At 36.8% G+C, this 72089-nt stretch overlaps 4 protein-coding genes across 5 annotated transcripts; 1 reads left to right on the plus strand and 3 right to left on the minus strand.

The window, feature by feature from the left end:
- The first annotated feature begins 15766 nt into the window (after positions 1-15766).
- LOC145124966 (putative LRR receptor-like protein kinase At1g51890) lies at positions 15767-18522 on the plus strand. 2 transcript variants are annotated; one of them, XM_079060445.1, is made up of 8 exons: positions 15767-16499; positions 16600-17063; positions 17171-17306; positions 17493-17564; positions 17695-17763; positions 17861-17932; positions 18183-18254; positions 18353-18522. In XM_079060445.1, the coding sequence occupies exons 1-8, from the start codon at positions 15847-15849 to the stop codon at positions 18357-18359; spliced, it is 1545 nt and encodes a 514-aa protein (XP_078916571.1). In that variant the 5' UTR covers positions 15767-15846; the 3' UTR covers positions 18360-18522. The 2 variants fall into 2 exon arrangements, 1 of the variants encoding a protein (XP_078916571.1); XR_013715749.1 differs by lacking the exons at positions 17861-17932; positions 18183-18254; positions 18353-18522 and having other exon boundaries at positions 17171-17317; positions 17695-17714.
- Positions 18523-23924: 5402 nt separating this feature from the next.
- LOC145127533 (PKS-NRPS hybrid synthetase cheA-like) lies at positions 23925-27718 on the minus strand. Its single transcript, XM_079062714.1, has 4 exons — positions 27006-27718; positions 26703-26900; positions 25595-26621; positions 23925-25525 (listed from the first exon to the last, which is right to left on the minus strand). The coding sequence occupies exons 1-4, from the start codon at positions 27045-27047 to the stop codon at positions 23925-23927; spliced, it is 2868 nt and encodes a 955-aa protein (XP_078918840.1). The 5' UTR covers positions 27048-27718.
- Positions 27719-29266: 1548 nt separating this feature from the next.
- LOC145126192 (Vacuolar import/degradation, Vid27-related protein) lies at positions 29267-31597 on the minus strand. The gene is made up of 2 exons (XM_079061591.1): positions 29781-31597; positions 29267-29671 (listed from the first exon to the last, which is right to left on the minus strand). Exons 1-2 carry the CDS (start codon positions 31422-31424, stop codon positions 29369-29371), a joined length of 1947 nt encoding a protein of 648 aa, XP_078917717.1. The 5' UTR covers positions 31425-31597; the 3' UTR covers positions 29267-29368.
- Positions 31598-39655: 8058 nt separating this feature from the next.
- NIR1 (nitrite reductase 1) lies at positions 39656-42239 on the minus strand. The gene is made up of 4 exons (XM_079059253.1): positions 41700-42239; positions 41118-41472; positions 40746-41034; positions 39656-40655 (listed from the first exon to the last, which is right to left on the minus strand). Exons 1-4 carry the CDS (start codon positions 42085-42087, stop codon positions 39915-39917), a joined length of 1773 nt encoding a protein of 590 aa, XP_078915379.1. The 5' UTR covers positions 42088-42239; the 3' UTR covers positions 39656-39914.
- Between the last annotated feature and the right edge of the window lie 29850 nt (positions 42240-72089).

The following is a 72089-nucleotide window of genomic DNA, read 5'->3' on the forward strand; positions in this document are numbered from 1 at the left end:
AAGTCAACCATCTTTACCTTATTGATTTTACATCAAACTCTTATTTTTGTTGAATTGTCCATTTAAATCTTAGTTTAATTCTAATTTATTTCAAGTATTTCAAAAGACCAAACCCCCCATTTTTAATTTATTGTCATTTTACTAATATTTTTACAAAGAGATTTTTTCATAGAGTTATAAAATTGAACCAATCTCTGTGGATTCGATCCCTTACCCACTATACACTATTTTAGTGTGTAATATTTAGGGTTATTAATTTTGTTGGCCTCGACAACCACCATGACTTCTACTCAAATTCCAACCTCGATACCAATGAGACCAGTGTTGACAACATCAACTATTGCAACTGATAATATTGATTTTAATCAACTAGATTTTCCAGTTAATTACTCATTATTTTTCTTTCCTCAGTTTGAGCTTACTGATTATTACAAAGACAAGGAGGAATTTAAGAATATGAAAATACGATTCCATGCAGTGCTTGGAAAGAACAAAGAGGAAGTGTGGTCATTAGTGAAGATAGACAAGTTCGTATTGATTACTCTTGATTCGTTATTTGAAGGAGTTTTGCAGAATTTTCAATACAAGATGGTTCGTGGGAATAACATGTTATTTGATTTCATGATATCAGATTTTCCACTCATAAATGTGAATGATCTCGTTACGACTGCAGATTTCAAATTCCAGATAAAGCTACCTATGTTCTTGGATATTGGCATATCAAGACTTTTTTGGATGCTTATTTTGCACATCTGGCTCTTACTAATATCGATCTCTCTACTCTTTTCAATAAAGTGTCAAAAAGTTCCTAAGGCACTGTTGAAAGGAACGATGAACATAAAAGATTACAAAGATGGAGAGATTATTCATGATCCATTTGGAGTTGTTTTCATTGGAAATGAAAGAATGGAAATAAAAAGAAGTTTCTATTTCACATCGATGATGTTGAAAGATATTTAAATTCACATCTTTCTAATATCCTACTTCACATCAACAATTGTCAGTGAAATTAGAATAAAGACAGAGCATAAGTTAGAATGATCATTCTTTGGTACATGAAGATTCGGGAGGTATTGGTACACACTATTAAGATACTACCTTCAGTCTGAAGATTCGACAGTTTATCACAAAGGGGGAGAATGTTGAGTCATGTTTTGTTGTGATATGTCGAATAGGTAGTTATCTCGTTATCGAGTAGTTAGTAAATAACGAGTGTTCACGGGTCTTCTTTATGTAATGTATTTACTAGTCATATTATCGAATAGCATTGTAATGTCGAGTCCTAGTATTTTATTTTTATTATGTGAGTACCCTATAAATAGGGTAAGTACTGTAGAGAGTCGTAACTTCTTGAGCACTCTTGTACTTAAACTTTCTCTATACTCATTCCAGAATAAATTGAGCTGAAACCAGATCTTATTTAGATCTTCGTGTTCTTTACTCTGAATTACTATTGATTGATTAAAACATAAATCTAAACATCTTTTCCAACTGAAAATTTGCATTTTTCAGAAAATTTAACACTTTTTGATATGTTTGATGTTCCTGATTTTAATGTGAATTTTCTTTCTGTAAATAAATTGTGCAAAGACACAAAATGTGAAGTTGTTTTTAATGAACATGATTGTAAAATTCAGTCTTTACATTTAAAGGAGAGCGTGGAGAATGTAGAGAGTATGGGGGATTACATTACCTTGATTCTTTTCCCTCAAGTAATTCTTGCAAAGTTAGTCCTGCTAAATGTTGTGTCTCTAAACTTACATGGCATAGTATATTAGGTCATCATGTCGATCAAGCCTTAAATTCTTTGAAAGAAAAATTATGTTTTGACGATATTTCTTATCAACCTTGTGATGTCTGTCACAAGGCTAAAAAGAGTCGTGAGTCTTTTCCTTTGAGTACTTATATGAACTCTAAATTAGGAGAATTGATTCATCTAGATGTTTGGGGACTCTATAAAGTGGCAACTAGAGAAGGCTATAGGTTTTTCTTGACTATTATTGATGATTTCACAAGGGGCACTTGGGTATATCTTTTAAAAAGTAAAATAAAAGTGTATACTTGTTTTGTTTTATTTTGTTTTATTTTTTAAATCCATTTGAGTCAAGTATCAAGACTGTGAGGTCTGATAATGGAATTGAATTTTTGCACTATCAAATGAAAAGTTTTTTTTTTGAAACTAATGGCGTTTTACACCAAACATCTTGTGTATATATACCACAACACAATGGTGTAGTTGAAAGAAAACGTAGACACATTCTTAATGTTGGTATGTCCTTTCTTTTTCAGTCTAGTCTTTCTGTTAAGTTTTAGGGAGAAGCTGGTTTGACTTCAGTCTTTTTAATAAATAGGACGCCAACTTCTGTTTCAAATGGTTTTTCTCCTTATGAACTTGTTTTTAATAAGACTCCTTTTTTGATCATTTAAGAGTCTTTGGTAGTTTGTGTTTTGCTACAAAACTAAATAATACTGATAAATTTTCTAAATGTGCTGAAAAGTGTGTTTTATTAGGATATTCTTTAGAAAAGAAAGGAATTATTGAGTCTTGATACAAATTCTGTTTTTGTTTCCAGAAATGTTAAGTTTTATGAGTCTGTTTGCCCATTTAAAATAAAGTCAACATCTATTGATGAAAAGTTTGATACTTTTAGTTTTGTGGACCCTTTTTCCTATGATGATTTAAATAGTTTTGAATATATAATTGATACTATTAATCATGATGAATTGAGTGTTAACCACCAGATGGATGGTTCTAGTGCAGCTTAGCCTCTAAAAGAGACTGTTATTGATACTACACAAGTCAATAACCAAACTAGCAAGGCATAAGTGCGTTCATCTGGTAAGACTATACCAAGTCCATCTGATGTTACTGAGGAAAGTAGTCGATAAAATCGTTTGCCTTCTTTAGGACAATCGTAGGGGGTCCTCAAGATCTAGGAGGGAATAGCGTATGCCTGTCAGACTTAATGATTATGTGGTTGAGGGAAAAAATAGATATGGAATCGAAAATACTATTAACTATTCTTGTTTAAATAATGTAATTAAATTCTTTGTTGCTAATCTTAATAAAACTATTGAACCTAGTAGTTAGAAAGAAGTTTCTCTAGATCCTAACTGGATTACTTCTATGAATGATAAGATAGAAGCCCTCTATAAAAATCATACATGGGAGATAACTAATTGACCTAAAAACAGAAAACCAATTGGTTGTAAATGGGTTTATAAGATTAAATATAAACCTAATCGAGAAGTTGACAGTATAAAGCAAGATTAGTTGCTAAGGGTTACAATCAAGAAGGGGGAATAGATTATCAGGAAACTTTCACTCCAGTTGCAAAAACTATGACTGTTTGTCTTGTTATTTCTATGTCATTTAATAATCTTGGCATGTTTATCAATTGGATATAAATAATACTTTCTATATGGTGATATTTATAAAGATGTGTACATGACACTTCCTCAGGTATATCTTTATGGGCTGAAACAAGCCCCTAGGAAATGGAATGAAAAGTAATGCACTTGTTTACTTAATTTTGGGTTTTAGCAAACTGTAAATGATTACTCACTGTTTGTTAGGAATAAAAATAACTTCGTGATTGTACAACATGTGTATGTAGATAATATAATTTTGACAGAGGATGATATAAATGAAATTAATAAAGTGAAACATTTTATAAAAACTCAATTTTTGATTAAAGATCTTGGGAAACTAAGTTATTTTCTTGGAATAGAAGTTATAGATATTAATAATGTTGTTTGTCTTAATCATAGGAAGCATTGTCCTGAGTTATTACATGAGTTTGGTATGCTTGCTTGTAAACCTATTAAGACTCCTTTTGAAGCGAATTTTGTTGCAAATAGAGACCTTGATAAAAATGATGTTTTTCTCAATAATATTACTGAATTTCAGAAGTTGGTAGGAAAATTGATTTATTTAACTATAACAAGACCTTATATTTCATATTGTCTACAAATTTGAAGTCGGTTCATGCATAAAACCAGGAAGTCTCATCTTCAAATTGATTTTAGGATACTTAGGTATCTTAAGGGTAATCTAGGTAAAGGAATTTCATTAACTAAATATGATACTTTTGATTTGTCTGGATATTTTGATGTTGATTGGGCAAAATGTTTTAGTTCTAGAAGGTTCGTAACTGGATATCAAGTTTTTCTTGGAAAATCTTTGATTTCGTGGAAGAGTAAGAAACAGTCAATTGTTTCTCGCTCCTCCAGTGAATCAGAATACATGGCATTAGGTTCTATAACCTGTAAAATTGTTTGGATTCTGAAAGTTTTGTTTGATTTAGGTATTAGAAATTTAACTCCTGTTAATATATTCAGTGACAATGATTCTTGTAACATCCATCTTTCAGGCATTCCTTCCATGAATTAATTTATGCAATTTATAGACTTTTGTCCTGGCCACGACGTGGAAACCATTAAGGTATAAACGCACATATGCTCGATGTCATGGCGTGGAGTTATGCCTGCCACGACATGACATCTATTTTGGGCTAAACCCTAATTCTCGGGATTGGTTCCCTATTTAAGACTGCTAACTCCTAGGGTTACCTCATTTGGCAGCCTCCACCCTCTGAGATCATACTACATCCAAACCCTAGCCTTCATTTGTGTGTTTGAGTGTGTGAAGCCATCTTTGTGAAGGTTGAAAGAAGAAGGAGCTCATCTTGATGTTTATGTGTTTGGTTTAAGCTTGGATATCATATCTTCACTTCATTTCTGATCATTTGGAGGTAAAAATTCTTCACCTTACTCATTAAATCCTTAGATATAATATTAAGTGACTTTATGATTTTTTGGTCTGTAGGTTTGGTTAGAGTGAATGGATGGAATAAAGTTAGCAACTTTATGATTTTTCTGAGTCCCATGAGCATTATATCTTATGGATCTAAGATTTAGATGTGCTTTGTGAACTTAGTATGAGTTTTAGGTTACATTTCTCCATTTTTGATCAACTTGGAGTGATAGACTTGCATTGGGAATGCATGTCTAAAAAGCATCGATTTTTATGTTGTGATAAGCCTTAGGAAGATTTCTGGAAAATTGGAATGGGGTGGTTTAATGGATTGACAACTTGATCCATTAGGTTATGAGCGCCCAATTTCCATGGTGTGGTAGCCTGCTCACCACGGCGTGATGGTTGGGCTTTACTTGACTGTTTTGTTGGAAAACAGCCACGACATGGCTAAGGAAGGCCACGACGTGGCGACCATCTATAGTTGACTTTCACCGGTGACTTTTGATTTGGTTGACTTTTGTTCAATTGTCTAGCTTTAGAAAGTGGATTAAGGGTTTACCTTATGTGGTTTATTATGAGGTGTTTAGCACCCATTCATTGGCTATGAGAGTTCTTAGCTATTGACTACGTCTGTGAGGTGAGTCTTCTCACTATACTATGTAGGTTGCTAGATTGTCTTTGTGACACTTGCATGAAAGACTACAGTTAGATCACAACATGTTGGGATATTTATGGTATTGTGTCAATATTGATTATGTGTGTATTTAGTCTTTATTATTATCGGATTGGGCATGTCCTTCCGTCTTTATGGTGCTAGGGTTAGACTATAAATATAGCATGCATGTATCGGTTTAGGGTTAATGTTTTTGCAGCCCTACGTATCTTTACAGAGAAGTTCTAATCGAACTCTTCTAAGATACTGATAATAAAGCATTCGGCACTCTTTCAATCACATTCAATCTTTGTTCTTATTGTTTGATTCAACTAAACTGTTTTGAATCTATCGATCATTATTTTATTATTTCAACAATTGGTATCAGAGCAGGAGATTGTGTAATACATACGCATATCTTCTATCGAGCTTACTAGGGTTTTGAGTTTTTATCATATCTGTTCTAGCCGTCTCCATCGTTTTCATCGATTATAGACGTTAGATATGGGTCATTGTTTTACCCTAAACTCGATTAGTATCTTACACATCTGATTCTTTACAGTTTCGATTATCTTGTCAAAGATGAATCCAGAAGATCCACACATCCTTTCTTTCAATCTTTCTAGCAGCATTGGATCGACTACCAGGATCCCAGTCCTTTTCCCTCAAGACTATGAAGTTTGGGCTTTACACTTTGAAGACTATGTTATTGGTCATGAAGAACTTGGAACCCTAATATGGGAGGCTTTCACAATGCAAACTTTCTCTCACACAGCTACAAGGAAGGTGTTAAAACCCAAGTAGATTACAACGATATTCTGATTGATCATAAACATACTCCTAATGATGAAAAAGACAAGGATTTAAGCAATGTCAAGGCGATGAGAATCATCAGGTTCGCTCTTCCTCCAGACACTTTTCGTTTGGTAAGTGCATGTGACACAGCCAAGGAAATATGGGATAGGTTGAAGGAACTTTACTCAAGCGATGCAGATCTAGAACACTCTGTACAAACCTTGCTTTTGTCAGAGTTTGGTGCTTTTGTTCAGAAACCTGAAGAGAAACTTGATCAGACTTTTAATCGCTTCAATCATCTACAGAGCAGGATGCTTAAGCACAATCTTAAGCGTAAAAAGATGGAGCAGAAACTTACGTTTATGAATGGTTTAACATCTGAATAGAAAACAGTTGTATCAACTGTGAAAGCTCATGAACAGTTCAAGAACTATTCTTTGGCACAACTAGTGGGTATTCTTAGATCTCATGAAGACGAAGTGATGAAGGATGTGAAAGTTGTTTCTAGCATGGGATCGTTGGCCCTAGTTGCGAAGGGCAAAAAGGTTTCAGAAGAAGATTTGGAATCTGACCTCTCCGATTTTGAACTTACCAAGGAAGAACAAGCACCGATGGTTTCTAATCCCAAAAGGTTCATCAAAAAGAACTTTGGACGATTCAAAAATAAAAAAAGGTCAGGAAACTTTAATTTGGAGAAATAAAGGTATGAAGGCTTCAGAAGCTCCCAAAAGGATGAAGAAAAGCAAGAGAAAAAGCTGCTTGGTGATTCTGGCTACGATTGTAATAACTGCCATGGTAAAAACCATTTTGCCAAAGAATGCATGTTGAGAAGGTTGAATGAGAAGAAGGAAGAAGATTACTATCTTCAAAAGATACAAGAACTGAGGAACAGAAAGAATGCAGAGAATGTGAAACCTGCTTTGATCGTGCAGGAGGATGGGGATGAGTTTGGACGAGTTGAGGTATGGTCAACTGATTCGGAAGATGAAGAGGTCTGAAAGCCAACGCATGGTGAATGCTTTGTTGTGAAGGCTGTTGTGCAGGAGTATGTTGGGAAATGTCTATTGGTGCAAAGCGGAGTCTCGGAGCAGAAGGAATTCGCAACTGATGCAGGTCGTCCTACTGAAAGCTGTTTCGCAGCGAGACCGGTTTCAGAACAGGTGAAGGAGTGTGAAAATATCATCAACAAGGTACATTCCATACTTCAATCTCTTAATATTCCTGCTACACGCTATGAATCTGAATTAGATGATTTGAATTATACTTTCTCTAGTTTTACTGATAGTTTAAAGAGAACTCGTCTAAACAATTCTAACCTAACTAATCAAATCAGCAGGATAACAAGTAAAAGTGAAGAGAGACGTATGTGGATAGAGAAGCTGGAGATTGAGTTGACTAGGTCTAGGGATGATGTCATTTATTTGAAACGAGACAATTTAGCGCTTTTAAAACAACGAAATATTTTTTGTTTAATTGCGAAGCGGTTGTATTTTAACATTACTCAACTGCATCTTTATTGTGAAATAGGCAAAAGATTCACAAAATGATTTTACCCTTTCACGAATTGAAAGAGGATGAAATCGATGAAGAGTGTTATAAATTCGAATCCATAGATTCTTCCGAAGAGGTCTCAGATGCATATCGAGTGGGTCTTCACAAAATTGAAGCTTACATACAATCCAAAAACCATAAGAATATGTTAAAACAAGTTTTGGATGAAAAAGATAGAAAGAAAATTAAATCTGATATTGTGCAAAAATTTGACTCATTGTGATTTGTGCATGAAATTGAGTTCAAAAAACACATTTGATGCTAACAATGTTTCTGAATTTGATGAGAGCGACATGAGTGAAATTTATGTAGAGGATGAGATTGATTGTTCGGCTTTTGTTCAAAATGAATTTGAACCTAAGAATAAGTTAATAATTGAAAACTCTATTGAATATGTTGGTACTATAGAAAATAAAGGTTCATGTGTTTTAAAAGAAAAGGCTGGCATTTTTCCGAAAGTCAAAATAGTTCTGAACCAAGTGTTCGTAACAACTGGATTAGACAAAAAAGATACTCCAGAACTAACAACCATTGTTAAGGATGATAATGCTGCTGGTTGTCCTGAATTTTTCTAGGATGGTCCAATAGACAATGCAGATGAGACAAGAGGTCTGTCTGAATTTATCTCTTGGAAGACGAAAGTCAGATATGTCTCAAATCCCATCAATTCTGCCAATCCTTGTTGCGATCAAGCAAGTCCCAGTGGCACCAAAGATGTCCCATGCAAAACCTCTTCCGAACCGTCATGTCCTAAGATACGAAAGGAAAATCCTAGATCTAAGGTTCATTTGTCTGCTGAAGAAATGATTGCAAAGAAAAGGCAACTAAACAATAGATACAAGAAAAATCAACAAGCCAGGAAACAATTCTGGAAAAGTCATTATTCTAATTACAGTGATGTTCATTCAGTAAGATCTCCGGTTCGAAATGTGAAATCTACTCTTGTTCAGAGTTCGACACCAAATTCTGTTCCGAAACAGGTTGTGAAACCTATGGTTGCAAAACCTGTTGCAAAACCAGAAAATAATGCAAAATCTCAAGTTTCGAAATCATTTGAAAAGGCTAAACCAAAATTTTCTCATAATTCCAATTTTTCTAAAACTGCCCATGCATCAAAAGATGTTAAAGGCAAAGGCAAACTAGTTTCAGAACCATAATTTCTTCCAAGGATTCTGAAGCTCAGTTGAAAAAGGAGGAAAAGAAAATTGCTAAAAAGGTTGTCAAACAACAAATAGCTTCAAAACAAACAAAAAATTCTTTTAAAAGAAATCGCAATTATGAAATGATTATTGTTTTCAAAATCATGAAAAGAGAGAATTCAATGTTAATAAAGAGATCTTATTTAGTAGATGAATCTATAACATTTCCTGTTCTTATGAAAACCTCACAAGGACCCAAGCAAATTTGGGTTCCTAAATCTCTCTTAATTTTGTAGGTGATACGTGACGAACAGTACGACTCATAATGGTACATTGACAGTGGCTGTTCACGTCACATGACAGGGAGGAGGGAAGATCTCAGGGAATTCCGAACATTGAAGGATGGTGGAAAAGTGAAGTATGGAAATAACGCCATAGGAGAGATCAAAGGATATGGCATGATCACGAATGGCGAATTCACTATTCGGAAGGTAGCTTATGTAGAAGGCCTGCAACATAACCTCATAAGCGTTTCTCAATTGATTGTAGGTAAAGGGCTGAAGGTTTCTTTTGATGATGAAGGATCTGAAATAATAGATAAGAAAACGAAGGCGGTGCTATTAAAATCCAAAGGAAAGGGAGAGATATTTCCTGTGAACATTAAACCAATAGTCGGGAAGCCAGCCATTTGCCTTCTTACGAAAGCATCTTCGGATGATAGTTAGCTTTGGCACTGAAGGCTCTCGCATTTAAATTTCAAGGATATCAACAAACTCGTACTTGGCGACCTTGTGCGAGGACTTCCTCTTTTGAAGTATGACAAGCAACATCTGTGTGCAGCTTGTGAATTAGGAAAGCAAAGTCAGAAGAGTCACTCCACAATTATCAATACCAAAATTATCGAGCCACTTGAACTCTTACACATTGATCTTTGTGGCCCATCTGCCATTGAGAGTGTTGGTGGTAACAAGTATATTTTGGTTATTGTAGATGATTTTTCTCGATTTAACTGGGTTTATTTTCTTAAATAGAAATCTGATGCTACCTCGAGGCTAAAGGATTTTATCAAGCTGATTGAACTTCAATTGCAAAAGCCAGTTCGGAACATTCATAATGATAATGGTTCTAAATTCAAAAACCAAGTGTTTGAAGAATTCTTGACTGAGAAGGGAGTTTCTCACAATTTCTCTGCTCCTTACACTCCTCAGCAGAACGGAGTCGTTGAAAAACGAAATCGATCTCTTTGCGAAGCTGCGAGGACCATGCTTTCATTTGCGAACTTACCACTCTATTTCTGGGTTGATGCGATCGGAACCACCTGCTTTATTCAGAATCGCTCCTTGATTAACAAAAGATTCCCAATCACTCCTTACGAGATTCTTAATAAACGAAAACCTAACGTTAAGCTCTTTCATGTTTTTGGTTCCAGGTGTTTCATTTTCAACTCCAAACAGAAAATGAACAAATTTGACGTGAAAGCAGACGAAGGAATCTTCTTAGGGTATTCTCTTACTTCGAAGGCATATAGGGTTTTGAACAAGAAATCCAAAAGAAGTGAAGAAACCTACTATGTCACTTTTGATGACAACTATCTCAAGAAGTATTAGAAGTCTAACAATCCATCCGAAGAGATTTTTCCATCCATACTGTCTCAAACGATTCCTCTGATGAACTTGTATGAGAAATTCATGAATTTGTTTGATGAGCCTAAGAAAGCCATCTCCTCTGAATCAAAGGCTAAGGATAATCAAGAGGATGAGTTAAAGAAAATCATCGACGATGCTGCAAAAGATCTCGAATCCGAACCACAAATTCTGAAGGATCCATAAGTGAACACTGATATTCCGAAGACGTCTGGAGTTCCACCCCAAACACAACCTACTTCTACTACATTCCAGGGGGAGGGTTCCACTTCAACCTCCACAATCGATACATTTGTTGAGGGGGAGAATTCAAACCCTGAATTCAGTATTGATATTTCAATCCAGGGGGGAATCAAATTCCAAACGTTGAGTCACATGAAAATTCCCAGGGGGAGAAGGACAATGAAAATAACGATTCCGACGACGTTCAATCAGAATTCGAAGATATTAATGCCGAATTAGACCCAATGTATGATCCAAACTACCCACCATTAATAAAATGGACCGAAGATCATCCCAAAACTCAAATCATCGGAGCTCCATCTTTAGGATTTCTCACGAGAGCTCAACAAAAAGCGAATCAAATTGCATTACTTTCAAAGATGGAATTTTGCATGTTTAATTCGTTTATCTCCAAAATTGAGCCCAAGACTGTAAAAGTTGCTATTTATCACTCTGATTGGGTGCAAGCTATGTAGGAAGAGCTTATGAATTCGAACGAAACAAAGTTTAGAGATTGATTCCAACTCTGAAGGATGCTTCTGTGGTCAGTTTAAAATGGGTGTTTCGGAACAAGCTTGACAAGGAAGGGAATGTTATCCGTAACAAAGCTAGGTTGGTTGTAAAAGGATACTTCCAGGAAGAAGGCATAGACTACGAAGAGACATTCACACCGGTTGCAAGGCTTGAATCTGTTCGTATTTACCCCGTCTATGCAGTCTATCTGATGGATGTCAAATGTGCTTTTTTGAATGGTGAGTTAGAGGAAACGGTCTACATAGAGCAACCACCAGGTTTTGTGAAAGAGAAATATCCAAACCATTGCTACATTTTGGATAAGGTTGTGTACGGTTTAAAACAAGCTCCTCAAGCATGGTATGAAACCTTTACCCGATTCCTAAAACAATCAAAGTTTAAACAAGGCTCGGTCGACCCAACCTTCTTTCGTAAAAAAGATGGTGACCATCTGATGATCGTCCAAATCTATGTTGATGATATCATTTTCGGATCAACCAATCCTAGATAGATTGTTGAATTCCAAAAGTTGATGGAGACTAAATTTGAGATGACCTCAATGGGTCCTATTAATTTTGTCCTTGGTTTTAATATTAGACAGAGTTCGGAAGGGATTTTTATCAACTAGGAAGCCTACACCAAGTCGTTAACTGCGAAATTCGGAATGGTAGGAGATTCACGAGTCAAGGTACCGATGGCATTCGGAACGAGGCTAACACCGTCCTTGGACAAACCTACAGTAATATAAATAATGTAATACAAAGTTTATTAGTTCAATATTGTTTATTAATAGCTCATTCAAAACAACTTATTTCTTATTTTATCCAAAAAATATTATCGGACATAAGAAAAGTAGATTATATTAATGTTATACAAAAACTTATAATATATATTGGATATTATAAAAGTAAAAGTAAAGTTTATAAGATATGGACTATATTAGATAGTATCCAAATATAAGTTGATGGATTTTTATGTTATTTGATAATTCGGTTAATGCCCAAAACATAACTAAAAACGTAAATTTCAACATACTTCTATTTTCTTCCATAAATATTTTAACCACTTAAATGCATTCTTGCGCAACGCGCGAGGTTACGCCTAGTTAAAATATATTTAGAAGCTTATGAAGAATTATGATTTTAGGGTGTACGAATATATTGACATGTATTAGTACTAGATAAATATGTAAAAATTTTGCCTATTCATTAAGATAGAATGGAAAGTACTCATTAGGCCAACTCTTTTCTGTAACATCCCCGTTTTCACGGCCAGAAAATACCGATTTGTTTATGCTTATTTTTAAAATCATAGTATCCTTTTTGAAGAATAATATTGCGGAATTTGTTCACATAAAACATGATAAAGATATTATCAAAGCATTTCCGAATAAATGTATTTTATTTATATTAAAACATTGAGATGTCGTCGTTAATATAGAAACATAATCATAATGAAATATTACAAGCCTTAAAGTAATTACACTAGTGGCCTAATACTCCTTGAATCTCTCAGCATAATGTATCTTTCATACCGCTACATGTGATACAATAAACTGAGTGGGTCAGGTTGGAAAACCTGGTGAGCATATAGGGTTTTCAACCCACAATAATATAACTATTATGTTTAATCATCAAACAATTAACCCAATTTCTCATCCCCATTATCTTCTTTATCCTTAAATATCTTCCCTACGAATTATCTATTCTTCATTTATTCATTCCTAAGGAGTAGGCACGAAGTCCATCGCTGCCAGGGTTTATCTAACAGGAACTAAGTCCATAGATGCCGATGTTATCTGTTCAGCACAGCCGCCCATGCTATCCATTAGGCACCAAGTCCATATCTGTCAATGTTCATTCATAAGGCACTAAGTCCACAACTGTCAAGTTTTTTTAGAGTACATCTGGTGAACACGTAGTTTAAAAACACCTACAGGTTGCGACCCTGCTAGCGTTCCACTGGACTGTCTAGAATAGTCTGTGGTTGTCATCTATACTCTGCTAGATGACCGTATCAGCTTTAAAGTCAAGGCTTCTCATCATCTTTCACCTCTCATCATTTATTTCATCTTTCATCTCTCATCATCCATATCATCTTTCATCTACCCATCTTTACCCAATATATTTATAGGTATAAAAATACATATACAGTTTAAATCAAGTAAAACATGTATAAATCGTTCATCTAGCATAGATATCAGGAACACAGATAATAAGCACATATAGCATGTATTAATATTAAATACTTCATATCTATGTGTAAGATGAAAGTAACTATGCACTCACTTGTTTAAGTGATGACTCGAAATTCGGGCAACGCTTCGCTTCTAGCAATTGTCTTTTCCTTTGATGTAACCTAGTGTCGTTATCATTACGCCTTAGTTTATTTTTTATTGCAACTAATTATTAGTCTAGATTCATCATTTATTTAAAGTTTACTTCATGATCTATCAAGTAAGGATCATCCAGGTATGACAGTTGGGAGGCATGACCATTTCGGCATATAGCTTTTCTGAAATCCAATAACCAAGCGAACGTGACCGTTCTAGACACCTCTCTCGTAATTAGATCAATCAGTATAACGACTTTCAATTAGTGATAAATCTTGTTTAAAGGTTCATAATAAAGATAATGAACTTAAACATAAGTTATACTTAAAGTACGGTAAGCATAACTCAACTTACATGCGGTTTAGCGAGAAACCGGGCTCTGCGCGGGCAGAAATTTTGAGCCGAAAGCTCTTCTTTTCGGGGCCTTCTGGCGCTCTGGAACTCACTACTAACTCCTAGGGAAGGCTAGAGAAAAGGTCTTAAGACCTTGGGAGGTTTGGGAGAGAACTGTTTGAAGAGGTGTGGGAAAAAGAGTGAAAAACGTCTTCTATTTATAGGCTCCAGCAACTTCGTACGCAGGGCATACGCGAAGAGTATGTTGGGCGTACTCAGTACGCTGGGCATACTCTGAGCTACGTTGGGCGTACTCATTCCACATGTCGCGATCTTGTGCAAAGTCCTGGGGAACGAGGTGTGGCCTAGATCTTGCCACGTGTCACTCGCTGATTAATCCCAAAAATTGATTATCTTCTAAAATCCGTAACTTTATCATACGAGCTCCGTTTCTTATGTTCTTTATATCCACACGTAGGTAGCGATGTGATCTACAACTTTCGTTTAGACTCCGTCGACTAATTTTGAGTTGATTTTTAAAGTTATATTTTAATAGGCTTAGACAGTTAAAGTCCGTTAAAAATTCATATCCGACGTCCGTTTTCGAATGTCTTTATATCCTTGAGCTCCTATTAACGAGATCTTCAATTCTTATTTAGGTTGTGTCGGCTAAAAATCGATCAATCTAAAATTCGATTTTCGGGTTGTATACTGTTATGCTAATTCTTAGAAAAATCACAACTTCCTCAAACGAAGTCAGATCTGGACATTTTCTATATGCACGTTTTCGGTTTAACGTCTACTACGACTTTCGTTTAAATTTCTATGGCTAAAAAGTATTTCGTCAAAAAATCACTTTTGACGTTATGCAGAGTCGTGTCGGTTTAATCGCAAAACTTCGACGGGTTATAAATTCTTCGTTATAAGTTAGATTTCAGCGTTTTTTATATGTACTGAATCCTTGTGACATATACTATAACTTTGGTTACGATTATTTACTCTAAATGATCTTCTATCAAAAAGTCATTTTTAACGTTTATTGTCTGTAAATTGAGTAGCCCGAATCTGCAGGCATTACATTTTCCCTTATACTATCTATGTTATGTCAGGAAATCTGTTGTAATTACATATGGAATTGTAACTATATCTTGTTTGGATTTTGAATTTTGTTTTGAGGGAGTTACATTTATAGGGAAGGGAATGAGTAGGTGACTAGAGAAACAAAATAAAAGGGACAGGGTTGATAAAGGGAGATGGTTGCTATAAGGATATGGGTTATCCTCGCGTATGGAATACAAGCAACTTCGTCATCAAACCATTTCACATGGTTGTGGAAATGGTGTTCACTAGTTAAGAAAAGAGAGAAAGAAAGAGATAGAGACAAGCCTCTTGTGAGGATTCATGACAACCCCCCACTTCATAAGATACATACTATAACTTGGAGAGGTGTTCATCGGTGGAAACCCCCCTCCACAATAGCTTTTGTGTGTGAAAGTTGTTCCATATCGGGTAGCGTAAGGATGTCCGATGGTGATCAGCGGTGAAGTTTCATACGATAGAAAGGGTAACAAAAAAAAAGGCAAACTAATAAAATAATAATATAAATTTAAAATATACAACAACTATATCCATAAAAATATATAAAGTAAAATATAGTTATTTTATGATAAAAACTAAAAAGGTTACAACTTACAAAAACCTAAAACGAAAACCAAATTTGTAAGAAACATTTTGTTGGATTAAAACTGCAAAGTCAACTAAGTTCAACGACCAAAAATGTAATTTACTCAATCATTTATTTTCATAAATCGTATGTAAACGGCCAGCCACTCTTCTCCCACGTATTCCTCCCGCCCCATCTCTCCAACACCAAGAAGAAGAAAACTTCATAAACGAATTCAAAATTAATGCATCTCCACCATCGCCACCATGTTCATCCCGTCTTCTTCCTTCTATGGCTTCATATCATCCCCTTCTTCTCCTCCGCCGCCGGCCCTCCTTTCTCTTCTCCTCGTGGTTACCTCATCAATTGCGGTTCCAGAAACGACATTAAACAAGAAGGTATAACATACTTAAGGGACGAAGGCTACGCCGTCGCCGGAAACCTAACAACCTTGAACAGGACCGATATTCTACCCGTACTCACCACCCTACGTTACTTCCCCTCCGGTCCAGGCAAACACTGCTATCAGTTTCCGGTCACCAAGGGCGGGAAATTCCTCATCCGTACCACCTACTTCTATGGTGGATTCGATGGCGGAATTGTGCCACCGATTTTTGATCAGATTATCGATGGTACTAAGTGGAGCACTGTTAATACGACGGAGGATTACAAAAACGGACTCAGCTCGTATTACGAGATAATCGTGACTGCAAATGCGAAAACGATTAGCGTGTGTTTGGCGTCGAATGAGCACACCAAACCTCCGTCGAGTCCTTTTATTTCGTTGTTAGAGTTGATAAATCTCGATCCATCTTTATATAACTCAACGGATTTTGAAAAGTATGGATTGATCACGGTTGCTCGGACGAACTTCGCCTCCGATGGAGATTTTATACGGTATGAACAGATTCAAAACATGTCCCCTTTTTTAATCAAATAAAAAAAAAACCCTAGATCGATAAATTCTGATTGAGGAATTCGTGAACAAATGAACTAGTTTTCCAGATGATCCATTCAATCGATACTGGCAACCGTTCATTGACGGAAACCCTACAGTACAATCGCAAGCGAACGTAACATCATCGGAATTTTGGAACCGGCCACCGGTGAAGGTATTCCTCTCGGCGTCAACGACGAGCAGAGGTAGGAATCTGACTTTACAATGGCCGCCGTGTGCCCTTCCGAGCAACCGGTACTACGTCGCGTTGTATTTCCAAGACAATCGAAGTATAAGTCCTTATAGTTGGAGAGTATTCACCGTTTCCATCGACGGCGAAACTTTCTATCAAGATCTAAATGTTACCACCAGAGGCGTGACGGTTTACGGCACAGAATGGCCTCTCTCCGGTACCACAGAGATCGTTCTAACTCCGAGGAGTGACATGCCGATCGGACCTTTGATTAACGCCGGCGAGATCTATCAGATTTTGCCTCTCGGTGGAGCTACTCTTGGTAGAGATGGTACCATGGTGATTCTTACATTCTTCTGAAACAAACAACTTTTTTGATAAATTTTCCAAACGAAACTATCAATTACGAATTCAAAATATGAATTTGTTTGTTTGTAGCGATGGCATTGCGGATGTTGAAGCAAAGCTTAAAGAACCCACCGGATGACTGGAATGGCGATCCGTGCTTGCCTAAAGAACATCCATGGTCTGGTATCGGCTGTTCTGAAGGGTCACGAATCCGAGTTATCAGTTTGTAAGTATTTGGTAAATTACACTTTTCATCCTTTGGTTTATTTTGTATTTACAGATATGGCCCGATAGTTTTGTATATTATATTTTGTTTCCCTTAAACAGCATTTTGTCATGCTTTTGGTCCAATTTACATATATCTTGATGGTTTCATGGGTTTAAATTTTATTATTTTTTACTATGTGATTAGGAACTTAACTGGACTCTCGTTAGCAGGAATATTATCTAAAGAAATTGTCAGATTAACTGCTTTAAAAGAACTGTAAGTAGTCTTTTATATCAGCAAATGATATTTTTTTTTTTTTATGTTTATCGCGAAATAACTACACTGTCATTTTACAAAAAAGAATTATTCTAATTTTTTTTTAATATTTGTGTAATAATATCTGCAGTCGGCTAAGCATGAACAAGCTTACGGGTCCTATCCCTGATATGAGTCCATTGAAAGCCTTGGAAGTTTTGTAAGTTCCACATTTATTTTTTTTTTCTTCAATTTATATTTGTTTTTTTTTTATAAATTCTTGAAGCATTTTATTATTTGTTTTATATGGTAAAAAGACATCTAGATGAAAACGAATTTGAGGGGCCATTTCCAGATTCGCTAGGCACGCTTCCAAACCTTCGTGAACTGTAAGTTGTTTTGCTATTTTTAAACAATTTTACATATATTTGTTTTTTTTTTTTTTTTTTTCAATTTTGATCCCAATAAGTTTTTCGTTCCAATTTTGCTGAGAATTTGAGGCTCTCATAACATTTTTTTTTTGTTCTTGTTCCATTCATTTTATATATATCATGAACCAAAAATATTACAAGAAATTGAATTGTAAGTGAACTTTTTTAGGAGTGATAATATAGTTTACTATTTTATTTTATGTAACAGATATTTAAATAACAACAATTTGAGCGGAAGACTTCCGGAAATTCTAACTAATAGAAAAGGCATAACAATACGGTAAAAAAAAATTATATATTATACATGAAAAATATATTTAATTAAATACAAAGATCTATTTTTTATTAAGTTTTTGCTTCCTGATGTTTGGTTTTCAGAACTTAAAGTTAATTTATATGACATGATGTGGATGATTGCCAAGGGAAGAACACATAAAGAGACAAACACAAAAAATATTTCACTTTTGTTAAAGAGTTATCATGAAATTTATGGTTATGTTTAGAAAAATGGCAACCTACCAACTTATGTATTAGTTTTTTTTTTCGAAAGAGGTATTAGTTTTTTTATTAGTCAATAATATTGTATTTTTTTTAGATTATACTAGCATTTTGTCATATGAAACTGGTAAATCTATAACGAGGCATAAATACAGAAGTTAGAATGCAGGGTGGGATATGAATATCAGAATATGCCAAAACTTGTTTTAGTGACCTTAACTCCAAACTTTTTTCCATTTATTGTTTTGAACTAAAAACCTGTGAGAGGGAAAAGGGGTGGGGGAAAATTCTTTAATGTTTTGTTTTTGGAAGCTTAAATTTGTGTTTAGGATAAGTAAATGATCAAATGTTGCGAAGGAAGGGAAGGTAATTTTGAAGAAATTCGACCGATTTCTGAAATATTTATCAATTTACATAATTAAGAATAATAGACAACTTTATAAAAAAATAATATATAGTCATAGTAAAACCTTTTGCATTACAAATAAATAACTTGCAAGTGTCTCCTCATAACACTAGATCTTTTATTGGATTGTAGACAAAATCTGTGTCCAATTGGTATGTTTATATGCATATAGAATATCCATAAACACTTTTTTAGAACCAGTTTTAAACAATTTGTGTCTTTTTGTTAAACCTAATTTTAAATACAAAAATTAAATTTAAAACCAATTTTAGATTTACCAAACTTTAACAAGTAAATAGTTCTAATTTAAAAAAAAAACAAAAAAAAATATTTTAATGTTTTATTTTCTTTCTCAAAACATTAATAACTTGCAAGTGTCTCCAACCCCTGTTTCCCCCGAATTCCCCGTTAACCTCGTTTGACCTAAAATCCCCTGTTTAACGTTATTTACCGTATTTTTAACTCGTTTATTTCATTTAGTTTTACATATTACACTAATTATTCAAATACAAAACATATATTACACAATCACTCCTTTAAGTTTAATATTTAATTTTATATATAAAATAGTTAAATATAAGGTAATTATTTTGGGGCCCACACGAGGTATTCGGGACGGAACACCCTGCCCCCCGCCCCTCGACTCCAAAAACTAAACAGGAATAAAACCCGCCCCCAAGTCGCCCTAAAACGCGGAAAAAATTGTAAAAATACTCCCGTATGGAAACGGGGTCCTGCAAAGTCAGGGTCCTACGGGGATTTTTGACATCCCTAATCCTAAGCCTTATCCTAAAATCAGTTAATGAGCAATCATAAATTCATCTTGTCAAAAATTAGGGAGAAAACCTATTTTGAAATTAAAAATTGACAAAAAAAATAAAAAAAGTGATCGACGGAAGAAACTCCTACCCATCATTGGGAGCATCATTGCCAAAAGTGGTTGTTGACGTAGTTGCTCCCACTACTGTTGATTGTTGATGACACATTCTTTCCGATGCATTAAGCCGAGGTATTGGGCTGTCCATCATACAGTGGGCCACGTACCTAATGGGATGTGAAACTGGATATCTGTTTGGCTGTCGCTAAAGATGGGTTTCAAGCAACATGGGTTGAAGCTAAGGATGAGCAAAAGTACCAAAATTCCAGACCCCAAATCAGGAACCGGTACCAAACCGGCACCGTTTATGCTAATATAGAACGTTACTCTGTACTCTAACATCATAAAATTTGGGATTCAGTAGCGTCACATCGGTGATAGTACTGAAAACCGATACCATTCTAGGTATCGGTAATGTTAATTCGGTTCGGTGTTCGGTATTAGACCCGATAATTTGATATATGATACGATTTTTCCATGTATGTGTTTTAGAAATTGGTGTTTCGTGTCTATTTGTGTTGATACAAATTTTAAATTCGTGTTTTGTGTCTTACGCGTATCAAACCAGTGGCGGAGTTACTATAGGGGCAGCCGGATGCCCAGCCACCCCCAACATTCTTAGTGTACTAATTAGATAAGCGCATTTCATATGTATAATTATAGCCCATCCCCCTCCTATGATTTAATTAAATTATTTATTACTCAAATTACCAACGCTCTAATTTCCAAACTGAAAAAAAAACGCCAACTTTTTTATTTGTCGCTACTTGCCTATTGTACTACAATATCTTCTCCATTTAAGAACAAGATATGTTTTTTAATTTTCTTGTATATACAATAATTTTTTAATTTCCATTAACTATATTATTATAAATGATATTTTGTTTCTTATAACGATAATGATAGAGTATATCACGAGTACAATTCATTTAATGAAACATATGTATCAATAATTAAGATAATTTTTAATATTAACATGTTAATGGAGAATTATAAATCAATGTTTACTGTCAGTTGAAAATTTTTGAAATGTCATTTTTGCAATGATCGGTATAACTTCTGCTTAAAGGAATTATTTATAGTCATTTTCTCTTTCAAGATTGTAGACTCTTTTACATTATTTTGATATAAGATATACTTGAATATATTTTTACGACGTCAGCCCCCTTTATTAAATTCTGGCTCCGTCCCTATGTCAAACACAAATTTACATGTTTAAACACGTATAGATGCGAATTAAATTCGTGTTGACACGTATAAACATGCGACACATAGACACATAGAAACACGTATCAATAGATATAAACACTCATAGATATGAATTAAATCTGTGTAAATTCATGTGTTTTCGTGTAAAATGGTTAAAACGTGCCTATTCGTGTAATGCAGGGCTAACCTTACCTTTAAGTTTACTAAGCCCTTGCTTAGGGCCCCCAATTCTAAGGGTCCCCTTTAACCCAATTAATCAAATCTCGATTAGTCAATTCTTCTATCTCCATTAGCGCATGCCATAAAAATCATCAGCCTGAGTTCTTCTCCCTTCTCATTCTTTGATTCTCTATTCTCAGCAGAAACCAATCCCGATTGAATATTAATCCATTCTTGATTAGTCAATCCTCGATCATGTTCTTCTTCCTTTGATTCTCCATTGTTGATTGTTCAAAATTGAAAGTCAAAACTGAAAACTTCAAGGCTATCAAGAAGACAAGAACTAAAATTTGAAACAGTATGTTCTTCTTCCTCTTATTCTCCATTGTTGATTCTTTCTTGATTAGTCTATTAGGCTTATGTTTGATATGTATATCAGTTTCTAATATGGACTGATTATCTATTAGGGTTAATAGCATATTAGAGTTAATTTTTTTAAATTATTCATTGTCAATTGACTACAGAACCCCGGTTTTTGCATATAGCCCTTAATGGGTAAGAAAAACCGAAAACAAACCATGTAATTTTGCTTTGACTTATGCAAGGTGATCTAAGCCAACTTAATATTGTTTTTGTTTTTCTACCATTCTATATCCTTCCATATGATGATATGCTTTCTTTAATATCTTGTTTTTTATGCCTTCTTTTATCCTTATATAAATCAACAATACATCAAGATGGACCCCCTCCTTCCTACGTGCCTTGATAATATTTTCTTTTCTTCTTATAATTTTGGCACTTCCTCTCAGCAAGCAAAGCAATCCCATGACTATATATTGTTTCTTTTCTTTTATTTTGTTTCACCAAGTACAGTAGCCTATAAAGGAGATGTGTATAAAGTGCAAAGTAATTAGGAGATGTATATAAAGTGCGACTATGGACTGGATTTGCAAAATGGGTGGCTTTGGACTATTAAAATTTATAAGTCATTTCGGTTTTTTAAAGGTTTTAAGTATTATAAGCATTATTACCTAGGTACGTTAATTGTAACTGATATTCTAATTAAAAGTTAAGTAACTCGAAATACATATTTAAAAAAAATGAACATAAGTTAATGTACATAATTATTTAATTAGGTGTTATAAATTGGAAGATGCTAACTTTTAGTTTAAGGTAATAATGTGAATATATTGATTGTGTTTAGGTCCTCGTTGAAGAGTCAAAGAGATTACAAAGTTACGATTAGGACAACTTTTATTGCAATATAAGGTGAGTAGAAAGGGTCCCAAAATTTTGGTTCGCTTAGAGCCTCCAAAATGGTTGACCGCCCCTGGTGTAATGTGTCGTGTTCTTGTTTGATACCCAATACACATTTTATAATTTGTGTCATTTTTGTTTTTGACAAATTTGTATCGTGTAAATTTGTGTCTGACCGGCTTACATGACTCATAAGCACGGATTGTCATGTTTACTCTATATCAACTTTCTACCTAATTCGGTATTCGGGAATCTCGGTTCAATAGTGGTTGGATACCAGTCCACAAAATAGAGCTTTAGGGTTGTCGTCTTTAAGTTTTCAAATGCTCGGTATTTTACATTGCAATTAATAAAAAGTACATGTATTGAAAAATCAAAGAACCTATCTGTAACATTGATACAAAGGCTCAAAATAACCAAAACCAATTAGAATATAATTGGCAATAGCAACCATATTCAACACATTCTACATAATAGGGGCAAGAACAATGGACATGAATTTTACATCCTAATGTAACCTTTTTAAGAAAGATATATCCTTAAGGCAAACAGGGTTATTTGATTGACCCTGTAATAAACGGTTCATCGAAGGCGATTGCCTTATGGGTACACACCATGTAACAAAAAATAAACATTTGAAATTTCCAAATCCAACTAATATTAAATTTCAATTTGTTTGAATCAAAGTTGTAGCAAACATGAGTGATCAAGCAAAAAAAAATCAACACACTTTCATCAACTCCAATCATTCTTTCTTTGCAAAGTCAAGCATCCAAAAAAAAAAAAAAAAAAAAAAAAAAAAAAAAAATCAACAGAAAACATACCACTTTACATCTCACTGAATTCGATATATAGACTAGACAGCTACAAATAAAATATGGGTAATTCTAACCGCACGAATTAAATTCCAAATGCACGAATTTTTGATTGACTTGATGTACATCACCGGAAGTTTTGACAGTTTTTAATATATTAAACTAAATCAATGTTTACTTTACAATTTTCATTAAATGCCCTTATATTTATAGTTGATTTTCATATCATACCTTATACTTTTTGAAACTTTAGCTTTTATATATATATATATATATATATATATATATATATATATATATATATATATATATATATAGGTAAGAGTTATATGGAAAATGAATACAAGAAAGATAGTAGAGAGATTTGATTGTATTTTATTAAAACTATATTGTTTTTAATGGATCTATACCTAATATTAGGTACATAACAGCCACATATTCCTTAAGCCTTATAATTAATGAAATTAAAGGCATTTAATAATTAATGAAAGTTACTAATTTATGTTTATTTTTTATTTATTTTATTATTTAATGGTTTTAGTCTTGAACATCTCTCTCTCTCTCTCTCTCTATATATATATATATATATATATATATATATATATATATATATATATATATATATATATATATATATTAGAAACATCAGAATCGCACATATATAACAATTTTGTTTTAATTTATACAGATCTTAATAATTATAAACAACAAAACATAAATTTGATTTTACTAATTATCAGATATTATAACTGTAGAATTGTTACAATTATTGTGTGTTGCAAATGGAGAAATGTAGGAATTCAGGCGAGCAGCATAAACAGTTTCCCATCCAGCAGACCGTGATGATCTGTTGTGACGCCAAAGTGGTAAAATAGTAGGCATTGGATATCCTCCATGTAAATCAACCTTCACATAATGATCACCTCTAACAAGAGCAATAACAACAACTCTATGAGTTGAGATGTCTTGGGGACCAAGCCATAGTGGAAAACATGTTGACGGACTATCTTTGCTTAGAAAAATAACTATTACATTATACTTGTTAGCAATGAGAAAGCTAGTGACCGGCATAATCAACCAATGATCTGTTGGTGCGAAATGTGATCCATTGAAATTCAATGAGTGGTGTATGGTGTTTAAATCGTAATCAAAAATCTGTGCGTACTCAGCTGGGTGTGCTAACAACTCATTCTGTAAATCTAAGCGGATTTGACGCCAATTATCTTCACTATAACCGAGACACGCAGCTATTGCACGAAATCCACAATTTCCATCTCCCCTCACGTTTTGTATGTTTGTGACATATGGATGAAATTCATACGGAATTTCATTCATAAGTGGATCTGAATTATACATTACTTGTTCTTGGTTGAAGTACGAGCTATGCATCGATTGTTCCTGATTAAAAGTTGAGTTGAACATTGGAGGTTCTCGGAACGAGTACGTACTGTGCCTATCCGGCTCCTGGTTTAGATCAAACAAATTAGACCGCATATAATCAGGCGTATAAGTAGAAATGCTACGTCGAGACGGATATTGAGTTGGTGGCGCTTGAGTCGGTTGATCTTGAGGTGGTGGATGTTGAGTTGGTGGGTCGTGGTTTAAATCGATATGGGTTTTCTTGAAAAGTTTCTTCTTTAAGGAGGGGCGCCCACGAGTATTTTTGTGAGTAGCAGGTTCAGAAACTGAAGTTGTTGACGGCGTGATTAAGTTTAGTAACTTCCTTGCTAAACTTAACTTAACAGGTCTTGATTGTTTTTCGTAATGAGCATTAAACATATTTACCTCAACTGCACAACCCAATTTATCATCTTCTAACGATTTGCATTCTAATAAATCAAGTTTCTTCCAAAACTTATCTACTGAATGAAGCGGTACACAATGACCTTTTTTAACAAATATAGCTTGTTCATGCGCACATGGCAGCCCATAACTTGTACGTACTTGACATCCACAATTTTCATAAACAAATCCAAATTCTTTGGACCGCTCATATTCTTTGAAAATGATATCAAGTGCATAAATTGAAACGAAACGACACAATGGTTTTAGATGTGGTATTTCGTAGTACCGATGTACAATGAAAATTTTGTTATGCGCAAGACTCGCTTTTATACCTGTGTATTGTGACTCAACAACATCAGCAATACGCTTCAATGATTTGGCGATATCTGATCTTGATGTTTCGACATATCTTTTTAACTTGGCATGTTGACTTTCAGCTCTATTAGTTGTGTGATTGCCAAAGTTAAGAAACTTATCGGTCCATGCAGACACAAACTTTTCTTTGTGTGGTGTCAACCATGTTTTGTTTAGATAAGAAAATGCATCTGAAATACATAAAAAATTTCAGTTGATGTAATGATTTATAACATATTATAGTGTATATTTAAAAATACCTGGATAATTGTTCGTAGTTTTTTCAACTTGTGCCAAATTCTTGTTGTATGCTTCCTTTGTTTCAGAGTTAACCAACCTCGTCCATGACGTATAAAGAACATCCCAACATGATTTGCATTTCTTCATGATATTGTTATTTATATGCCATCTGCAAAGTAATCCTTTAGCATCTGGAAATATAATAGTGTATGCGTTCATGAGAGCCATTTCTCTATCAGTCACAATAACACGCGGCAACATACATCCTTCCATTACCGATTTTAGACAGTCTAAAGCCCAAACATAGTTGGATTGTTTTTCTTCATGCATGTACACAAATGCAATGGAAAATGTCATATTTGTTGGAGTTACACCAACAATCTCCAATAGAGGCATCCCGTACTTGTTTGTTTTATATGTTGCATCCATTAACAAGACATGTGGAAATGCACGCCATATTTCTAATGATCTTGGATGAGCAAAGAATAAATCTTCTAACTTATTTGTCAAAACATTTGCACGACTATAATAAACATATCCATTTTGATCTAGAAATTCCATAACACCTTGCATTTGAGTTTTACCTTCTCTCTCCCTACGTCGAAGTTTTTCGTCTGCATTGTAGATAGTTTTGAGAGTAGATACATTTTTCGGATTTAGGTTTTTTAGTGCAGATAATATATCTTTTGGTTTGACATTTTTTTTCAACAAATCTTCCACTATTCGACATTCATATTCAGTTAGTCGTCGTGGATAAGGATGACCTTCTAAATATAATGACGGCTCATGGTTATGAAATTCACATATCATTTTTATCTTCCAAGAATTATCTACTGACGAATATTTACCCTGTAGGCTAAATGGACAATTAATTTTTTTTGTCCCTGTTTTTTTTTTGGAGATTTGTGTACTTTTGTATGTACCTCCACGGTCACATTGAAATACAACATTAAAGTTACGTTTAGAATTTTTTATGACGATGACATAACCTAAAGTATTTGCCATATTTTGCACCCAATCCATCAATTCTTGACGAGAATTGAACACCTGACAATTATATTATTATCAGTAGCAGACAAATCCACTTGATGCTTACATTACAGTAACAACATACTAATGAATTTATACCTTATTTGTTTTGAAGGGTGACGTGTCATCAAAGAAATAACGACTTTCGTTCAAACTTTCATTTTCATATGTTTCATTTGTGTCCATTGGATGAATATCCGTTTCGAATGGTGATGTGTCGTCGAAAAAATAGTTACTTTCATTGAAGCTATTATTTTCATCTATTTCATTTGTCTCCATTGGATGAATATCATCTCTCTAAACATAACAAAGAGAAAAAAATATATAATAATAATAATAATAATAATAACAATAATAATAATAATAATAATAATAATAATAAGAAAGGTTAAGTACAAATACCTCATAATATGTGTCACCCATCCATTCTTTCCAACTTGTCATTTAATAAAATCTATATTTTTAACAAATATCATATATTTGCTTTTAAGGAAAGTTACTTTCAGCAAGTCGCTTTCAATGTACCATATAAGAAATACGAATCCTCTATATATAGAAAGAAATTGTAACCAAATTTTTATTTTTATCCCTTCTATTTTTGTTAATGTTTCATAGTTTATATTTCTTATTTAACAAATTAATTTTTTTCTATTAATATTTAATAATATTCATTATTACTTTTTTTATAAATGTATTCATGAGATCATTTTAATTAAACAACTTTTATGAATAATTAATATGTTTCTACTTGTTAGTTTTCAAAATTAATAAAGTTTTAAGGGTTTAAGATTTAAATTGATAAAATCTAGGGTCTTTTCTAAAACTACAATGTAAACCGAAGGTATAAAATTGTAATATTATATTTTATCGATAAAATAATTCGGCACACATATTAATCGGCACACATATTTATCGATAAAATAATTCGGCACGCAATTCAATGCAACAAATACACGAAAAATTCGTGTATATAGGAGGACCCTGAGTTTTTAATATATTTTATCATTTTTCATTTAATGCCTCTTATTTTCTATTAAAGTAACAAAATCTACCTTCCACTTTCCACTTTCCACTTTATAGTTTTTATTTTACTGTTTTGTTTATTGATTTGTTTTATTAACTAAACTTATTATATATATATATATATATATATATATATATATATATATATATATATATACTAAAACACATGGTTATTATTATTATTATTTTCAACATTATCTCTTTTTAATGATTGAGAATTTTAAAGTGTTCAACACCAACTAAAAAATGTTTTATATATATATATATATATATATATATATATATATATATATATATATATATATATATATATATATATTAAAATAAAAAATGATGATAAAGTATGATCATCCCCATCGAGGGTTTTATGATTAATAGGTTAAAAAGTGGTATTACAACATTGAATGGAATAAAAATGCATTATAGCTAGAATGTAATGAATGAGAAGTTCAATCCCCATTGAATCATGTATAACCAATAGTAAAAAATAATATATTTAAAATTAAAATTAATAATATAATAAAATATAATATAATTAATTAGGAAAACGTTAGAGTTATAAAACATAAAAAAAAAAAAAATTATTGACTAATATATATTAAATGGTTTATAAAAACAAAAGAAAAAAAGTTTTCTAATATGATATATTTATACGGTGATGGTTGATAGAAAACAAATAGGAAAGAGTTATAAATTAAAATAAAACTTTTTTTTAACCATATAACAAAAAATAATAAAGTTTAAAGTAAATACTATAAAACATTAAGGGTGTATTTTGAAAAATCTTTGCAAGTTGAGGGACAAATTAATTTTATCTTGTCAAATGTCATATCTGACCTTTATATACGAATCCTTCGTGCATATAGGAGTACCCAAATTTCCATCGTCAAAATCATTTATTCAAAATTGATGTGACGATGACATAACCTAAAGTATTTGCCACATTTTACACCCAATCCATCAATTCTTGAGGAGAATTGAACACCTGCCAATTATATTATTATCAGTAGCTAACAAATCCACTCGATGCTAACATTATTGTAACAATATACTAATGAATTTATACAATATCCGATTTGAATTGTGATGTGTCATCGAAAAAATAATTACTTTCATCTGCTTCATTTATGTCCATTGGATGGATATCCGTTTCGAACGGTGATGTGTCCAACCCTAAAGACTTAAGGTGCTTATATATGGTGCAACACCCTAAATTAGGGTTTCATTAGGTCACACGTAAGCTTCGTATGAGATTTCCTATTTTGATTTAACGGTTCTTTTGTCATTTTTAGGTTTTTCTAATACATATTAAATTATGATTAATTTTACTTAAATAATGGTTTTAGCAATGGGTTAAAAAAGTTATAAATTGATTGATGTTAATAATATGAATTTTAAAAATAATAAAATATATTATTAACGTTTTGATGAAAAATAAATTTATTGAAAATGGTTAGAATACATACCTTAACATTTTAATTGATATTATTTTGAATATATATTTTTAAGATTTTTAGTATTTATTTTTATATGTGTATTTCATATAAAGTTGTTGAAATTAAAAAGAATAAAAATTAGAAGAGTTTGTTTTGTAACTTACATCTAATTGAAAGGGAATAAAATGTAAAATATAAAAACAATTGAAAATAAAAAATCGAAAACAAATATGATGATGGGATTGATTGTCTACTGATTGCTTATACACGAATAAATTCGTGCTAATAGGAGCACCCATAAAATATTTATTTAAATCTCCGTTTGCCTTTTCCATCAGACATGCTGAAGGAGGTAACTTTCATGGGGGTCGCCACCACCAACGGTGCTTCCGGCGAGTCACTCACCGCCGCATATTTATCATGCATAAACCGACTCTCTATAATCGATTCATCCTTCGCCATAATCTTATAACAGTAACAGCTTTTCAAACCTTGCTGATTCTTGTAACATTCATGTCCACTGTCTTTCACTCGCTGGAAATCCCAAATCACACTGAAATTCCCCACCGTCGCCACCAGGTGCCGCTCTTGCTTCCCACTCTCCGTCACCTGAAAAAACCACAATCCACAGTCTTCATCACCCAAACCCACTTCATACAGAAGCTACAGTAACTAAAGAAAGAATACGAGCAAAAAAGAACCTACTTAGTACACTTACCCATGAAAACCGGCCACCGTGAAACTTATTCTGCTTTCCGGCAGTATGTGAATCCACCGGAGTTAGCTTCAACAACCTCGGAGCTGGGATTTTGCTCCCCATTCGACCACTGAACCCGGTTTTTGTCTTTCCATCTTTATCGGTGAAAAGAGTAGAGATTAGAATGAGATAAGTGTCAGTGGTGCCGAGTATCCATTTCCCATCATATGTCACATCAACGTGAGTGATTGGGGAACCGAGCCCTGGGAATGCAGTCTTCGCCTGTCTCATGGAGGTGGTGGAGTACAACCGGATCTTCCCGTCGATGGAGCCGACGACGATTGAACCATCGCCGGTGGTAGCAAAGCACTGGAAGTTCGTTCCTCTAGAGAATTGATGTCCTTTTGTCCAGTTTAAAACCGGGGAATCGGAATCTGCGATGTTTTGAACTACCCCTCTTCGATCTCTCATGTCCCATTGAGATAAAATGTTGTCGTTTAAACCCAAGAATGTGGAATCAGAAGGATTCAATTGTGAGCCCTTTGTGTCGTTTGTGATGTCTCTCATGTTGAGATCAGCTCCATCTTTTTCAAATTTCCATTCGGTGACGATCTTCCCTGTTTCTATATCCAGTTGGTTTACACCCGAGGAATGAGGTTTTCCCTCTTTCAATGGAGTCATGAGCAACATGTTGGTTTCGCCTTTCATTAACAGAGCCTTCTGAGGTGTTCGATTTGAATATTGTGAAGAACCACCAATGTTTTTACTTCCGTTATCGAACTTAACATAAACCCCTTTTCCATGGATTCCATGGCTGAAATTCTTTACGACCTGTACACCTGAATCATTCACCAGGAAACTGTTGTCAAGTGCTCCTAATGCCAGACTCTGTATTCCACCATCAGATGCTGCTTCCTCGAATTCTTCCAGCAAATCATTGCTACCTCTCTGTGGAGTTGTTTTTGTTGGAGTACTCCTCCATAACTCATCATCATCTTTCTCCCAAATGGAATCATCTGCAACCTCTGGTTTCGCCCACACCATAAAATCCTTTCCGTAAACCTTCACCTTATTCTCATCGGTAGCCTTCAAGCCATACACGTTCTCAAACAAACAATTCTGAAACCTAGTTAAAAACTCACGGTAATCCTCATCTCGGACAAACTTCATCGCCCACACTCCGGTATCAACGAAATCAACACGACGCTGATCTCCAAACATTTTCAATTGCATATCAACCGATACCCTAGCTCTAATCTTAGATCCTACTTTCAAAATCCAAAAACCCTCGCTACTCTCATCATCATCATCGTCATCATCAAACTCGTCATAATCAGCATCTTCAATTTTACGAACTTTAACAAACTTATAACTAGTAATTTTTTCAGAAACAATCCACTTAGCTTTAGGAGTGTTACCACCGATATGAAGGTACAGCTTCACCGCGTTCTTCAAATTAGGGTTTTCCACAGAAGAGTATTTCAGCTTAAGTGCTTTAAGCTTTGAATCGAGATCATCCACGGAATTAATCGGAGCTTTTTTATGTTCTTCTTGCGCATCTTGATATTCGTCTTCTTCTTCTTCCTCTTCTGATTGTTCGTCTCTGTCTTCATAATCATCTGAATCCGAGAGATCAAGACCTTCACGACTATGAGAGCCACCCATCGCTACTGATGAAGATGATCAGAGATTGTTTTCCGGTTAACCAGGAATTGATCGCTTTAGGTATCAGAAATGATTCGAAAATTGAAAAAAGAAAGCGGATAATTTGATTGATATGATTGATTCGAATGTTTATATTTGTGAAATTGAGGACAAAATCGCGAATATCTCACAGAAATGGGTGATGTGTTCGCTTGCTTTATATGTAGAATAAGAATCCGAGTAGCTTTAATCTGACGCGTACACGTGTATACGCTTTGCTTCACAAGAAAGTAAACTATCATCGACATTGCATTGGTATCTTGTACTGTACAATCGTATTTTCACGGGTACAAAATTTATGGTTGCACCGCGTTTAACCCAAGTTTTTCCAGCCAAACTACCAAAAGGGTTACGCGGCGCCTAAAAATCACCCCAACGCTCTTGAGTGCCAACGTGGATACGTACCTTTAATTTTTAAAAAGAAGAACAAATTACACGAATGCTCCTTAAAGTTTTGTTTTTTTTCTAAAAATAGTCTCTACAAAACTTTTTTCCTTTAGATGGTACCTATGTAGCAAACATTGCACACAAAAGGCCTGTGACTAACTTTGGTAAACAGATTCTGTTAAATTTTGTTAATTGACAAAAATACCCTGTGTCTTGCACACATATGGTCCTATATATATATATATATATATATATATATATATATATATATATATATATATATATATATATAAAAAGAAAAAGTCAAAAAAACTCACTCCTAAAACATCTTCTTCTCCAACACATAGTGTTTCCCTTTTTTATCTATGGCTGTAAAAAGAATCACGAACAAAGAAATCTGGATGAAGGTGTGGTTCAAAAAGAAGCACAATATCAGTTTTTCATGGATCGCCATTTGTTATAGAAATGTTCATCGTCGTTTGTTACAGAACTGTTCATATCGTTATTCCCGTTCCCGGAGCTAAGTTCGAGGAAGTTACAGGTAGAGGACTTCTTCTTCTTGAACTTTCTCTTTTATTGTACATGTGGGATTTCATATCCTCTACCGGTATCGGTTATGTTGATGGTGGTAAAGGATGGTATGAGGATGACGAAGGCAATACCGATCATTATTCCGATTAGGGTGAAGAGGAGACGTTGTTCTTTGTGGATGTAATTGATGGATCTTGGGAGATATCGATGGGTGGATGAAGGGTGTTTAAGGGATTTAGGTGAGTAAGGTGGGGTTTGACTAGTCAGCATTTCTTCATCTCTCCTTTGATTTACATTTGATTATTTATGTAACTGCTTCATGTTGTTCATTGTGATTGGATCTTTGATTCAAAATTATGTTTTTTTTATAGTGATGGGTGTATAAATGATGTTTATGCTTTCAGTTGTTCTTTCAAGTTTGTAAAATGCTACAATTAACAAAGGGAAACATGTTTGATCTTATTGCCCACCAAGTGTTTGATCTTTTGTCTGAATGATCTTTCCATGGTGCAAAGTTCTTAGTTACGACTAAAACACAGTTTGCCCACAAATTTCTGTTTAAGCCATCAATTTGGCTTTTAAAATTTTGAAGCAATTGAGAAAATCCCTAAATCATAACCTGGTGGTATTGGGAGAATGCTTGTGTGTGTGAGAGAGAGGGGACCATCTGTGTGCATAAAACAAAGGGTATTTTTGTCATTTAACAAAACTTAACAGAATCTGTTAGCAAAGTTAGTTACAGGGGCCTTTTGTGTGCAAGGTTTGCTCCGTAGGTACCATCTGAGGGAAAAAAGGTTTTGTAGTGACTACTTTAGGGAAAAAAACAAAACTTTAAGGACCATTCGTGTAATTTGTTCTAAAAAGAATTACAGAAAATAAAGTTATAAAAATATGCTAAATCCAATTTAAAGATGTAAACAACTAAACATCACTTTCATGATCGCAGACTAAACACTGTTACAAAAATTTTGTTGAAAGATTAAAAAAAGAGAAATAAAATTGCTTTTTACATTTCATGCCTACAAATATTCTACCCACTAATATTATTACAAGTGTCATCATTCCATTTTTTTTAACTATCTCATTAAGAGTATATTAGGAATATATCAAATCAAATTGAATTGATTGGTGAAATGATGACATATGTTATAATATTAGTGACTAGTAATATTTGTAGACATAAAAAGTAAGACAATTTAATTTCTCAAAAAGGTTGTTTTGATAGAAGAGGATCGTGTGGTCACAACGAAAGGTGGTGGAATCCTTTTGAATATAAGATTGTTTTGAGTAAAGGTTCTATGTATCGAACAAAAAGTGATATGTATTATCACGTTTATACAAGTTGATTAGTTGAATTTTGGGCGTAGGCCTAGAAAGTATGTGATTTTGTGTTGCTTGTGGTTATGTTGTTATCATTTGTCTTTGTAAGGTGTTGCAACATTTTTTAAGGGGGTCGTGACCCTTACGGGGTCCAACCATCCAAAGGGTAGCGCCCTTAGCAGGGTCCAAGGGATAGCACCTCTGGGTGTCTGGCGGTGTTCCAACTACAACTAGTTTAGTGTAAACGGCCATTTTATCAATATATATATATATATATATATATATATATATATATATATATATATATATATAGGAAAAGTGAATATACATTACAGCCCCACCTAAGCGTAGGTACTAAACCTCATGAAAATACGTTGTTTTACTATAAAAAGATCGGGGTTAGGGGATTCATATGTAACACTGGAAGATGTAGATTCAAGATCGACGCAATAGTTTTGAACCTCAACCATATATATTTCAAGTCTGGCGCTCTAACCCTCCGACGTACTGGCACGACATGCCTGTTATAATCATAAATGATTATATAGCGTCACCCGTTCCTTTCTCCTCCGCCACCATCCCCACCACCACAACCACCACCGTCACCACCATTACCACCACCTCTGACACCAGCCGACCACACCACTGTCATCTCCGTCACTTATACCACTGTCACCTCTGTCAACATCACATTTTCTACCACCAACTATCATAATCATATATGATTACTCAGTCTGTGAACAGATATATATGTATAATCATTTATGATTACGCATACACTGTTGTTGTCGGTACACTGGAGCGTTAGAGCGGCAAATGAGAAATGTATGGCTCAGGTTGAATCTCAAGATCTCTACCTTTTTTAATCTCAAGTAAACTATCCCCTATATATATATATATATATATATATATATATATATATATATATATATATATAGATATATATAGGGAAAAGGGAATATACATTACAGCCCCACCTAAGCTTAGGTACTAAACCTTTTGAAAATATATTGTTTTATTATATAAAGATTACGGTTAATGGATTCACGATTAATACTTCAAGATGTAAATTCAAGATCGACACAATAGGATTTCGGGTTTAGGGTTTAGGGTTTAGGGTTTAGGGTTTAGGTTTAGGGTTTAGGGTTTAGGGTTTAGGTTTAGGTTTAGGGTTAGGGTATAGGGTTTAAGGTTTAGGGTTTAGGGTTTAGGTCTAGGGTTTAGGGTTTAGGTTTAGGGTTTAGGGTTTAGGGTTTAGGGTTTAGGGTTTAGTAATGTTCACTTGGGTGAAGTAATAAACGATAATGGAGGAAAGAAAACAGAGATGGTAAAACGATAATGAAAGAAATAAATGTTATGGAGGATGATATATTTACCAAGTGAAACCAAACCGAGTATATTTAGCAAGTTAAAACGACATATTTTAGAGGTTTAGTACCTAAGCTTAGGTGGGGTTGTAATGTATATTCTCTATCCCCATATATATATATATATATATATATATATATATATATATATATATATATATATATATTGCATTTATGAAGGCAAGTACGATTTTTCCTGATCAATATTTGCATTCTTTCTGTTTCATAAATTTCACAATTCTCTTTAGAAATTTGGCTTTTGTTTATGTGCTAGAATCAAAGGTATCATTGTGGATTATCCTAAATTAAATTTCATGATACACAAGCATAAAGTCAAAATATCAATTCGGAAAGTGATCTTACACAATCGACAAGTAATCTAGATTTCCATAAAACCTATACCATGTTCGCAGTGTGTATCGAATCTAACAATTGAATTGATATTTTATGTTGGTTGTCATGGATGAGACAATCAGAGATATGACTTCGCAGTTCTGCAAAATGGAGAAGTATTAAGAGAATGACATTAGGCGCTTGCAGAAAAAGACTCATTTTATGTTGACTACATTGAAGGTGGTGTGTGTGTGTGTTGAGTACCCCAATATTAGAGGATATTAGAGATAAGACATTGGAACAAACCAGTATTAAAAGGAAATGCGAGAACAATGGCTATATCTACAAAGGTCATGTATTAAATAGTGGCGGAGCTAGTGTATAACTAGTAGGGTGCATGGCCCTCACTTGAATGTGGATTCGACCATATATATGGATATTAAATTATTATTATTGTTAATAAATGTTCTTATTTTGACTGTGTGATACCCAATATTTTGTCTTTTAGTCTATCTATTCTCTCACTTTGGTACTTAATCTTGTCAAACAGTTTGATTTTCTTCTACACATTTGATTTTTTTTAAAGAGAAATTTCAATAGGTTTTTTGTTACAGTATCTAACTGTTAGTATCTAATTGTTATTTTTTTATAGGACCCGAGTTGACTTTCATCCTAGCTACACCACTGGTCTTGAATGGTAAATGTATTTCTTTATTTGATATCTACCAAACTGTCGAAAGTGCAAAAGAATTGTTTGACACCCTTGAATCAAAAAAATAAACATTGTTGGAGATTATTCTAGCAAGAAGTTTATGGTTAGCGATTTTAATAATCATAAGATGATTGATTCAAGGTTTGTGATGGAACAATACAATGAAACACTTCTCATTTTGGGTTAATTCAAACTACACAATCTGAATATGGACGAATCCATTGTTATATCAAGTATGATGGTCAAATTACCCAATCCCTGAAAGATTTCAAACATGTTTTAAAACATCAAAAGGGGGAATTGGCATTGGTTCAAGTTGGTAGTCATTTTCGCATTGAAGAGTCTCTTTGGATAGAAGAAAATGAAAAGAAAAAAAAAGCAAAGTTGAACCTAGACAACCCTCTGTTAATATGGTTAAAAATAATCATACGAAATCCGGTAACAAATGGCATGGAAAAACATAAACAAAATGTTCCCAATAAATCCAACAAAAAGAAAAGGAAGTTGGTGTGCTGGAGTTGCAACTAGGGGTGAGCATCAGAAGCGGGTACCCACTTTTGGAACTGGAACCGCCTAGGAACCGCCAGTTCTGAAACTGGAACCGCCCTAAGTGGTTCCGGTTCCGGTTCTCAAATTTTCGAAACCGTTACCCGTTGGTTGCCCGCCGAAACCGCTTTATATATATATATATATATATATATATATATATATATATATATATATATGGGGATAGGGAATATACATTACAGCCCCACCTAAGCTTAGGTACTAAACCTCTAAAATATGTCGTTTTAACATGCTAAATATGCCCGGTTTGGTTTCACTTGGTAAATATATTATCTTCCATAACATTTCTTTCTTTCATTATCGTTTTACCATCTCTGTTTTCTTTCTTCAATAATCGTTTATTACTTCACCCAAGTGAACATTACTAAACCCTAAATTTAAACCCTAAACCCTAAACCTAAACCCTAAACCCTAAAATCTAAACCCTAAACCTTAAACCCTAAACCCTAACCCTAAACCCTAAATCTAAACCCTAAACCGTAAACCCTAAACCTAAACCCTAAACCCTAAACCCTAAACCCTATTGTGTCGATCTTGAATTTACATCTTGAAGTATTAATCGTGAATCCATTAACCGTAATCTTTATATAGTAAAACAATGTATTTTCAAGAGGTTTAGTACCTAAGCTTAGGTGGGGCTGTAATGTATATTCCTTTTTCCCTATATATATATATATATATATATATATATATATATATATATATATATATATATATATATATATATATATAACATTTCTTGTTAATTACAAATCAAGTTCAATTTGTATTTATGTTGCATATAATAACCTTACAGAACAATAGCAACCATAATATAAACAACTCATAAGAAATCATGATATTAAAATACATATAATGGCGCTTTGTGACTCATTTTTGTATAACATATTAAAGTCCTATCTCACAATGTATGAAAAACCATAAAAAAAATACCTCTATTTTACTTGTATTGTCATTGTAATTTTTTAATGATTAGTATCTAAGTCTTTGTCATTAAAATGCTTAATTTTTTGTCAATTGTAATGGATAAATATCATATGATTCGTATTTCAAAAAAATAAAGAAAACGTAACCTGGTTACCCGACATTGGAACCGGAATCGTCGGTTCCGGGACCGATTCCTAAACTATAAGAACCGCTTACACCGGTTCCGGTTCCGGTTCCAACTTTAGAAGAACCGTCAGTTCCAGTTTCGGTTCCGGTTCCGGTTCCGGCCAATGTAGGGGGTACCCGCTTATGCACATCCTTATATATGCAATAAGGTGGGACATTACAAGCATGGAATTGATTGCATATTCATTGGATATACGGAAAATTCTAAGGCTTATAGGTTTTATGTAATAGAATCTAGTTAAAAACTTACTGCTTCTTCTTATCTCGTGGCTTCTTGTAATAAATCGAGGATCTCCAACTCAAACACACATATTTCCAAGACAAATAGGACACGTGATGATGCAAAGTCTTATGACTTTGGGTACCCTTCTCGAATTTGGATAACATCAACGACTAATCCTGAATGAAACAGGGTTTGCCGTAACTCCTTAGTAAGTATATCTGAAAATTTTCACATATAGAAGACGTCTTTCAAAAGGAATTCTATGCCCTAAATCGATTAATAAGGCTATGATATATCATTTAATGTTGATTAGGCATGGCTTACCAACCAAACAATAAATATGCCAATCAGTAATAAATATGTCAAATCATCTAATAACTTAAATCAGTTAGTTACCATAAAATATGATACGAACAAAGGTGTAGTATGATAGTATTTGTTGTATAAAGAACTTAATTCACTGATTTTTTTTAATGGCTAAACTGTGATGTTTTTTAACAAATTTGAAACTTAGTTACTCCTCTAAGTCATTTTCCTTCCCAATTTTGCATTTATTTTTTTTCGATAACTTTAACCCACTAACCTTGAGTAACCAGTTACCATAAGTTATGATAAGAACAAAATGTGTACTTTAATGATATTGTTTGTACAAATGTCTTAGTTTATAAACATTTTTTGTACCGGATAAACTTGAATAAGTTTTTTTTTTAACAAATTTGAAAATTAATTATCGTCCTAACTCCTAAGTCATTCTCCGAACATTCTATACCAAACACTATAAGACTAGAGAGAGAGGTGTCCTACTCGCCACAGTCCACGTAGGATTTGTCACAGCATCAAAAATTTGTCATTTAGAAGGTATGGGTTTCCACTTTTGTCACACCTTTTACAATTAAAACTAGGAAAAAACCCGTGCGTTGCACGGGTGAAAGTTTAGTGGCAAAAATATAAAGAAGTAAAAATAAAGTGTCAAAATTATAAAGAGGAAAAGTTTGTTGAAACTTTTGTGACAAAATTAGTAAAAATAAAGTACCCAAACTATAAAGAGGAAAAGTTTGTTGAAACTTTAGTGGCAAAATTATAAAAAAGTAAAAATAAAGTGGTAAAATTATAAAAGAATAAAGAAAATAGGTTTTAAAGAAGTAAAAGTGAAAGTTTAATGGCAAAAATATGAAGAATTAAAAAATAAAGTGATAAAATTATAAAAATGAAAAGTGTGTTAAAACTTTAGTGGCAAAATTAAGAAAAATTAAAAATATAGTGTTAAAATTATAAACATGGAAAGGAAATGTTGAAACTTGCCATGCCCTTTAATATATATATATATATATATATATATATATATAATATTTTTTAAATACTTTTTAAATACTAGCCTTTTGATTGGTAGTTGGAAGGAAAAGAAAGAGGGTTGAACTCGTTAAGAAACTGCCGAACTCGCCGACTGGTTTCCGAGACCACTCCTTCAATCCTAAGCATGAATTGGTAGCATAAACATCCCTTTCTATGCTGGACACATAACGTTACATTGTACTAATAAAAACACAATGCTCTTAATAAATGCCCAATGAATCGCAACCTAAGCCCAAAACGTGACACTATCAAGGCTTGGGTTGATGTTGTACTTAGCAAAAAAAGATAATAAAAAAAAACGTATCATATTTATAAATAGGAGAGAAAATTAATTTAAAATGTTAAATTGGAAGCAGTCCCGTATGAATTCCCAATTTTTACATAATTATTATGACAAAATTACCGAATTAGCAATAGTAAAAGATATGTGTGGAATTTTGGACAACATTAAACTCACTGTACCTCTAGGTAACATTACAACTTTCACTTTTAGCCCCTTCATTTCATGTGGATGTACACTTGTTACCTTTGCACCAATATTCTTTTCATTCTTCTCCCTCTTCACTTTCTCTTGGAACAGCACCAAATTTTTCAACCAATATGTCCACAACTACAGGCACCAAGTCCTTACAAGGGACACCCTTCTTATAAATCTCCCCCAAATGTGAATCACTTCCAATTCTACCCCCCAAGTAAACATCGGCCCCTTCAACAACCTTTCCGTTTCCATCCCTAGTCATGCATCCCATGAACCCTATATCCGCAACTTGAACCTGCCCGCATGTGTTCGGGCAGCCCGTCCAATGCATCCGCACTGGATGGGTCACAGAAACAAGTCTCCCGACTTCTTCTGTAACCTTCAAAGCGCGAGCTTTTGTCTCGATTATCGCCTGCCCGCAAAATTGGTTACCCGTACAAGCCACTAACCCTTTCATCAAAATAGGTGGCTCGGGTAAAAACTTTTCTTTCAAAAGAGGTTCGTCAAGCAAAGCTTTGACTTTTGAGTTCTCGATATCTGGGATTATAATATTCTGCTCCACGGTTAGTCGAAGCTCACCTGAGCCATACTGATCGGCTAACCGTGCAAGCTCGTCCATGTCTGATGACTGGACGCGACCCACGGGAACATGAAGGCCTACAAAACTGAGGCCTTCTTGTTTTTGTGGGTTCACACCAAACATATCTCTTCTCTCCCATTTTGGGTCAACAAGATCTTCCAAAGATGCCCTCTCCAACACTTGTTCCGGCATTCTCTTCACCACTTCGGATCTAAACCCTTCCACACCCTACACCCAAAGTTACACAATTTAGCAAAACTAGCCCTTCAAGAATAAAAAAGTCGCTTTTTTACTCAAGATTTCGAAAAAACGACTTACAAGTTCATCAATCAACCACATCATTCTAGTCTTTTGTCTATTCCCTCTTGTACCAAGATCCCGATACGCCTCAAGAATCGCACCACAAACCGGGACAACATCTTCAGCCGGGACCCACGCATCGAGAGGGATGGCTTCCGCACATCTTTTCGGGCTAAAAAATCCACCCACCAACAAATTGAACCCAAATCTACCATTCTTTGTGGCTGGCATGTAGGCAAGATCATTGATATGAGGGTGCTCATAAAGATCATGCGAACCAATCACACACACATTCCACTTTCGGGGCCTGTAAAAACCAGTACAAAAGTCAAAATCTTTCTTTTTACAGAAAGTAAATAAAAGTACTACACCAAGATCCAAGAAGATTACAAGTTGGTAAACTCGGGATTCCCTCGCGAATTAGCAGTGATGAATTGTGATAAAAGATTCGTGTAAGGTCGTGTGTCCACAATCTCATAAGGATCGATCCCTGCAAGTGGGTTGCCAACTGGGTTTCTTACGTTGTCCATACCACTTTGAAGACTTGTTAAGCCGACTTCATCGAGACCCTTTAGGATTGATGGCACATCAGATAGTGTAACACCTCGAATTTGCCAGTTTTGACGTGTGGTGACGTCAGCACAACCTTGTTCGCCGTATTGTTTTATGACACTAGCCAAGTATCGGGTTTGGGCACTTGTTGTTACGCCGTTTGGAAGCTTCAATCTCATCATAAACCGGCCATCTGTGGATTAAACGCCATTGATAACAAGATCAGAGCTTGACAAATATGAGAATCTAAAAATTAATGGGTGGGTAGGTTGTTGTTTGATCTAAAGATTCAGGAATAAACGATTTTGAACTGTTTTTGAATCAAAAGTTATGATCTTTATGGTGATGTGAAGTGATAAATCGAAGTTCAATTCGAATCTTGAAATTATGAACAGTAAGTAAGATCTAAATTGGGCTTACATTGATGCTTCCTTCTGTGAAACAGACCGAGCCATTTGAGTCTGACATCAACATCGTCTTTAGTATCTTTAGATTTATCGATTTCTTCGAATGGGATTTTTGCAAGATCTTCAATCCCATTTTCCATGAACAGTTTCATCGGTTCAGCAGCAATTTTCACCTTTTCTTGTGGATTAATACCTTGCCGGAACTTCTCTTTCAGTACAAAATACCCACCTTTCTTTTCGACTCTGGGTTCCAGTCTTTCAGCCGTGATCTCCTCCGGCGCCTGAGGAGGAGCTGGCACGGCGGTTTGAGATGGGTTTGCATAGAGCCTGGTGGCACTGATATTGGTTATCGGACTGAGAAATGAATTGGGTGCGAGGAATTTTACAGAGAAAGCTGACATGTCGCCGGAAAATGGTGAGAAGAGGGGAAGACGGTGATGTTGAAGGAAGATGAGAGAGAAGTGTGGCCATTTTTGTAGGGTGGACTGGTGGAGGAGGAGGGGGGTGCGGATGCCTTTTGGATATTGGTAAGGGTCGTGCTGTGTTTTAACTCATATGGATGGCTATGAGAATTGAGAAGAATATACAAGGCAACGACAATTTAGATCATGTCTCTTGTCAGAAACTAATTTTCCAATGGTTTCAGATTGTATTTAATATTCTGTTTTTTTTAACATAGTATATATATATATATATATATATATATATATATATATATATATATATATATATATATATATATATATATATATATATATATATATTAGACAAAATTGCAAGAATGGTCCCTGTGGTATGTCGAAAATTGTCACTTTGGGCCAAACAAGTTTGGACTAGCACTAATGGTCCAAAAAGTTTTATTTTGTTGCGACTTTGGTCCATTTTGATTTTAAATGACGAATTTGTCCTTTGTATTTTGTTTTTTCAATTTTTTTATTACATAAATGAAAAAAGAAAAGAAAAAATTTCTCTCTCTCTCTCTCCCCCATCAGTGGAACATCTCATCTCCTCACCCTCACCTCTCTCAGGAAAACACACTCAAAAACACCCTAACCGCCGCCACTATCCGCCATCACCGCCGCCGTTACCAACCTCTGCCACCCTATTCCTTTCTTCTGTTAACTCCCATGTCCTGAAGCCCTATCTGTTCCTGAAACCCTAACACTCGAATTCCTAAAACCATAACGCTCGAACGAAACCCTAGCACCGCCACCCTTCTCATTCGGAACTAGTGTAACATCCGGATTTCTAGGAGGTGATTCCAGCTTGGAGGGGACCAAGGAGGGTGTGCATCTGGGGATTTCGAGCAAAAGACTTCATCTTTGAGGTATTATGTCGCCCATTTATCTGTTTTGTTGATGGAATCCATAGATGTAGAGTTTTTATGTCTTTTATTGGAAGGAGTTGTGAGAATATGGCCCCTATTCACTTTGAGACTTCGGATCTGGACCCATAGTGGTCTAAAGAGCTTATTCCAGCTTGCTTTATGTTGAGCTATGGAGGCAATGAGCTCAGGTTGTTGTTTTTGGGGCTAAATCACCAAGTAAAGCCTCCTAGGCGTCACATGAGTGTCAAGATCCAAGCTTTACGTGATTATCAGGCTTGGGAAGGTCAGATCTATGGTTCTAAGGAACAGATCTGACCTCAGGAGGTCAATTGAGTTTGTGCATGACATGAACTCGCCGAGTCCAAGGGCAGACTCGGCGAGTAGGGTTAGGGTTTCCCGTGAATCACACAGTGAGTGACTTGCCGAATTGGGGGAATGACTCAGTGAGTCAGAAGGGGGATAGAGGACTCGAGTTCACGACTGAACTCGCCGAGTCACATTTGTGCACTCGGCGAGTCTGGTCAAGGGTTGACCGTTGACTTTTGTTGACTTTTTGGGTTTGGTCAACAATGGAACTTGTGGACTGTTTGAAGGGTAAAATAGCCTTTTAGCCTTCTTAGAGGACATGTGAGAGTCTAGTCTAGCCTAGAGAGTCGTGATTGATTGAGATGATTATGTTATGTGTATAGGCAGAGGCTAGATCAGTATATACACGGGCGGGATATTATCCGAGACATCCGAGGTGAGTCTTCTCACTATACATTACCTAGAGTGGTATTTATGTGTAGACCAGAGGGTCTTGTATGCTATGTGTATGTATGAGATTATGTGCATTGTGTTATATGTATGCTATGTTTTGTATAGACCGGACCGAAGGGTCCAACGATATAGACCGGACCGAAGGGTCCAACGATATAGACCGGACCGAAGGGTCCAACGATACAGACCGGACCGAAGGGTCCAACGAGCTATGACCGGACCAGAGAGTCCAACGAGCTATGGGACTGGAGGGTCCCGCTGAGACACATCGGACCGGAGGGTCGTATTGTAGCCTCGAGTGGCGTATGTGTTGTATGTGGTATATTGGGGAACTCACTAAGCTTTTATGCTTACAGTTGTTGTGTGATGTGTTTCAGGTACTAGTGAGGATCGCGGGAAGGCGCCGGCATGATTCGTACACACGAGAGAGGATTTATTTATATAAGATCTTGGGACATGTTTTGTGATGATACAGAGATTTATTATGATTTTGTGATTTTTATGTGGTGGAAAGTATGTTTTGAAATGAAAAATTGTTTTGAAAATTTGGGTGTTACAAGTTGGTATCAGAGCCTTGGTTTGAGGGATTCGGGTGCATCTTCGGATGAATCTGAACTCAAACTGAGGAGATGAGAAAGTTTTCATAAAATAAACAATTTTTCTAAAAGAATAAAAGATTTTGAGAAAGGCAGAAGGAAGCAGTGTGTACGATCAGCCAGCGCCCGAACGGTGATTTCCCAAAATACCCTTACCTTATGTGTTATGAGATATTATGAGATATTATGCATGCTAGAGTAGGCTAGGTGATCATATTAGGACTAGAGTGGCCTGATCTGTGATGCCTTAGCCTAGGAATGATTTTGTTGCTATATGATGCTTGAGAGCGAATAGGTAGCAGTGAGGAGCTGTTGGGAGGCCTACCGAAGGGTAGCCTATGCCAGTGAGATGTAGTGTACTTGTGATCTGGAATCCAAGGAGGAGGACTTAGAGTGAATGCTGATACGGTGTGGACGGTAGTATAGGGCCCGTACTACTGAAGACACCGGAGCAGTGTGCACCCTAAGTAAGAATCCATTGGGTACTAAGGAGCAAGTAGGGTTGAGTTATCGAGTGCGAGTATACTCGAGCGAGTCTCTGATATCTTGGTTGTATTTCAGAGAGACATCATGGTTGGGACGCGCCACCGGCCAGGGACTAGCGAGGGGGTTGTGAGCGATGAGGAGCTCCGCCAGATGATTCATGATGAGGTGGCTGCTGCCATCCGCGCTGAGATTCCAGAGATGTTCGGGTCTATCAAGACCACGATGATGGAGGCTTTTGATGAGCGGTACGCCGCTCTTACTGATGCAGCTGTTGCTGCGGCCACCGCAACCGTTGCTGCTGCCAGGCCGCAGGGGGGTGACTCGTTGCTGTACAGAGAGTTCAGCAACACGAAGCCACCAGAGTTTGATGGGACGCAGGATCCGATTGCTGCTATGAGATGGATTACCGATGTTGAGGGTTGTTTCTATACCTGCTCGTGTCCAGAGCATCTGAGGGTTCGATTTGCGCTGAACCAGCTTCGCTTGGGAGCGAAGGACTGGTGGAAGTTTGTGACGGCAGACTTCACTACTGCAGAGCTGACTGCGGTGACCTGGGAGAGGTTCACCACGATGTTTCGAGATGAGTATGTTCCTCCGGTGGAGAGGGAGCGATTGGCTCAGGAGTTCTTGACCCTCAAACAGGGTACTGATTCGGTTACTGTGGTTACCCGGAAGTTTCATGAGAGGGCGATGTTCTGCCCTGAGCAGGTGTCTACTGAGCAGGCACGTATGAGCCAGTACTTGGGTGTTTTGAGGAGGGATATACGGGAGTTCGTGTCGAACTCGACTTATCGGACATTTGCTGAGCTCCAGGAAAATGCCCGGAAGAGGGAGATTGAGCTGGAGACGCGGGCCAGGGAGGAGGCCGAGTCTCAGAGGGTGGATCGGCGACCGGCACAGTCTCAGCCGGCAGCCAAGCGGGCAAAGCCCGCTGATTCGAGATCTGGGGGTCCGAAGGGTCGCACTTGTGGAAAGTGCGGCAAGAGCCGCGAGGGGACATGCAAAGCTGGGGTGTGTTATAAGTGTGGGAAGGAGAGGCATTATGCGAGGGACTGCCCCAAGGGATTCACGGTTTGCTTTCATTGCAACCAGACCGGCCATCGGAAGGCCGAGTGCCCACAACTACTGCAGAGATCAGCGCAGGGATCTGCGCCTGCTGTTTGAGCTACAGAGAGTCGGCCGGCGAAGGCCGAGGCGCCAAAGGCTCGTGGGAGAGCCTTCCAGTTGACAGCGGAGGAGGTCCGCGCAGCACCCGATGTGGTAGCTGGTATGTATTCTTTCCTCGGTTTATATTGAGTTTGTGATATTATGCTTATTTTGAGGTATGCATAGGTACATTTCTTGTGTGTTCTGTACCTGCTTTGGTGTTGTTTGACTCGGGTGCGAGTCGGTCATTTGTGTCGATAGCGTTTAGTCGACACATCAGTGTTCAGCGAGAGGCATTGAGTCGACCTCTACGAGTTTCTATAGCCGACAAGCGAGTAGTGTATGCTACTGATGTGATTCGAGGATGTGTACTCGAGATCTTCGGTGTCGAGTTCCCGATAGATCTGGTCCCGATTGCTATGGGGGACGTATGTGTCATAGTAGGCATGGATTGGTTGAGCCGATTTGGGGCTGTGATAGACTGCGAGCGACAGTTGGTGACGATACGAGACCCCAGTGGGGGAGTACTTACGGTGTACGGCGAGGGTACCTGTTCTGGCTCAGCATTTTGTTCGGCCGCTAGAGCGAGGCAAAGTCTACAACAGGGCTGTAGTGGGTTTGTGGCTTATGTGGTGGATACGAGAGTAGATGCAGAGAGACTGAGGTCGGTCGATGAGGTTCCGATAGTGCGTGAGTTCCCGGATGTTTTCCTCGAGGAGTTGCCGGGTGTACCTCCCGAGAGGCAGGTAGAGTTCCGTATTGACTTGGTTCCGGGGGCAGCGCCTATCGCCAAGGCGCCCTATCGCCTTGCGCCACCAGAGATGCAGGAGTTATCCTCGCAGCTTCAGGAGCTGCTGGGGAAGGGGTTTATACGGCCGAGTAGCTCGCCGTGGGGAGCGCCGATCCTTTTTGTCAAGAAAAAGGATGGTTCACACCGGATGTGCATTGATTACCGGGAACTGAACAAACTGACGGTCAAAAACCGTTACCCCTTACCGAGGATCGACGATTTATTCGATCAGTTGCAGGGAGCGTCTTGGTTTTCCAAGATCGACTTGAGGTCTGGATATCATCAGATGAGAGTACGAGATGAGGATATCCAGAAGACAGCATTCAGGACTCGTTACGGGCATTACGAGTTCGTGGTGATGCCTTTTGGGCTCACCAATGCACCGGCGACATTCATGGATCTCATGAACAGAGTATGCAGACCGATGTTGGATCGTTCGGTGATCGTGTTCATCGATGACATATTGGTGTATTCGAGATCCAGAGAGCAGCATGAGGAGCATTTGAGAGAGTTACTTGGAGTTTTGAGATCGGAGAGGCTTTATGCCAAATTCTCCAAGTGTGATTTCTGGTTACGAGAGGTCCGGTTCCTAGGGCACCTCGTTAACCAGAATGGGATTTTGGTCGATCCGGCCAAGATTGAGGCAGTGATGAGTTGGGAGGTGCCGAGATCCCCCACCGAGATCAGGAGTTTCCTCGGGTTGGCCGGCTATTATAGGAGATTTATCAGGGATTTCTCCAAGATCGCCGTGCCACTCACCAGATTGACCCGGAAGGGTGTTGCTTTTTCATGGGGCCCAGAGCAGCAGGCCTCCTTCGAGACACTTCGCCAGAGACTGTGCGAAGCCCCGGTGTTAGCCCTTCCGGAGGGAATGGAGGACTTTGTGGTGTATTGTGACGCATCGATATCGGGGCTGGGAGCGGTGCTAATGAAGAGAGGGCATGTGATAGCATACGCATCGAGACAGCTGAAGCCTCACGAGGCGAGGTATCCCACCCACGATCTGGAGCTGGGGGCAGTAGTGTTCGCCCTCAAGATCTGGCGTCACTACATGTACGGGGTTCGGTGTACCATATACACGGACCATAAGAGCTTGAAGTATTTGATGGATCAGCCCAACCTGAACATGCGTCAGAGGAGATGGTTGGATGTGGTGAAGGACTATGATTGCGAGATCCTGTACCACCCGGGCAAAGCTAATGTTGTAGCTGATGCCCTGAGTCGCAGGGCGGAGAGTGCCCCGATACGAGATGTTTGTATGAGATTGACAGTGATGACTCCGGTGTTGGACACCATTCGAGGGGCGCAGGCTGAGGCCATTAGGCCGGAGAACCGGAAGAGAGAGCGGGTTATCGGACAGGTATCGAAGTTCATTACCGATGGTCGAGGACTTATGACCTTTCAGGGTCGGATTTGGGTACCGTTCGTGGGTGGAACGCGTACCATCTTGATGGAGGAGGCGCTCACTTCCTTGCTATCAGTGAGAGCTTTTCCGCTGAGAGGTTGGCAGAGTTGTACGTGAGGGAGGTGGTATCACGGCATGGAGTGCCGATCTCGATCGTCTCAGATCGAGATGTGCGTTTCACTTCCAGATTCTGGAAGAAGTTTCATGAGGAGTTGGGTACGAGGCTGCATTTTAGTACCGCATACCACCCACAGACAGACGGGCAGAGTGAGCGGACGATTCAGACGCTCGAGGACATGCTTCGGGCATGTGTATTGGACTTTGGAGGGAGTTGGGACACATATTTACCCTTGGCAGAGTTTTCCTACAACAACAACCATCATTCGAGCATCGGTATGCCACCCTTTGAGCTGTTGTATGGGAGGAGGTGTCGGACTCCCATTTGTTGGGGTGAGGTCGGGCAACGTGTGATGGGTAGTATGGAGATTGTGCTTCAGACGACCGAGCAGATTCAGCAGGTCAGGCAGAGGTTACTGACGGCCCAGAGCCGTCAGAAGAGTTATACGGATAGACGACGGTCCGAGCTCGAATTTCAGGTTGGTGACTTCGTCCTCCTGAAGGTATCTCCTTGGAAAGGAGTGATCCGATTCAGGAAGAGAGGCAAGTTGGGGCCTCGGTATATTGGTCCTTTCAGGGTGATCGCCAGGGTGGGCAGAGTAGCGTATCGTTTGGAACTACCTGCGGAGTTGAGTCAGATTCATGATACCTTCCACGTATCTCAGTTGAGGAAGTGTATCGCCGATGAGTTGGCAGTGGTTCCCCTTGAGGACATTCAGGTGGATGCGAGCCTGAACTATGTTGAGAGGCTGATCGCGATTCGGGATAGGAGGATCAAGGTTTTGAGAAACAAGGAGGTGTCATTGGTTCAGGTCCAGTGGCAACATCGGAAGGGGTCCGAGCTGACTTGGGAGCCGGAGTTAGAGATGCGTGAACAGTACCCAAAGTTATTTGCTGAGAGAGACTTCGAGGGCGAAGTCTGATTCTAGTGGGGGAGAATTGTAACATCCGGATTTCTAGGAGGTGATTCCAGCTTGGAGGGGACCAAGGAGGTTGTGCATCTGGGGATTTCGAGCAAAAGACTTCATCTTTGAGGTATTATGTCGCCCCTTTATCTGTTTTGTTGATGGAATCCATAGATGTAGAGTTTTTATGTCTTTTATTGGAAGGAGTTGTAAGAATATGGCCCCTATTCACTTTGAGACTTCGGATTTGGACCCATAGTGGTCTAAAGAGCTTATTCCAGCTTGCTTTATGTTGAGCTATGGAGGCAATGAGCTCAGGTTGTTGTTTTTGGGGCTAAATCACCAAGTAAAGCCTCCTAGGCGTCACATGAGTGTCAAGATCCAAGCTTTACGTGATTATCAGGCTTGGGAAGGTCAGATCTATGGTTCTAAGGAACAGATCTGACCTCAGGAGGTCAATTGAGTTTGTGCATGACATGAACTCGCCGAGTCCAAGGGCAGACTCGGCGAGCAGGGTTAGGGTTTCCCGTGAATCACACAGTGAGTGACTTGCCGAATTGGGGGAATGACTCAGTGAGTCAGAAGGGGGATAGAGGACTCGAGTTCACGACTGAACTCGCCGAGTCACATTTGTGCACTCGGCGAGTCTGGTCAAGGGTTGACCGTTGACTTTTGTTGACTTTTTGGGTTTGGTCAACAATGGAACTTGTGGACTGTTTGAAGGGTAAAATAGCCTTTTAGCCTTCTTAGAGGACATGTGAGAGTCTAGTCTAGCCTAGAGAGTCGTGATTGATTAAGATGATTATGTTATGTGTATAGGCAGAGGCTAGATCAGTATATACACGGGCGGGATATTATCCGAGACATCCGAGGTGAGTCTTCTCACTATACATTACCTAGAGTGGTATTTATGTGTAGACCAGAGGGTCTTGTATGCTATGTGTATGTATGAGATTATGTGCATTGTGTTATATGTATGCTATGTTTTGTATAGACCGGACCGAAGGGTCCAACGATATAGACCGGACCGAAGGGTCCAACGATATAGACCGGACCGAAGGGTCCAACGATACAGACCGGACCGAAGGGTCCAACGAGCTATGACCGGACCAGAGGGTCCAACGAGCTACGGGACTGGAGGGTCCCGCTGAGACACATCGGACCGGAGGGTCGTATTGTAGCCTCGAGTGGCGTATGTGTTGTATGTGGTATATTGGGGAACTCACTAAGCTTTTATGCTTACAGTTGTTGTGTGATGTGTTTCAGGTACTAGTGAGGATCGCGGGAAGGCGCCGGCATGATTCGTACACACGAGAGAGGATTTATTTATATGAGATATTGGGACATGTTTTGTGATGATACAGAGATTTATTATGATTTTGTGATTTTTATGTGGTGGAAAGTATGTTTTGAAATGAAAAATTGTTTTGAAAATTTGGGTGTTACAACTAGGGTTTTCGTCTTCAAGATCTGATTAGAAGGCATCGTCGTTGGAGATGGAGAGAGACGACGTTTGGGTTTGCAGAGGTGACGACAGTGGTTGGAGAAGGAAAGAGACGAAGTCAGACAACCATTTTGAGCGACGAAGCAAACGAAAAAGTTTAGGATCTATTGGGATTCAACCGCCATTGCTTATGTCGTCCTCCCTCCCAAACGACTACCGCATCTGAAAACCCCAGTAGCGGCGGCTCTGAAACCCTAGTAGCGGAGGAATTGAAAGCCCTAATTTCGGCGACGACTTGTGGTTCCCGATACATTGTGTTTTATGGTAAGGGACATCGGAGAAAGTAGGCGGTGTTGCTCTAGTTCCGCAAAGAACAGATGGCTTGGTCGGAGAAATAAGTGAAGGTTGTGGCGGTGGTTTTTTGTAGGCGAAGGGTGACGGCAACGGCGAACAGATATTGCGAAGATGGTGGTCGTACGGTGGTGCTGTGGTCTGGTAGGTGGTGGCGGTGGTCGTCCGGTAGGTGGTGGAGGTGGTCGTCCGGCAGTCTGATGTGTGTGTGTGTGTGTGTGTTTGGGGGAAAACATCACATATCTAATTTTTGTTGGATGTTAGAGAGAGAGAGAGAGCATTTTTTAAAAAAAATTTTGTAAGAAAAATATGAAAAAAAGAAGATACAAGGGCAAAATCGTCATTTTATAAAAAATAAACCAAAATGGACCAAACTCACAACAAAATGGAAACGTTTGGACCATTTATGCTAGTCCAAACCTGTTTGGCCCAAAGTGGCAATTTTCGACATACCATAGGGACCATTCTTGCAAGTTTGTCTATATATTAAAATTCTCCTGCCTTAGCTACAGTTTGTCTATTCCACCCCTTCTACTTACATTCTTAATTTCTGTCATATTTCGTCCTTCTATCTTTTGTGTTTCTCTTTACTAGCTTCTTTTTTAATTTTTCTTCTATCTTTGGTTTTTGTTAGATGAATTTTTTTTTTAATTAATTTCCTGCTTCCTGTCAAACGTTTATATTTTCCGCGTGTCCTCTGCCGCCTCTTTTTTTCCACGTGTCCCTTCTTCTTCTTTTCTCTTTCTCTTTCGTTCAGCTTGCTACACCGCCTCTAAGTTCCAATAGCATTCATCCACATTTGCTTATCACTTCGAGGGCAAGAACAAGTGACTATATATGTTAATGATTTCGTTCTTCATCTGCTAATTTCATTGATTTCTTTTGCTTACCGGAGGTGTTGGGTTTCTTAAGAATTACTTTTCCGGTGAACCTTTAAACAGGTAACACCACCACCGCCTGCAGTGACCCTTCAACACAAGTCGTAGGAAATCAGGAGGATGAAACAACGCATCATCATGTTCAGAAATCAGAAGAGTGAGTAAAAAAATACATTTGATATCTTTTTCTGTATGTTCTTCAATAGATTTGTCAAGTGTTTAGCATCCTATATCTTTCCTTCAACTGGTGTCGTTATCTTATGTTGGTGACTTAAAAAGGCACCCAGTTAAAGAAGGATTGGATTTTTTTTTGTTCGAAGTTATTAGATTTGAAGATGCACATCAACTGTTTTATGAAATGCTTCAAAGAACCGGTAAGATTACTTCTATTCTATCATCCATTGCAGTACCTTCCTTCAATAGCAACTACTTTTAAAACTGCATAAAAATGGAATTTATACTGTTAAAAAGTGAAAATGATAGCATATACGTTTTATGTTAAAATAATAAGATCAATATTCCAGATTCAGAGTCAGAATAGACGAGCTACACTTAAAAAGTGAAAATAATAGCATTTTTTGTTTTTTCATAGCTGTAGGCATTTTATGTAAACAATATTCCAGAGAACACATCAGGTGGGTTTATATATATATATATATATATATATATATATATATATATATATATATATATATATATATATATATATATATATATATATAACAGTGGGGGTCATGGCAGAAATGAACAATGGAAGTTCTTCAGTGAAAACACGTATGATACAGTTGACTTCTTTAGTAACGGCCATGTCTGTTGCCCTTTTTATTTCTCTTATTGAATGAATTAACAATTTTTAATATAAAATGAGAGACCATTTCTTGATCTGACAGTTTTTCTTCTTGAAAGGTATGATCATAAATTATATATATGAGTATACATTTAGTGTATTTCATTTTGGTTAAATATTTCTATTAATCTGTTAAACTAAAAACCATAAATGAAGTTGTTATTATGTATCTGGTCAACAATGATAGATTGGAAATTATTGTTATTTCCATGAAGTGTTTCATTTTTCCTTTGTTGCAGGTTTTGGTTTATTAAAAGATGCAATTAATACAAAAAAAGAAAGATGGTCGACCCGAGGTATCAAGAAGTTAACTTTCTTGATTATTCCTATGTTTCTTGATTTATTTGTCTTTCTGCTAACTTATTCTGGGTAGGTATACTTTAAGTTTACAAACCCGCCTTATGTTCCATTTTATTGAAGTTTAATTGGGGTTCAGTTTTATTGGTTCTTAACATTTCTTAACTAACTGCAACGTGATAAGCTCACACTAAAAATTGATTATCTAAATTGAAACTGAATTCAAATAAGAGATAAATGGAGATGAACTGAGATGATTTTCATAGAACAAAATGATAGATCTCACTTTCGAGAGGTGAGTGCTCTCCAAGTTTTGCATAAGCAATTACAAATTCTCGACATAAATAAAAAGGCATCATCTCCAGCTATAAATACTAAAGAAAAAGACAAATGACTGCAATGAAGACGTTAAACATTCCCTCCCCACTACCAGTGTTTCCCACACAACAGCTGCAGGAACATTAAAAGGACGGAATTACCCCTGGACTGTCCCCTGTGGGTAAGTGGGCTGATTCTGCTCATTTGGGTTGTCATCTGTGGGCTGCTTCTTCTTCTTACGAGTGTAAACATGAAGGAGTGGAGGCTTGTCAACACCGGCGGCCCACACTTTAACCTTGTCCTCAAGGTTAAAATTGGGAAACTGCATGTTCACTTTGTAGAAATCTTCCCACGTTGCTTCAAACTCTGTTAGCCCTTCCCACTGAATTAAAACTTCTTTTTCTGTAGCCCCTTCATTCTTCTTATATCGAACCCCTCGCACTTCTTCTGGGTGGGTCACCAGCTCTAAGTCTTCGTTGAGCTGAGGAGGCAAATCCCTTGCTAGAGTTGGAGTGCCCGTGGCAACTTTGAGCTGTGATACATGAAATGTAGGTTGGATCTTAGTGGTTGGTGGTAGTTCAAGCTTATAAGCAACCTTCCCAATCCTCTCCTGAATACGAAAGGGCCCGTAATAACGGGGTGCCAACTTCTCCGATTTTCTATGAGCCAAACTCCTTTGCCTGTAGGGTCGTAATTTCAAGTATACCCAGTCACCAACCTGATATTCCACATCCCTTCTTTTCCTGTTGGCTTGAACTTGCATCTTTTGCTGGGCCCTAATGAGATTCATCTTGAGATCATCCAGGGTATTGTCTCTATCTTCCAGCAGCTGATCAAGAGCATCCACTGAGGTCTGTTGTCCCTCATATCTGATCAGGGGTGGGGGGTCTCGCCCATATAGGGCCTTGAAAGGCGTAAGACCTGTGGCTGAATGGTAAGAGCTATTATACCAATATTCGGCCCAAGACAACCAGTTAGCCCACTGCCTTGGTTTACCCGAGCAAAAACAATGAAGGTAGGTCTCGAGACAGCGATTTACTACTTCAGACTGCCCGTCCGATTGGGGATGATACGCCGTGCTGCGTTTCAAATCTACCCCATGGAGCTTGAAAAGCTCTCTCCAGCATTGACTTAAGAATATTTTGTCCCTGTCACTGATAATGGCTAAAGGCATCCCGTGCAACTTCACCACCTCGATCATGAATTTGCTTGCCACAGTAGCTACTGAAAATGGGTGTTTTAGTGGTATGAAATGGCTGTATTTGCTGAGGCGATCTACCACAACCCATATCGTATCCCACCCCTTAGATTGAGGTAAGCCTTCTACGAAATCCATAGTGATTTCGTCCCAGACCTGGTCAGGTATTGGAATTGGCTGAAGTAACCCGGCCGGAGAGGTGGTGAGAGTCTTGTGTTGCTGACAGATGGTGCATTTTTTTGACAAATTCTGTGATAGCTTCTCTCATTCCGATCCAATACACTTCCGCTGCTGCCCGTTGGTAGGTTTTTTTGATTCCCGAGTGGCCTCCGATTGGGGAGCCGTGAAATATCGAGATAATTTCCGGAATTAGCGGGGAAGCGGCGGGAATTACCCGTCGTCCTTTGTACATCAAGTTCCCAAAGAAAACTGTAAAGCCTTTATGGTTTTGAGGACTAGTTTCCAAGTCCTGTTTCACCCTTTGCACAAATTCATCTTGTTCCAATTCTTTTTTAAGTTTGTCCCAGCTTCCCCATAGGGTCATACTTACTGAATTGCATGCAATGACAGTGTCCCGCCGTGACAGGGCATCTGCTACTCAGTTACTGGCTCCGGTGCGATATCGTACCTCGAAATCAAAACCCATCAGCTTAATCACCCACCGTTGGTAGTCGTTTCCAATTACGCGTTGTTCCAGGATGTATTTCAAACTTTTCTGGTCCGTTCTGACCACAAACCTTCATCCCAACAGATAGGACCTCCATTTGACAACCGCTTTCACCATCACCATGAGCTCTTTTTCGTAGATGGATTTCGCTCTTGCTCTAACTCCCAGAGTAAAGCTGTAATAGGCCACCGGTCGATTGTTTTGCGATAACACCACCCCTAATCCAAAGCCGGAGGCATCCGTCTCAACCACAAAGGTTTGCTGGAAATCGGGCATGGCTAGGACCGGTAGGGTAGTCATGGCCTTCTTAAGGTTTTGAAAAGTTCTTCCGCCTTGTCCCCCCAACCAAACCGATCCTTCTTAAGCTGCTCTGTCAAGGGAAGGGCAATTTGGGCGTAATTCCGGACAAACTTCCGGTAATAACCAGTGAGCCCAAGGAATCCCCTTAGCTCTTTAATGTTACGGGGGGTGGGCCATTCTAACATTGCCCCAATCTTTTCTCCTTTTGCCGATACCCCTTCACTTGAGATGACATGACCCAAATAAGAGAGCCTTGTTTTTGCAAACTCACATTTTTTTTGGTTCAAGTATAGCTGATGTTCTTCCAGTTTTTTGAAGGCTGCTGCTAAGTGTTGTTGGTGTACCTCGTTATTTGGACTGTAAACGAGAATGTCATCGAAGAAAACAAGAATGAATTTCCGTAAATATGGTCGGAAGATTTCATTCATTAGGGCCTGGAAGGTCGCCGGGGCGTTAGTAAGACCGAATAGCATTACTTTAAACTCGTAATGTCCGTCGTGGGTTCTGAAACCGGTCTTGTGAACATCTGTTGCTCGGACACGGATTTGGTGATACCCGGAACGTAAGTCCAGCTTGCTGAAAATTGAAGACCCATGAAGCTCGTCTATCAGCTCGTCAATAACTGGTATGGGGAACTTATCGGGAATGGTGGCCCGGTTTAAGGCCCGATAATCCATGCAAAACCTCCATGACCCGTCTTTCTTTTTGACCAAGATGACGGGGCTTGAGTATGGACTGGTGCTTGGTTGAATGACCCCGGCTCTTAACATCTCCTGGATCATCTTCTCTATCTCATTTTTTTGAAAATGAGGATAGCGGTATGGTCTAACATTGACTGGTAGAGATCCCTCCTTTAACTCGGTTTTATGTTGGATAGACCGGGTCGGCGGTAGCCCTTTTTGCTCACTGAATAAATCTCGGAACCGGTCCAAGACCCCTGCCAAGAATTTAGGAATCGGAGGTGAATTTGTGACCTGCAGTTCGACATTGCTTAGCTCCACCAATACACCTGGTTCTTTCCTTCTCAATTCTCTTGCCATGGCCTTAAGAGAGATAAGGGACTTCCCGAGGGAACGATCCTCCTTGAGACAAACCGGATTTCCAGCCACTTCGAACGCCATTGACTGTTCTTTCCAATTTGTTTGGGTGGTTCCCAGCGTTTCCAACCATTTCATTCCTAGAATCACGTCTGAACTTCCCAGTCTGAGAGGAAGGAATTCCTCCACCATGTCGATCTCGTGAAGCTGTAAGAGAACCCCTTTACAAATGCCTTGCCCCTCTTCACAATCACCTGTACCCATCCGAACTCCATAGGGTTCAGTATCTTGCACCGGAATGCCCAAGTCTTCCACGAGATTGAGGGATATGAAATTATGGGTGGCTCCTGGGTCAACTAAAGCCACCACCGGCTGCCCCATCACGTGGCCCCTTAGCTTCATGGTTTTTGGAGAAGATAGACCTGCCACCGAATTGAGAGATACCTCAACCACGTCTTCCACTTCCGTCGAGACCAAGGTAGTTGGGTCGGTTTCTTTTGGTTCGAGGTCTGGGTCTTCTTCCTTTTCTCGGTCTTCCGAGTCCTCGATCAGGATGACATTGATTTGCGTCTTGCATTAAAACTATTAAAACTATGTTCTTAACTGAACCTAGTTATTATTAATTTTTTCTGAAAAAAATTACGACAAAACTTCAAAAATGGTCCCTGTGGTTTCCGAAAATCTGAAGTTTAGTCCCTAATTTATAAAAACCTCACAGATGCTCCCTGTGGTTTCAAAACGTTTAACATATGGTCCTTTTAGCTAACTACGTTAGCTTTTGGCCGTTAAGTGAATGGCATTTCTGTCATTTCACTACCACAGGGACCATTTATGAAGTTTTGCCTTATTTAAAAAAAATAAAAAAAAAATTATTATTTAATATTAAAGGGTCCCACCCTCTCTCTCTCTCACACACACACACACACAAACAATCATCAGGTCCTCTTCACTTGTCTACGAAACCCATCAAATGCGTTGAGAAAACAGTAGATCTATTCCCCTGGATCTCCCGCAGTGGTTAGAACTCATTAATCACCATATTTTGCTCAACATTCTCTGCATTCATTGAATTCTTTTGCTTTTGTTGATTCTACAGTAATTCTCAGATCTTATCATTGCATATTTGTGAATAAATTTGCTCGACTGAATGTATAATATGGTGGAACAGGGCAATGTTTTGGTTTTGTCATTTCATCGAACACTTTATGTGGATAGCTAGTCTTATAATTTATTATGAATGAATGCACAATGATTCATCCATACCTTGGTATATGAAATCCAACAGATAACAGGGGCATGTGCATGGATGAAGGTATGAAACTGAGGAGATTAACAAACAAGTGCTTAGAAATGTGGTTGCTGAAACTGAGAAAGGATTCATCTATTTTGCGCCTGAAGCACTGAAACACATACCTAACATCTATTCAATTGGTTCTTGTTGTCGGGTTGGGATCATATGGAATAAGAAATTGTTCGTCGCTAATTTGGGTGATTCCAAAGCTGTTTTAGGGCGTGCAAATCCACGAAATTTAAGCAAAGTCATCACCCAGCCGCTTACAAACGATCATAATGCGAGCATGATGGAAGTGAGACGATACCTGCAACTCGATCGTCCATAGGACCCCAACATTCTCGAGCGGCTGCTTCTCTCTCTTGGAGAACTGTTTGAACTCTTTAATTGGAGTGAGTCTGGAGATGTCGCGGAGGCTGGAAGCGCGAGGATGGAGGAGAGACCTAAAGCTTCCCACAAAGCTTTTGACGATCCATTTTCATTGCTTTTGTCTTCTTTGGCACCAGAACAGATGTGACCCCCCACTGACGGGACTGCTATGGTGGTCGTCGATGACATTGTGGAGGGTTAGGAGATGTTATGGCTTTCAGCGGTGATAAGGAGGTCATCAGACCTCCTACGTAGGTTTCAGATTCTAACTCGAAGATAGTGGAGTTGAAGCCTTTGTGTGCGTCTCGATTTAGCTGGATTTGGGTGAAAATGGGGGGAGGATAGGTTCTAGTGTTTCACTGTGTATATGGGAGAGAGAGAGAGAGAGAGAGAGAGAGAGAGGTGGGGCCCTTTAATATTAAATAATTATATTTATTTTTTTTTTTTTTTTAAATTAAGGCAAAACTTCATAAATGGTCCCTGTGGTTGTGAAATGACAGAAATGCTCTTCACTTAACGGCTAAATGTTAACGGAGTTAGCGAAAAGGACCATTTGTTAAAAGTTTTGAAACCACAGGGACCATCTGTGAGGTTTTTATTAATTAGGGACTAAACTTCAGATTTTCGGAAACCAAAGGGACCATTTTTGAAGTTTTGTCAAAAATTACATATATAAGTAATTGAGGGAAAGTATCTAATCTAAAAAGATAATATAGTTTTTATTTTATATATATTTAGTCATCATTATTTTATGTTTTTTTGTAAAATTAGTTCTTCAATTTGTTGTTTTATACACATTCAGTCCTTATAACCGGCTACTTCAAGTTAAGTTATTAGTTTGTATACATTTATTCATTAATGTTTTTTTTTGCAAATAAATCATTGTTGTTTTTGTACACATTCAGTCATTATGATCGTTACTTCAGATTTTGCTCACATGATATCCTATATGAGACAATCATTAATGAGGTGTTCTCATACATGACTCGTCTCTCACTTATATCACTAACCTAATTCATGAATCGGTCAAATAATGTTGGTGCCCTAGTTTTCGCCAAGAAAAATATGCATTCGGCTTCGGTTTCATCTATCTTTACACATATTTGGCTTCAGTTTCATCTATCTTTATAGCGGACAACGAGATTCTTTGTGATTGCTTCATCCCAACTCGGATTTGCACTTCCAAGACAAAAGAACACCCTGGAAAAAGGTTTAGAGTCTTCCCTAATTCCTTGGTATGTTGATTTTGACCATTTTTCAGTAAATGAGTTTTCTGGTCTTTTCAAATTGACCTTCTTTCTTACATGCTTAAAATTTGTTTTTTGTTACTAAAGAAACTAGATAAAAAGTGAAAATTTTGGCAATAGGTTGATGAAGAACATGTCAAATTGACCCCGAATTTTAAAGATGAGCTTACAGTTGTTAAAGAGTAGGTTTCCTGTCTCAATAAAGAAGTGAATGAGCTGAAGAAAAATTCATGTAATCATAGGGTTAAAATAACTTGTAATCTTCTATAATGAAGTGAAATTTAGTGGTATTGGTATTGGAATCATTATGGCTAATGTATTTTCTTTACCAAATGTAATGTAGTTGGTATTGCTATTGAATAGTTGGTAATGGTATTAAATGTAGTTGGTATTGTACTATAACAGTTACGAATATTGAAGTTACAATGTTATTATCAAAACCAAGAGAAGCGACACGTGATTCCACTGTCCAAACGAGCCACGTGTGAGAACACCTCATTAATGATTGTTCCACGTAGAATGTCACGTGAGCAAAACCTAAAGAAACAAGTCATAAGGACTAAATGTGTACAAAAACAAGGACTTATTTTGCAGATATATATATATATATATATATATATATATATATATATATATATATATATATATATATATATATATATATATATATATATATATATACTAAGGACTAAGTACAAACTAAGAACTTAAGTTGGAGTAGTCGGTCATAAGGACTGAGTGTGTAAAAAAAGAACAAGTTGAAGCGCTTATTTTACAAAACAATAAATAATAATAATAAAGACTAAATGTGTACAAAATAAAAACTAGGGTAAATTACATTAATCGCTCCCCCGTGCATGTGTCAAAGGCACGTTCAGCCCCTATTTTCAAAAATTAACTTGGACCGTCCCTTGTTTGGTTAAAAGTTGCACGCTTCATCCCTCGTTAGGTTAAATTTGCACGATTCATCCCTTGCGAGACATGAAAAGACTATATTTCCCTTGCTTACTTTCTTTTTGATTGTTTATTTTTTATTAGTTATAACATTTACAAAATAAAGTGGGCCTTCTCTTTCTCTCATTTTCTTTCTAGAAGAACTCCGCCTCCACCATTTGCCACCATCGTCTCCCTCCTCCGCCCAGTTCTCCGGTAATGAAACCCACACGAATTGTGCTTTGTTCTTCATAAAATACCTTGCTTACATCTTTAAGGTTTTAGGAAATATATTACGAGTGAACTTTTGGTTTGCACTCAAAATGCTCGTCAACTTCATTTTACCTCTACACATATGAACCAAGATTAGAGAAAAGATTTACCCCCTTCTCCATTCTCTATCACCAGACCAGACCACTATCAGACACTCTTCTTCATCTCTTCACGTCAATAAATCCAAGCCCCGACCCCCACCTGAATCTCCGACAATCCCATATTCATCTCCGTCGACCCCCTCTTTAGCTCCGTTGTCATCAAAAGCTTCACCGCTCTCATATCCAAATCTGCTTCTTATCTGATATGAATTTGCTTCTTCTCTGATCCCCGTCTCTCTAGTAACCTCTACTCCAAGTTTGAGTTTCCGATATAGGTTTGAGTTTCAGATCTAAATGTGTATTAGAGTGGGTTCTAAATTCATCAAGGGTTTGAGTTTCAGATCTGAATGCACATTTTGGGTTTGATATTTGATGTTTGATAATCAAATATGGTTCATAAATGGTGGAAGTGGTGGATATTGACTGTAATTAGAGGTGGTGGAGATTGACGATAATTGTTTGTGGTTTCTAGAGGGTTGTTTGACATGGATGATGGGTGTAAGAACCTGAAATTTAGAGATATTTGACTTTTAGTCAAATATTGACCAAAAGGGTACTTTGGTCATTTTAGAGAATGTTATAAGTTTATGAAGTTGTTACTTCATGAAAATGGCCAAAAATAGTTTAAGTCACTTAGAAGAGGTAATATGATTAGTTCAAGAGAAAGAATGCATGAGAAGATGCATTTTGGCCAAAAGGGTAAAATGGGTATTTTTGATGCTTTTTGGGGCCAAGTTTATGACTTAATAGATTAATAACCATATTAATTCTGTAAAAATGACTTAAAATAAGTGTAGAGTATGTTCCCACCTTCCTGTGGTTATAAAGATCATAGAAAACGGGTTAGAGAGGAAGAAGATATGAAGGTTAGAAGTTAGAGGAAAAGTTGTCCCCAAAGTTGGAATGTAATCAAGAATGTACTTTGCTGATCTCTAGTGGCAACAGCATGGTGAATAGCATGTCACAACACGGTGGCGTAAGTGAGTTGCCATAGACCAGAGTCAATTGGTCACCACGGCGCGATAGAAACCTTACCACAACACGGAGAAGAGAAGACCACGGGGTCATTTAGGCCACCACAACATGGTAAACCCTTCACCACGGCATCGTGTCACAAACAAATTAAAGGTTGTTAAGCCTTCATTATCATCATAACGAACCCCCAAACCCTCCATAGCCAAGCTCTGGCGATTTTGAGATTGGAGAAGGATCAAGAAGCGATCAAGGATGCATGTGGCTTGCATTGGACATGGAAAGCTCCTAAAGGTAATCATTTTCTCCATTTTTAAGCTTGTAGGGCTTTAATGGTGATTTATGAAATTGAGTTAGATATGAAATATTACTCTTAGGAAGCTTGTTATTTATGTCATTTAGAGTGTTTAGGAGCTGAACAAGATCTATATGTGATTTCCAAGGTAAAATCTATAAATGGGAAGTTAGGGTTTGAAACCCTAACTAGTGGTAATGTTGAATTGATGCATTTAGAGATGAGAGTGTAATGAATTAGGTAGTATGGGATGCTTAATTCATTTTTTTGGATTAGATTTAGAAGTAAATAATGAAATGTTAATTAAGTGATCATTTTGACATTTGAAAGTATATATGCTCTTATAGGCTAAGACATGTTCTAAGGGACTTGACATGTTGTATGAATAAGCCTTGAGAAAAGAAGAAGGAACAAGATGCATCAATTGAAGAATTAAAGAGAATGAATTAGTCGGTCTTCACCAACTAACAAGGTAAGTTATAACTCTCTCACACACACTCTCTTTATGTTGTTATTGCTGGATTAGGTGTCTAAGCCCATAACTGTAACTGGTATGTACTTGACTCGAGAGTAGCATGGTCCATTTCGGGTTGCATATCACCAGGACAATTTGATAGGATGGATACTTGAGTAAGAGGTTACTTGTGATTTATTAATATATTATAAGTTCTAATATATTAATATGAAATCATATTATTTAATTAGTATTGATCAAGAATTAATTTGGAATTAATTATGTGATCAAAAAAGACTAATTAAATGTATGAGGATTGATTTTGTAAATCAATGATTCTTATAGTGTGGGCCAATTGTTATTTAGGATGGGCTAAACCAATATGGTAGTCCATGGAGGTTTAACCCATGGAGCCTAAGTAATATTAAAGGTCATGGGCATTTGGGTTTGCATGGATGTAACCCTAGACTTTGCCACACTATAAAAGGACTCCCTTAGCACCCAAAATTGTGAACTAGAGTTCTTGGAGTTCATTAGAGCCGATTTTGGAGCTAGCAACATCTCTCTCAAGTTTTCCTTTGTCCTAGGTGTGTTGTGAACAATTTGAGGCATCACACTTGGGGTGCTAAGTTCTTAAAGGCCAAATACAACAAGTTCTACAAGCTACATAAATAGGTAAGCTCATAACTAGTATTTTATGTTGTTTATGTCAAGTGTATGATAGTTGTAGGCTTAATGCTTTGGAAACATTATTTCATGTATAATTAGAGAAAACATAGATCCAAAGCATTTAGGGTTGTATGTGCACCATAGGATGTTGTAGTATACTAAAACCCAACAGTGGTATCAGAGCCATGGGTTGTTTTCTATTATATTTGATGCAAATGTTTGATTTTCAAAGTTGAAAAAAAAAACATGAAGTTTGTAAAATTTTAAGAATTACTTGATTTTATGAAAAACTAATTATATGTAAAATCTGAGTCATTTTACTACAAGAGTTGAATTAGGTCAATTTATTAAAAGATAGAATGATATGATTATTTTATTTGTTTTAAAAGTTTAATCTAAATGTTTTTAAGGAGTTACAAATTTTTTCATAAAATTTTGGAACTCAAAAGTCTTTTTCAAAAGTTATGATCATAAGAGTTTTGAAACTTCCATAAGTTATGGATGTGAAAAGTCTCATTCATTAACTCTTTAAGTTATGAATTCCAAGAGTCTTCAAAGGTTACAAAATTTGTTATAAATGGCTTTGAAGAGTTTCATAACTTGCCCTCAAGTTATGGAACTTGGAAAGTCTCTTTTATGGAATTCTAAAAGTTTTCAAGAGTTACAAAACTTGCCCTCAAGTTTTGGAATTTGAAAAGTTTTTTTTATGAGACATTGAATTCTAAAACTAAAGTTATTTGAAAAGTTTTCAGAAGTGTAACTCATGGATTCATAACTTAATAATAAATTAAATAGTTTTAATTTTGTTTTAGCATCTTGATGTTTTGAATAATTCATATTACATCTTTATGGACTTTATTAATAGTTAATTAAAGTGTTTAATTAAAAGAGAATTAATAATTTCATAATGACATGGTTTAAGTTTAATTAAATTAAGAGTATAGTTTAATTAATAGATTAAACCACTTAGTATTTTAAAAGTTTAAAATACACCCTTATACTATTATAATATTAAAAGTTTAATATATTATATGTATAAGTAAAAAGTCGGTCTTACCGTTAGTAGGCCTCATTCACGAAGTCGGTCTATAAGGGGGGTATAAGGTTACTGCCTATAAAATGGCGGTATAATGGGTGTCCACTCTTACCCACCGCTTCCTTGACTGGTGGAGGGTCGTTAGCCGAACGGGTAGGATAGGACATTAATTCTCATTAAAAGTATAATGAAAATACCAAGTAACTAAACACTTATAAATTCCCAATCTTAGTTACTTAGGAAAAATGTGAATTTGGTGCTAATCCATGAAATTGAACTTTGCACCTTGTTAAGTCGTTAGTGGAGCGCGTGTGGTTAACCGGCACACTAATATGGGAATGACAATGTGTGGCAAAGGTTAGCTTGATGTTTGTCATAGATCAATGGAGCGTGTGTGGTTAACTGGCATATTGATTAGGTGATAAATGACATCGAGAGTACCAAGCTAATTTGTATGGTTATTCACACCTTGTTTGTGATCCTCGGCATCCCAGTCACAAACTTGAAGGGCATAATCGAGTTTAAACATGCCATTGAAAAATTCAATGAATCTCAAAAGATTTAGGAATTTCAATTCATTTAAAACTTAATAATCAATTTCCTTTTTCATGGTGGAAATTGGTAAATCGTCATTTACCTACCTTCAAATATTTTGCAATTGGATTACGGCATCCCTATTCCGAATTGTAAAATATTGTGTTGGGTCCTAGCCTTAATATTTCATTTTGGGTGTTATATTAAGGACTTAAATCAACTAAACTTGAATTTCTCCATGTAGATGTCTAGTTTTGATAACTATTGTCTTCTCGAATCTTTTAGAAAAAGCTTTCCTCGTGTAGATGATGTTCCCCGAAATCATACTTTACTTCCTCCACCTCCTCCAATAATTCTCCCTGACCCACAAGTTCAAAGACTTGAAAAGTTCAAGGTCACTCAAGCCCTATTGGCTAGCGAAAACCAAGATGGAAGGTCTGTGTGTACACATGTCTTGGAGATGAAGTCACACATTGACAGGTTGGGAATGTTAGGAGTCGATGTCTCAAAGGAAGTTGGCTGTTGACTTGGTTCTTCAGTCACTCCCTGAGTCGTATAGTGAGTTCATTAAGGACTACTATATGAAAGATCACGAGATGACCCTTATCGATCTTGCCTATTTGTTTGTTACTGCTGAATCAGCAATGATTTGGCGCACTGGTAAAGCAAATTTGATTGGAAGATCTACTCCCCAAACTTCCATGGACATTGACAATGGAAACATTGGAAGTCCAGAAAAGATTTCTCTTTCAAAGGGAAAGGGAAAGGCTAAGTATGTGATTGTCCCGTGTACCATTCCCAAAGAGTCCATATGTTTCTATTGCCAAGACAAGGGGCACTGGTTGCGAAGCTGTCATATTTACCTGAAAGATCGCAAAGATGGTAAAGTCAAAAAGTTTGACTCTACTTCAGGTAAAATCCACTATCTAACTCTATTAAGTTCCTATTTGGAGATTTTTAATACATTATGTAATGTAATTACATTTTGATGGTTTGAAGAATCGAAGAAATGAAAGGAAACTTAAAGGAAGAGTAAGTTGATTCTGATTGTGAAGAGATGGATTTCGATCGCATGGTTTGATTATCAGAATTTTGAGCTGCTGCTTAAGAGTTATAATAGATTTCTTAGGAATAGATAACAACATAGTTTTCATATGTATTTGCATTGTAAGGATAAGTTTTCTGAAATTTTTATAAATAAAGAAAATTTTGAAATTTATCTTATTTTTAAAATTTCCTTACAATGGCATTTGTGAAAAATTGTTGCTTATATGTTTCCACTGATAGCAATATTGGAAAATGGATTTGATTCTTTTGTTTGTGGTAGTGTCAAAATTTACCAAATAAGGAAAGATTCTCATCACCCACGTTTCAGTTGGATAGAAACTTGGAATCGTGCAACTTGTATTGTGTGATGGATGAGCATTTTCATCTTTGGTAAATTAAGACTAATTCCTTGTCCACATGTATATGTGAGTCAAGTGAAGGACAAGGGGATCGGGTACACTTGGTTGTGCGCTGGTCAGGTCCACCACAAAGAACGATAAGACTATTCTATATGATTTACTAAAGTTTAGTAAATATGGTTATGCTTACAAGATTAAGTGTAATTTTGAATCATTGAAAAAGTTTCAATATATGGCAGAACGAATAAGAAGAATCAAATTAGGCAGAAAGATAAAAGTTCTCCAATCTGAGAATAAGGGAGAGTACTTGAGTATCGTATTTTATGATTATCTTAGTGATTATGAAACCATATCACAATTGATTCTCTAAGGACATCTTAGTGCATTTGTATGGCTAAGAAGAGGAATCGTGAATTGTTGAAATGGTTAAGTCAAAAGGTGAATCATATTTCCAAGATCAAATCTTAGAGTCACACTCCAAGATTGAGCCTTGAGTGACATAATCTTAAGAAAGGTTTATAACACTTATCAAATGTAGAGTAAAATGTTTTCTACTTTTGTACATTTGAAATTGGTAAGTTGTGATGTTTCGGATAAAACAAAGACCAATTGTCAGAAGTGCTTGTCTTGATAAGAAACCACACTAACTCTTGAATATTTGTTAGTCAAGTAATCTTATAATAATTATTGTGCTAGTGGGAGCATAATTATTATGGTAAGTGTTGCAAGTTAGCAATGTTAATTATAGAAAACAAAAAGTTTCAAATCGCAAAGTTGCAGGGTTTGAAAAGTTGTTTTGCTATAATTAAGGGAGAGGAATTCATACTTCATTTCAATTCTAAAAGATTAGATTGAGATTTTAATCAAGTTTAGTCAAAAATATATATGGATGTTATGTTGAAAAGATTCGACATAAGGAAATTCTATATATGGAAATATTATAGCAAGAGACTGGTAAAGTATCACGTCTTTATGTGAGACATTATGGATCGTATCCAATATGCTTCGGGTATAGGGTCGATTGCATATGCTACAATATTTATGTGTTCTGAATTTTCCAAATGTCTAGGGCATTAAGAGGGAAAATGGACCAGAACTGGATATGAATAAAATGGTTAAGCAATTGTCGTGGACAATCTGAGGTTTACCAAAGATTGGTTGCTTATGGACAGTTGAAAGTATAGTGTAAATTTTGGAAGGACCATGTTGGCATACTCTGAGAATAGGTAACTCTTATTCAGAAGTGATAGTCAAAATGGGAATATGGAAATGTTTCCATAAGTGGAAGTTATTCTTTAATTCTGTGTAAGATTAGAAAACTTAATGCAAGAAGGATGTTCAAAGGAATGTACTTTGAATGTGAGACTTCGTTTCCATGGAATTGCTCTCCATTGGAATACTTTGTAAAGTTTGTTGCCAAGTCTTTGTGAATTTTGTGCATAGTCATTACAAGAGGATCATTGCATATAAGTTTAGAATCTAACAGATTATAGTAAATGGAAAGAATTTGATATTCTTACATTTATGGTAAGGATTTGGAATTGTGGAATGAGTTTTATTGAAGATGTGTTCAATTGATCTATTTCACAAAGAAAGGACCATAGGCAAAGATAGTGTGCATGCTTGGAGTATGGGATAACTATTGTTTTAATTCAAGTATTAAGTTGATTAATCGAAACATTATACGATGAATAATGTGTAATCAATATGGTGATTAAATAAAATGTGTTTTATTTATATTCATAAGTTCTGAGACCATATTGGATTCGATTATTCTTGTGTTTCACTTTGCATGTTTTGACTTCCCGAATAACTAGGTTATTCAAACTATCCACAGTCGATCATACTTTGGAAGTAGGTATTGAGGCAAGACTGTCATGAATCTGACTGTAGATTGTCTAGGTGTTTTAGACATAGAACAAGTTTGCTGCAGTGTTCATGAGTACTCCTGAATAAGATTCGAGTATTGGATTAAACCCACGCTCATCTAATCACTTCATGGATTTTATCACGAGTGATTGTGAGACGATAATATCTTATATTCTTGAAACCAAGACATGTGAGTTGTAATTTACAAGTCGGTTGCACATTGACATATGTAAACGCACCAGTAACTTGGTGTTATAAAACATATTATAGTGTGTGATTGATAAGTAAGTACAAGCAAGCATTTGAGTCGAAGTTTATCCATTCCTTTTACCCAATGTGGGTTAAAATCGATATATGTGGGCCCCTCGATGATTTAGTGATGACAACCCTAAATGCTTGGCCAAGCCTGAACTGATTTGATTTGTTCAATTAGTCGATCGTCATAAATCGGAAATCGGGAAACAACAGATGGACAGAGAGAATGATTATAATCCATGTCTCATGTCCATATGATATCTAGAATGGAGGAATATATGATCCCTTATCTAATGGACGCGTCATTGACTAGGTCAGAGTTCGTCAGCGGCTTTTAAGAGCTACGATTGCTAGTCGGGATTTTGGAGTCGTACTTGCAATAATAGTTACTAGACTTATCCAAGTGGGAGACTGTTGGATTAGGTGTCTAAGCCCATAACTATAATTGGTATGTACTTGACCCGAGAGTAGCATGGTCCATTTCGGGTTGCATATCACCAGGACAATTTGATAGGATGGATACTTGAGTAAGAGGTTACTTATGATTTATTAATATATTATAAGTTCTATTATATTAATATGAAATCATATTATTTAATTAGTATTGATCAAGAATTAATGTGGAATTAATTATGTGATCAAAAGAGACTAATTAAATGTATGGGGATTGATTTGGTAAATCAATGATTCTTATAGTGTGGGCCAATTGTTATTTAGGATGGGCTAAACCAATATGGTAGTCCATGGATAGTCCATGGAGGTTTGACCCATGGAGCCTAAGTAATATGAAAGGTCATGGGCATTAGGGTTTGCATGGATGTAACCCTATACTTTGCCACACATTAAAAGGACTCCCTTAGCACCCAAAATCGTGAACTAGAGTTCTTGGAGTTGATTAGAGCCGATTTTGGAGCTAGTAACATCTCTCTAAAGTTCTCCTTTGTCCTAGGTGTGTTGTGAACCGTTTGAGGCATCACACTTGGGGTGCTAAGTTCTTAAAGGCCAAATACAACAAGTTCTACAAGCTACATAAAGAGGTAAACTCCTAACTAGTATTTTATGTTGTTTATGTCAATTGTATGCTAGTTGTAGGCTTAATGCTTTGGAAACATTATTGCATGTATAATTAGAGAAAACATAGATCGGAAGCATTTAGGGTTGTATGTGCACCATAGGATGTTGTAGTATACTAAAACCCAACAGTTATATATATTTAGTTATATGTATGCATGTTTGTATGCTTATGAGATATACGTTTTAAGTCATGTATCAGAGCATGCACATATATGTAGTGTATGTATGAGGTATATGTTTAGAAACATGTATCATAGTGTAACGCCTGCAGATCCGGGCTAGTCAATTTAGAGACGATAAGCGTTGGAAATGACTTTCTGATGGAAGATTATTCAGAAGGAGTAATCTTAACTAAGTTGTAGTAGTCATGACAAGGATTCCGAATATATAAAGAATACCGAAATTTGAGTTATAACGAAGAAGTTATGACCTGTCAAAGTTTCGCGACAGAACCGGCACGACATAGCGCGACGTAAATAGTAAATTTATGATAGAGCGATATTTGGTCTTAGCGATCTAAAAGAAAGTCGTAGAATACGTTAAACCGAGGGCGTGCATAAAAAGAACGTCTAAATCTGACTTCGTATGAGGAAGTTATGATTTTTCTAAGTTTCAGCTTAGCAGTATGCAGCCCGAAGTTCGATTATGAGATCGAGCGATTTCTAGCCGAAACAATCTAAACGAGAATCGAAGATCTCGTCGATAGTAGTCCAACGGTGAAAAGACAGATGGAAACGGACGTCCGATGAAGAAGTTATGAATTTCTAACGGAGTTTTCCTGTCCCGACCTACTAAAAATAATATAATAAAAATAAAGTCAAAATTAGCTGACGGAGTCTGAATGAGAGCTATAGAGCATAATCTCACCTTCGCGTGGATATAAAGAACATCGAAAACGGAGCTCGTATGCGAAAGATATGAATTTCTGAAGTTCGAGGCACGCACACCGAGGGGGGAACGCCCTGCATTCAATTCGGGAACGCCCCGCGTTCAGAGCCCAGAGCCAGTCCTGTCGCCTGTCAAGTACGAAGTTCATAATCCATGACGTATGGCGGAACGCGCTGCGTTCGGAGGCCAGACCCCTCCTATAAATAGGATGCGAGTCCAGCCGAATTGGTTGCTCATTTCTTTCCTTTCACTCCCTTATTCTTCCTTTTTCTTGGCAAGTTGTACCCCCGAATCCCCGGTATCAATCCCGACACCCGAAGCAAGTCTCGAAGCCCCGAAGATCCCGAGAAATAGAGTTTTCAAGCCGAAACTCTGCCCGCGAGAAGCCCGGTTTTGAGAAGATATCCCGATTACATCGAAGCATACTACTTTACATGTCGTAGTGCTGTCCGATCATTGTCTTATCAGGTGAGTGTGTAGTTACTTTCTTCTAACACATAGATATGAAGTATTTGCTATGAAGTACATGCTATGTGTTTATATATTGTTTGTTTACTTGAGATGGATGTTGAATTAATGTTTTATACAGGTTTTAAAAGATTTAAACTGTATATGTGTTTGCATCTACAAATATGTTGGGTAGAACATGGGTAGTTGAAATAATTGATGTGAGACGAAATAATAAGTGTTTTTGAACTCAATGTGTTCATTAGGTATTTTTGAACTCTATGTGTTCACTTGGTATTTTTGAACTCAATGTGTTCATTAAGTATTTTTGAACTAGATGTGTTCACTTGGTGTTGTTGAACTGAGTGTGTTCACTAAGTGTTTTAGAACTAAGTATTCACCAGATGTTTTGAATTAAGTGTTCACTAGGAGTGTTAGAACTAGGTGTTTGTTAAGTATGTTGAACTAAGTGTTTACCAGTTGTAATTTGAGGACCTTGGCAGTGGTGGACTTTGTGTCAATTCCTTAGGTCAATCCTTAGGAATAAATGAATAAAGGATAGGTGATTCGTAGGGTAAATCCTTAAGAAATAAAGGAGATAATGGGGATGGGAAATTTGGATTGATGATTGAATATAATAATTATATTATTGTGGGTCGAAATCCTATATGCTCACCAGGCTCCCAAGCCTGACCCACTCAGTTTTCTTTGCATTACAGGTAATGGCACAAGAGTATAAGTTGGTTAACTTGACAAGAGATTTTGGATTATAGACCAGTAGTTGTAAATAACTGCTGTAAGGTTAAATTGTACTGTTTATGCTTTTTGGTCTGTATCGGAACATGACATCTCGAGGTTTTATTATTTAATGAAAAGTACATTCTCTTTGAGAAATGTTTTGATAAAGTTTTATCATATTTTGTTTGGGAACAAATGTGACAACCCGGAAATTTTTTTGATTTTAAAGCCCAGTCAATCAACTCAAATGAGTGTCAAACTCATTAGTACTGAGTTCTAGCCCGGTTAAAGGTCAATCTAAGGAGTTTGAGCCTAATACACTTAAGGAATAAGTGTTAGAAAGTACCTGCTAGAACCACAGTGTAGCAAATCAAACCATAACCTCATCAAAATGAGTTCACGGCCACAAGACCATGAGTTTACGGCCGTAAACTCATGTGGCCGTAAACTCAAGGGTATATAGATGATACTTGGCCGTTTTTCCCATTCTTTCATTCCTTGGCCGATTTTCCTTCAAATCCTCTCAAGTATCATCAAGACTTTCTTCCAAGATCTTCATATAAGTAAGTATTCTTCCTAGCTTTGTTGATACATCTCTTAATCTAGTATCCTTACATGATTTCATCCATAGAAATCATTCTTTTCTTAGATCTTCAAGTTTCACCAAGAACACCAAGAACACAC

Source organism: Lactuca virosa, chromosome 7 (genome assembly GCF_052849685.1).
Source record: "Lactuca virosa cultivar CGN04683 chromosome 7, Lactuca_virosa_CGN04683_v6, whole genome shotgun sequence".
NCBI lineage: Eukaryota > Viridiplantae > Streptophyta > Magnoliopsida > Asterales > Asteraceae > Lactuca > Lactuca virosa.

Coding starts and splice junctions, on each gene's coding strand:
- LOC145124966 (XM_079060445.1), top strand. CDS start 15,847: ATGCATCTCCACCATCGCCACCATGTTCATCCCGTCTTCTTCCTTCTA. Junction 17,565..17,694: donor TTAACTGCTTTAAAAGAACT/GTAAGTAGTCTT, acceptor TAATATCTGCAG/TCGGCTAAGCATGAACAAGC. Junction 17,933..18,182: donor CTTCCAAACCTTCGTGAACT/GTAAGTTGTTTT, acceptor TTTATGTAACAG/ATATTTAAATAACAACAATT.
- LOC145127533 (XM_079062714.1), bottom strand. CDS start 27,047: ATGACAAGTTGGAAAGAATGGATGGGTGACACATATTATGAG. Junction 26,901..27,005: donor TGGGTGACACATATTATGAG/GTATTTGTACTT, acceptor TGTTATGTTTAG/AGAGATGATATTCATCCAAT. Junction 25,526..25,594: donor AACTACGAACAATTATCCAG/GTATTTTTAAAT, acceptor TATGTATTTCAG/ATGCATTTTCTTATCTAAAC.
- LOC145126192 (XM_079061591.1), bottom strand. CDS start 31,424: ATGGGTGGCTCTCATAGTCGTGAAGGTCTTGATCTCTCGGATTCAGAT. Junction 29,672..29,780: donor ACGGTGGCCGGTTTTCATGG/GTAAGTGTACTA, acceptor TGGTTTTTTCAG/GTGACGGAGAGTGGGAAGCA.
- NIR1 (XM_079059253.1), bottom strand. CDS start 42,087: ATGTCAGCTTTCTCTGTAAAATTCCTCGCACCCAATTCATTTCTCAGT. Junction 41,473..41,699: donor TCACAGAAGGAAGCATCAAT/GTAAGCCCAATT, acceptor TTTAATCCACAG/ATGGCCGGTTTATGATGAGA. Junction 41,035..41,117: donor AATCCCGAGTTTACCAACTT/GTAATCTTCTTG, acceptor TGGTTTTTACAG/GCCCCGAAAGTGGAATGTGT.